Source organism: Vicia villosa, linkage group LG3 (assembly GCF_029867415.1).
Source record: "Vicia villosa cultivar HV-30 ecotype Madison, WI linkage group LG3, Vvil1.0, whole genome shotgun sequence".
In the NCBI taxonomy this organism is placed as follows: Eukaryota; Viridiplantae; Streptophyta; class Magnoliopsida; order Fabales; family Fabaceae; genus Vicia; species Vicia villosa.
The window spans coordinates 89,430,225-89,499,088 of NC_081182.1; the positions used below are offsets into that span (position 1 = coordinate 89,430,225).

At 33.4% G+C, this 68,864-nt stretch overlaps 4 protein-coding genes and 1 long non-coding RNA gene across 13 annotated transcripts; all 5 read left to right on the top strand.

Annotated features, from left to right (window-relative positions):
• The first annotated feature begins 6,389 nt into the window (after positions 1-6,389).
• LOC131656310 (uncharacterized) lies at positions 6,390-8,536 on the top strand. 2 transcript variants are annotated; one of them, XR_009300059.1, is made up of 5 exons: positions 6,390-6,527; positions 7,080-7,192; positions 7,273-7,371; positions 7,532-7,664; positions 8,280-8,535. It is a non-coding gene; the product is annotated as an uncharacterized LOC131656310 (long non-coding RNA). The 2 variants fall into 2 exon arrangements; XR_009300058.1 differs by having other exon boundaries at positions 7,080-7,371; positions 8,280-8,536.
• An 11,647-nt stretch (positions 8,537-20,183) lies between these two features.
• LOC131662148 (uncharacterized) lies at positions 20,184-29,726 on the top strand. 8 transcript variants are annotated; one of them, XM_058931844.1, is made up of 13 exons: positions 20,184-20,492; positions 20,663-20,776; positions 20,929-21,076; positions 21,799-24,900; positions 25,418-25,960; positions 26,332-27,052; positions 27,299-27,462; positions 27,623-27,715; positions 27,803-27,907; positions 28,005-28,166; positions 28,632-28,791; positions 28,886-29,038; positions 29,116-29,726. In XM_058931844.1, the coding sequence occupies exons 4-13, from the start codon at positions 21,799-21,801 to the stop codon at positions 29,493-29,495; spliced, it is 5,583 nt and encodes a 1,860-aa protein (XP_058787827.1). In that variant the 5' UTR covers positions 20,184-20,492; positions 20,663-20,776; positions 20,929-21,076; the 3' UTR covers positions 29,496-29,726. The 8 variants fall into 8 exon arrangements, with proteins under 8 accessions (XP_058787827.1, XP_058787833.1, XP_058787834.1 ...); XM_058931850.1 differs by having other exon boundaries at positions 28,632-28,749; XM_058931851.1 differs by having other exon boundaries at positions 28,641-28,749.
• Positions 29,727-37,029: 7,303 nt separating this feature from the next.
• Positions 37,030-37,623, top strand: LOC131658505 (uncharacterized mitochondrial protein AtMg01250-like). The gene has a single exon (XM_058927791.1). The coding sequence runs from the start codon at positions 37,030-37,032 to the stop codon at positions 37,621-37,623; it is 594 nt and encodes a 197-aa protein (XP_058783774.1).
• Positions 37,624-38,014: 391 nt separating this feature from the next.
• LOC131658506 (uncharacterized) lies at positions 38,015-38,947 on the top strand. Its single transcript, XM_058927792.1, has one exon. The coding sequence runs from the start codon at positions 38,015-38,017 to the stop codon at positions 38,945-38,947; it is 933 nt and encodes a 310-aa protein (XP_058783775.1).
• Positions 38,948-60,921: 21,974 nt separating this feature from the next.
• On the top strand, positions 60,922-61,506 carry LOC131658507 (uncharacterized). The gene has a single exon (XM_058927793.1). The coding sequence runs from the start codon at positions 60,922-60,924 to the stop codon at positions 61,504-61,506; it is 585 nt and encodes a 194-aa protein (XP_058783776.1).
• Positions 61,507-68,864: the final 7,358 nt, after the last annotated feature.

Sequence of the window (68,864 nt, forward strand, 5' to 3'; positions counted from 1 at the left end):
GACATCTCCCAACATCTAATGCATTTCATCATATAAGTACTGCAAGGGTCGGAATTAGGCTATCAAAAGGTAGATAAAATCATCTTGAGCCTTGTAATTGTGATGAGGAAATCGAGACATTATTTCCTGGCACACCCAGTTATGGTAGGAACGGACTACACCATCAATCATATACTCTTCAAACTGAACCTAGAAGACCAGATCTAGCAGACAGGATGACAAAGTGGTTTGTAGAATTTTGTAGTACGAGACATCTCTTACAAACCAAGGAAATGGCTTAAAGCACTGGCTCTAGCGACTGCATCGCAATAACCACAACCGAGGAGTCAAAAGCACTCTTCAGGTGGAAGATATATATGGATGGCTCATTCAACGTGAAAGGCTATGGTTAAGACATCTTTGAGAAAGGGACCATTGTCTCATGCTCGAGGTCGTGGTAAGATTCGAATTTCATACTTCTAAGTAGAGTATGAAGCTTGTCTAGCTGGATTTCGCGTAGTACTCAAGATGAGTGTTGAGGAAGTGATGATCAAGTTCGACTCACAGTTGGTCGCATCACAAGTACAAGGGGGATACCATGCCAAAGATGTAGTTATGCAACAACATTTGGGCATAAAAGCATTAGCGAAGAAAAAACTTAGAAAATGGTATTATTGATAGACGGTGAGCAAGAAACTAAGACATCTGTTTTATTATGGTTGTTGATTAATTCATATAGTGGATCATGGCATAATCATTACTAAATAACACTAGTCCTTGTTAAAAGCTTCTTGGACTATAACCATGAGATTGTAAATGATAATCGGCTTCTTATTCGATGGAAGAAGAGTATTCTCAGTAGAAGAGACGGTTGTCATTGAAACTCCGACTGATTCAGCCACCATACCAACCAAAGACTTGACACCATAATCCTTAGCTAAAGGAGCACTATTAATTAGGTTGTATTTTAAAGGACCGATTTTAGCCAATAACCAAGCCTTCAATTTTTCGTAAGGCTGGAATTTGACCTTATTGACCATGATATCTATGAAAAAATTTAGCAACTCATAATAAATAGTGGAAACATCAAAGGATCAAATCATTGCAAAACACACCCAACAACTTACAAGATTCTTTTCAAATATGGGTTATCACCATAGACAGAATATCTATGTACCCATATTTTAGTTATGCTATTTTATTTTTCCATTTAGTACAAGGATCCTGATTAAGGGACAGTTTTTTTCAGTTAAAAAAAAAAAGAATTTTTCTTTATATTTTAAAAATGGATTTTGTAAAACCGTTTTTGAAATATTCGTTTTGATATCTAATTTTTTTTCTAAAATAACATTTTAAGAATAACTATTCAAATCAAATTATCATTTAGAGCTTTTATGAAAAGAAATTTTACACAAAATAATGTTACACTATAAAAATCAATTTTAAAAAAAGGCAAAACAAACGGGCCCTAAAACTATTAACCAGCTCTATATTAGCTCAAATATATTTTTATTAGACTAAAAAAAGTCCATTATCATAAAATGCAAGTCTGTCTTCACCCTACCATAATGTTCTTAACTTAAGCAGCAAGAAAACAATAGTTCATAAATAATATTATCGACCCCCTCTTCAAAACAAAACATGTTTTGGTGACCGTTAATAGTACGGGGCTTAGCAATGATATAGCATAACTTGAAGTTTTTGAGAGAGTTTGTGAAGGCCTCAAGCAACTTAGGGGATTTTTTGAAGTGAACCGAGTAAAATGGGATTTTAGGGCCATCTTAATTAAGGAAGAATATGAAAAATAAGACTTGGAGGGATATCTAATGATTAAAGAATCCACTCCCCTATATTTTATTTCTCTGATTCAATAAAGTCAGAATATAACGAAAGAGTGCCTAAGGATGTAAATGGCGCATATCGTCATTTAACAAATATCTAGAAGAAGGATACTTAATGGTATGAACCATAGTACATGTTTACCCAGAGGGAATGGTAAATTTGAGGAACCTAACCTTGCTTGAACTTTGCATGTAGATAATTAAAGTTAGGTATAGTGTTACATCAACAATTACCCCAAAACAAAGGTAACTTTGCCAACCATTATCGGCAGAAAGGGCGGGGGTTGCATTTTAAGAGAAGAAGAAACAAAATCGTTATCGCTCTCCGCCTAATGATTATCGTTATAGAGTAGAAGGAAAACAAAAACAAGTATTAAACAACGAAGGTTAAAGAAACTTACCACTGGAAAGCTTGAAGATGTTTAAAAATAGAGAGCAAGGAAACTTCAAGATAAATAAATCAATGGTAAAAGAGGAATTCATAATAAAAAGTTTAGACCAACCTATTATGAATGGTTTAAACTTCCTTTATCCGACACAAACAATCTTTAGTGCCTTGTTTTTTTTGTAAGGGTTGCACCCCTAGTGCGAGCTTTATCAATCAATTGCTTATTAAAAAAAAAAAAAAATGGAGTAAGAAATGGTTTGTCCTTATATATAAGTCCATCCTTCTCAAAAGAATCAAAAGGTGAATAGGTGAAAATCCTAAGTGAAAAAAATCAAAGTCCCCTAAGGTCAGATGTTCATAGGTAAACGAGTGACGCGTCAATAGAGATAGTGTCATAAAAGTCATAATGACAGTTATGATTCCTAGAAATATTGACAGGTCATCACCCTACACAACATAAAAAAAAAGTGGCACGAAAAAAAAGTAACATGTGTCGAAGAGTCCCATCATATCTTGACAAGGTAAAAGAGAATTCCAAAGATCAAGAATGACAAGCCAGGTTCCGAAGAATAAAATATTCACCGAAGACCTAAGATCGCAAAAACTTATAGGAAACAGGGGGCGACCAAGGCCAAAGTCAAGCTTGGCTACATCAGACAAGGCTTGGGGCTACTATTCTTGCCTAAGTCGATGAGTCTTTTCAATGGTCAAATAAGAACGTTGACACATAAAACGACCTCCAAAGACCATGGATCGTTGGATAAAAGTTAGATGTTATGGAATGTTATCACTCGAAGACATATGTCTAAAAACAGAAGGTTGTTGGGATCTAAAACCCTAGAATTGAATAATAAAGTCTAGCGTAGACCTCAAATCTAGATACACACTTTCTAACCCTAAAATATTTCTTATCTCTTATAGTCACTAACTTGAATGTCAAAGTGTTTATTGAACCAACCCCTAACGTCGAACCGAAACCTAAAATACCATTAGTAAACGAGAGTATACCATCATATTTGAGTTCATCTCTATATTGGTGAATACCTTGGATCATTGTACCATTTGTTATTATGCAACCACTCGTCTAAATAATTATGATATACTCTATTTATGTGTAAAATGTGTAGTTTAAATATTATATCTTTGTAATATTAATATGTAGTTTAAATAATTATGATATATTTTATCTATTATTACCATCTGTTATTACATAACCACTTCTCTTTATAATTTTGCACTAAAACTTTAGTATCTCGTTGGTTAAATATTATATCTTTGTAATATTAATACTAATAGAATCTGATCAGTATATTTATACATGTTGGATTAATGGGTGCATGTATACACAATCATATAATTTTTACATTATGGTTTTATTTGGTCATATATGCTCTTGTGCACTAAAATATTTTTAAAAAACTTCAAAAAATAATTGATTTTATTCCCTTTAATATTGGTGAAATAAGGACTTAAATCGAATATTTTATATATTGCACCTATTTAAAAAAAAGGTCAGACCTATTTAAAAAAAAGTCAGACTTAGGCTTTTTTTTAAAATTTATTTAATTAATTATGTCAGACTTAGGCTATTAAAAAAATCTATAAAGTTTTATAGGTCGGTCTATATTTTCATATACATTAAGATTAATCTAAATAGTTTGGTCCATATATGCATATATATTAGAAAAAAAATGCTAAAAAGGTTGGCATATATATACATAGATATTTGAAAAAAAAAACTAAATAGATTGAGCTATATATGCATATATATTAGAAAAAAAATGTTAAATAGGTCGGATTATATATGCATATATAGGTCGACCCATAAGACTTAAATAATATGGATTAATTGAAAACTTTAATTAAAAACATACTTTTAAATAGGCTTTCAGATCATGCCAAAAAGAGCCTATAGTAAATCATAGACTAGTTCTAACCTTATAAACTTATAGTAAGTAAGACTCGGATCTAGGGATGGCAAACAAACCCAAACCCGCGGGGCCCACCCGCACCCGAACCCGAGTCAACGGGTGAAAACCCGAGTTGACTGGGTTTGGGTTCAGGTTCGGGTGCCACCCGATATTTCGGGTGCGGGTTTGGGTAGTGTGAAACCCGCGCCCGAAACTCGAAATCACACCCGAATATATATATATATATATATATATATATATATATATATATATATGTATATATATATATATATGTATATATATATATGTATATGTATATATATATATGTATATGTATATGTATATATATATGTATATGTATATATACATATATATATATATACATATATATATATATACATATATATATATATATATACATATATATATATATATACATATATATATATATATATATATATATATATACATATATATATATATATACATATACATATATATATATACATATATATATATATATATATATATACATATATATATATATATATATACATATATATATATATATATATATATATATATATATTTATGGAAAGTTGTAAGAAAATTGAAGGAAAAATATATTTTATGTATTTTGTTGCGGGTTTGGGTTTGGGTGAAAAAACCCGAACCCAACGGGTGTGGGCGTGGGTGTTATTTTGTCACCCGAATAGTTTTTGGGTTTGGGTTCGGGTTCGGGTGGTAATTTCGGGTGCGGGTTTGGGTAGTATAAAACCCGCACCCGCGGGCACCCGTTGCCATCCCTACTCGGATCATCTAAAGTCTAACCTAGTCTATTTTCACCCATAGTTATTAGCCACAGTTTATTCGAAAAATTATAAAATAAATTAAAAAAAGCATATGATAGTTACTTAACTTATTTCCAACTTAAAGCGAAATGGTATGAACAATCTTGTCCTTTCTCCAAATTGCAGTAGCTAGTGTTCGCTGCAATTCAAGTTTTCCTTTCTCTTTTTCAGTTTATTACTACTCTCATTATATGTTTTGTAGCAACTAATTTATGGTGGAGAAAAAAAAGAATGGATGGAATAAAGTAAAATAGGAACATTATTGCAAACAAGTAAAGTGCATTCATTGAGTGATGAAAATAATTTAAGCAAGGCATAACTTGAACTTCCTTCATAAAATGGGGAGTTTTGGGTTAATCGGAGAAGAAAAGAATCAAAAAAGGGAACAGGAAGGAATTTAGCATTCCTCTCTCCATGTCCCAAATAAAACCATACGATATAGTTAATCCCTACAAATTATAAAAAGTTTAAATTTTAATTTTTTTTCATCATTTAAGTTGCAAATAACTATATTTATAAAAAACAATAATAAATAAGTAACTTAATTTAAATAACCAAAAACATCGTTTATAATTACTTTTTATTTTAATAATAATATTATTTATTATATTAAAAAAACAAAAATAAATAAAATATTTTAATAATAATATTTAAAGAATTATAAGAATATTTGGGTTGATCCAAGGAGAAAACTTTCTAAACAATGACAACGTTGATTCTGAAATTGTCATTTCTAAAACACAAGAGTGTAGAGACGAGTGACTTATACTTGTTGACTTGTGAATTTCGTCAACCGACTGGTATTTATAATACCTTAAACATTCTTGGGATTAGAAAAAGAGATAATCTTCTCATTGTTTAATACTCTCTACGTCTCATATTATAAGCAAATTTTATCTTTTTAGATTCATTCAATAATTAATACACCAAAACTACATATAAACCTGATACATCTATTATAATATATAAAAAGTAAAGTACCTGATAATTACACTTTAAGCCCTCTGATTAAATAACTAAAACCGTTCAAATTCCATGGGTAAATTTGTCCTTTTGATAAATAAAGCCACCATATTCATTTGACATTAAATGCTATCTATTGTGTCACTTTTTGATTGGTTGATTTTATTTTTATTTATTTGGTTTTTCCTTTTTTTAATCTATTTTATATAATATTATTTTATATTATAGGTGAAATAATGTCAAAAGTTGCATTGAGAATATAATTGTGTTTAAATATCTAAGCAACTTAATGATGCATTGAGGACTGAAAGGTCTCATTGAGCTGAAAACTTACACGGGTAATTGAACTATTCTACAATTTTAAGAAGCAAAATTTTATTAACCACAAAGCACCAGAACTATTCTCTCTCTTTGTGATCCTCCCCTTTTCTCTCTGAACCCATTTATTAAACACAAATTTGTTTTAAGCTTTGAAGCTCTGAATCCATAACCCATGGCTAATCGAGAAAGGTGAAGGATGGGACACAAACCCTAACGCAAAAACACGAAACCGCACTGATTCCATCACCAACTTCGAAAGCGAAGCCGTTGCAAGGTACTACACCATATTTCACTCTACTTCTCTTATTTACCATAGTCACCAATTCCTTTTCTCTTTCCATCCCAAACCATCACTCTTAGATTCACACTCACACTCTTATTCTCAATTACAAACACAACAACAACCTTTCTCTTTTGCAAAATCAGTATTTCTTTGACACCTCTGTTGCAAACCACCATCGTCGGAGTCGCCGCTGTAAAAAATAACACCTATGCCTCCGTCGCCAACATATCCGCGTCAACTGCCGCTGACCATATGCATCAAGGCCCCTCCAATAAAATGCAAGGTTTGTGTTGTGAAAGCTACAGCCAGATCTGAAACCACAGAGTATAAGTTTGCCATTTTTTATCGTTTCTACACATAAGTATAAGTTTTCCGTTTCAGCACATGAGTATAAGTTTGCCATTTTTTTTATCATTTATACACATGAGTAGAAGTTTTCAATTTACATGTGAATCTAATATCTATCTTGATTTGTATGAGTTTTATGATTTTCTTTACAAGTTTCTCTTTTGGAGGCTCACACAAAGATATTTGTTTATGCAGTTGGAAAGGGCTTATTATGATGGACTGCTCAATCGCCTCCGTAAACACGCATTAACACCGCGTGACTCTAACCAAACTGTTAGAAAATTTATAGGCTGAAAAGTTTTTGTCAGGTTCTATTTAGCTGCATAATTCTAACTTGGATTATTGCATGGTACATGTTTGTATTTTTGCTTCAACGAGTCTCTTGCAGGAAAATTATACCCTGTCCATCTACTAATCCGGGTTGCATATCTATAAATCCAAAGTCATTGTCTCCATACAAATCCTGTGTTTTTGGGACCAAGAACAGGTAACCATATTCTTATATTCATTTCATATAAAAAAAAGTTTTGATCTTTACACTTCTCATGTTTTGGTCACACAATTTTTTACCTAAAGTTGTGGTTTTTACTTTCTGAATCATTATTTTTTACCTAATGTTGAGGTTAATTTGTGGTTTGTGATTGTAGTCAATTCTTGCAGGGAGTAGCTGTCTTTGTAATAATCTGATAAAATGAAAGTGATTCAATGGGTAGCAAGAACGAAGTTGGTCAGAAAATGGACAAAGAGTTATACCAATCTACTCGCACCTGGCAGAAAAAGGTATATATATTTGTATTTATTAACTTATCTATGTTGTTGTCTCTAACAGAACTGTAGTTACTGTTAGTAATAAACTATTGTATCACATTTCCATTAGTAATAAAATTTTATGCGACAGTTAGTCTGTTCTTTATGCAGATTGATTTTTATTTCAACTAATGCTTGTTTAATTGATTAAAAATGATGTTTTTATTTGATGGAGATTTGATTGTGTCTCTTATTGATACATGAAACAATGGCATATTTTACCTGCAAAAAGTTTATTCTTTTGTTATGTTTCAAAAGCTTTTAAAGTTTGTTGATTGAGAGTTAATTTATGGGTTTTTGATTAGTTTGAAGGTATGTCTTATACATTTTTGATTACGTTTTTCTTCTAAAAAGTGTGATAATGTTTGAGTCAATAGCAAATGTTGGTCTTTTATATTTTCTATTCTTGGTTGGAGTATGGATGGATGCATCTACAATAAGAATAAAAGGTAGAAAATCACTGTAGCAGTTTATGGTATGGTGTTACCATTCAGAACGAGAGCGCTATTCTCGACCGTTTCTTTTGTGTTAATTCTTGGTGATGTTCTTTAGTCACTGAATGTCCTGTTCTTTCTGGAATCCTTGCAGAGTTAAAAGCGGACAACTCAAGGTTGGGAAAGGTTGCTCTTTCAGCTGCAATCATTAACGATGTTCTGTCATGGATGCTTTTGGCTATAGCTATTGCTTTGACAGTATATGGAATAATCTATGTGGCTTCTATAATGGTTGTTTTGTTTTTGTTGCCTTTAATGATTTTGTTGTGCTTTTGTTGTAAGACCTATAATCATGGGGATAATAAGGAAAACACCAAAAGTCAAAAATCGTATGGTGATTTCTACTTATGTTTAATACATTGTTCAACTTTTAACTTTGTTTTCATTTTTGTATACATGGGACATCTTTTGATTCTATTTTGATTATTTTTAACTTTGTTTTCATTTTTGTATACATAGGACATCTTTTCATTCTATTTTGATTCTTTATACGATTTTTCCTCATTATTTAGAATATTCATGCTGTAATTAATTGAATGAATAAATATTGATCCATTGTAATTGATACACTATTGATTGATATGGCTCAATTGTATCTGGTTCTATTGAAGAGCATAATGTGAAGAATCAATTGTGATAATAATTAATTTGATAAATATTTGATAATAAATAATCGACCTATATAGCTTAGTTTTTTTATATATTTGGCTTAATTTCAATGTTTTTATTGAATCAAAATGTTTTTTTTTAATAAGCAATTGATTGAAAAGCTCGCACTAGGGGTGCAACCCTTACAAAAAAAAAACACCAAGCCCTTGAAGATAATAGCATTCCTCATAAGCCAAATGCTCCAAATAGTAGCCACCTAAACAAAATTGATTAAAATTCTTCGCTTGCTACATTTCACCTTTTCTTGAATAACATCGAAACAAATTATCTCCTCCACATTAATCGCCTCCGAAATTCCGAGCCAAATCAAAATGTTGAATAAGGAAATCTTCAATTTTTTTTATTTTGAAATTAAAAAATTTAATCTAATAAAAAAAATTTAAAATTATGGGTTAAATATATTTTTGCTTCCTATAAATATCTCAACTTTCATTTTCAGTCTCTATTAAAAAAATAATATATTTTAGTTGCTATAAAATTTGTATGCATGTAATTTTAATCCATAATGTTAAACCAAGGGGTATTTTTGAATGATTATTTTGAAGACATGTGTAGAACGTTATAAAAAGTTCCTCAAAAAAACTCAAAATTTGATTTCTAAGTCGAGGTTTTCATTATTTTTATTATTATCTTTTAAAATTTAAAAAATTTATATTTAATTCTTCTTAATTTAAATTTATATTATTAAATAAATTTAAATAAATTTTAAAAAAATTTCAGATATTAGCAAATTAGTTGTATTATAAATAAATTTTAAATTAATAATTATGAAAAATTATTTAGTTTTCAATTCAATAATAATAATTTAAGATTTAAAAAAGTCTACCTTTTAAATTCAATTGAATGAAATTATTATTATTGAATTGAAAACTAAATAATTTTACATAATTATTAATTTAAAATCATACTAAATTATAGTCCTACAACTTCTTCCCTCCAAAATGTTCCCGCCAAATTTTCCACCAATAATAAATCATCATATTTATTAATAACAATAAATAATAATATAATAATAATAATAATAAATTATAATCCTACAACTTCTTCCCTCCAAAATGTTCCCGCCAAATTTTCCACTAATAATAAATCATCATATTTATTAATAACAATAAATAATAATAATAATAATAATAATCAAGTCACTTATTAGTTCCTATTTTTTTAGTTAATACACAATCACGTTTTTTTAATAAATAAAATATCTAATTCATTATTTATTATTATTATTAATTATTTAATAATAAATCATTATAAAACCGCCACTTATTAATTCCTATTTTTTAGTTAATACACAACCACGTTTTTTTAAAAAATAAAATCTCTAATTCACTATTTATTATTATTATTAATTAATTAATATATATATTTAAAACCACGTTTCCTATTTTTTAGTTAATACACAACCACGTTTTTTTAAAAAATAAAATCTCTAATTCACTATTTATTATTATTATTAATTAATTAATATATATATTTAAAACCACGTTTTTCTTAAAATAAAATCTTAATAATATAAAACCGCCGCTTATTAATTCCTATTTTTTAGTTAATACACAACCACGTTTTTTTAAAAAATAAAATCTCTAATTCACTATTTATTATTATTATTATTATTATTATTATTATTATTATTATTATTATTATTATTATTATTATTATTATTAATTAATATATATTTAAAACCACGTTTTTCTTAAAATAAAATCTTAATAATAATAAATTCACAAGCCACTTATTTCCTATTTTTTAGTTAATACACAACCACCTTTTAAATAAATCTCTAATAATAAATAATAATAAACCCACAAGCCACTTATTATACTTCCTGTTTTTTAGTTAATACACAACTACAACCACCTACATTAAAACCACGTATATTGAAAATACAGTTACATATTGCATTATAACTATTCCACCACTACCACTAACTCATTCAATATATATATTTAAGGTAGTTCATTTATTTTTTAACATCAAAATTATTAGGCTTCTTCACCTTCTTGATTTTCATCATTACTCTTTATTTTTTCTTCACATATTGAAACAAAGATTAGATATGTATCAATTAATTTCTTATACTTTGCCTTTATCTTTCTATTATATTTTTTCTTAATTTGTTGTCTTTGTCTGCCTTTGTATTATATTTTTTCTTAATCCATTGCCTTTGTCTTTGTAGGTGCCACCATGCCATGGATAAGGGAATTGCATATGACAATATTTCTCAATTACATTTCTCAATTTCTTCTTCACATATTAAAATAATGATTAGACATATTTCAATTAATTTTTTATATTTTACCTTTTTTTTAATTCTTTGCCTTTGTTTTTGTAGGTGTCACCGTGCCATGCATGAGAAAATTGCATACCAAGATATTTCTCAATTACATTCTTTATTGAGGGTTGCTATGCTTACCCCCAAAATTCTACACCATGTATTTACACCTTATCATATAAAGCATGTTCCATGTATTTTTTTTGTTAATATTTAAATAAAACATATTCGTGCATCGCACGGGTGTACGTCTAGTTTATTTATAATATAACTAATTTGTTTATACTACTAATTTTTGTTTTTATTTAAGTTTTTTATTAAAATTAAAAGTTCTAAATTGACATAAAATATATTTTGTAATCATTTAGATTTTAGAAAAATGTTAATAAAAACAAATCAAAATCAATAGAGATAAAATTTATTACTTTTTACTACAACTTATAATTATTTTATACCAAAGTTAAATATTTAGTTTTTCATTATAAAAATATAAAAATAAAAATTATTTTGTAATTATTTAGATCCTTATTTGAGATAAAATTTATTTTGAAATTATTTAGACTTTTATAGAAAGGTTAATAAAACAAACAAAATCAATTGAGATTTTGTAAACTTATGAAATAACTAAAACTTCTCATAATTTTTTCAAATTAACTTCATAATTGTAATCATGTTAAAAATATGTTAATGGGTGGTCATGAAAATTTAATGATAAATGATAATCATAAAAAATAAAAGATAAAATTTAATGAGATTATTTTAAATATATGAGAATAAATATATATTATTTATCATACATAGGTTTTAAATTTCTATTTTTTTTTATAATTGTACATATTCAAGATCTAATTACTCTATTAACATATTCACATTTTTATTATTTGTTTAATTTTTAAATATTTTAACTTTTAATATTTGACGGGAGATGTCATACATTTTAGGTTTGAAAAAAATGAGCTAATATCTCAAATAGGTTTAATAAATTTTATTCTCTAACTATGTTTAATTTCTTAATTAAAATTATATTTTTTTAACTTATAAAATTATATAATTTTTTATATTATAAGAATATACATTAAATATAGAAACTCTTAAGCATTTGACGGGAGTTGCGATACATTTTAGGTTTGGAAAAATGGACTAATATCTCAAATAGATTTAATAAATTTTTAGAATTAACTCGGATTCAATTGGAATTGGTAAACTCATCTGAATTGACGGGTAGATGTGAACGATATCTGCTATTGATGGATTCTTTTATAAATTTGAAGATATAAAAATAATTGACGGGTCGATGTGAATGTATCTATGAGATATCATTTATTGACTGATCATTTTAATGTCTATCTTTTAACTATTTCTTTTGCTACTGTTTTATAAAATTGAAGTTATAAAAATAATTGTACGATTTATTACAAATATGAATCAATGCTTAAAACTTGGTACATATTATTAGTATATAATTGAAATTACGTGAATATTTATGAACTGCAAAATAAGTTATATTATATTTGATATTCCAAACACATGAATTAAATTTTGATAAATGATTATAAGTTATAAATATATTAATGTTATCTAACTGAAAGTATGATGTCATATTTAATAATTTATATATGGTTGATTTGTATAAAAGAATTTTACAAGTCATATTTGGATACATGTAATGTGAAACCTCGACCAGACCCGTGCGATAGCACGTGTTTCCTACTAGTTAATTATTAAATGAATCTAAAAAGGTAAAATTTTCTTATAATATCAGACGATCAGAGTATATTAGAAACCATAACCTATATAAATAATTATTGTAAGATAGGGTTTTCACTATTTTAAAATGGACCATCTTCACATCCATTTATATTTGAGTTTATATCCAACTAATTAATTAATTATTAAATAAAAATCTAATTAATCATTTAAACATTATTTGACAATTTAATAATCATATAAATAATTAATATAATACAAATAAATATTTATGACCATATTATAATTAAATAATATTTAAATATAAAATGTTAAAGAAAACAAACCAAAGTGGCTTTAAAATGCAAGGGGCAGCTATAGTTTTAAGTTTGAGGGAGATGAATTCTTCAATTTAAGATTTTTTTTTTTATTAAAAGAGAAAGAAGTTTATTTGTGAACGGAAAAATAAATGGTAATTAAAAACTAACAAATAACAGCTACAAACTATAGGCTTCTCTCTTCAAAACAAATGTCGATAGCATTTCCCTTAAATAATGCACACAGGGACGGACCCAGAGTATTTAAATATTATAAAAAAGGTTAAGCATATATATAATAATTTTTGAGATATTATAAAATATTGAATACAATCATATAAATAAGTATATAAGTCCATGTTTTAAAAATCGAACTAGAAAAAGAACCGTTAAAACATGCGGGTCATTGTTTAATCGGTTCAACCGATTCAACCACCGTATATTAAATTTAAACTAAAAAATATATATATTATTAATTATTCTAATAAAATTAATTTATATCATATTTTATAGAATAAAATTCTCAAATAAATATGATACTAATATACAAGCTTACAAAATAAGAAGAATGCAATGTAAGATTTGTTCTGGACTGGGCCAAGATTCGGCGCAGTCTACTTTCGGCCCACTTGGTCTTGGAGCCCCAAACCATCTCTAAACCCATAAGGAGCAAACAATGCTCGGCTCCTCGAAGACCCAACGACACTAAAGCAAGGTATCTAGTGCTAGACATAAGGTGTTCCCCGTGAGCATCCCACCTAACGAGGACTTACCTCCTCGCCTAGACCCAAGCATACCATGCGCGCTCCCAGCGATCGCCTTCCCCGCCGAGGACCCTTCTCCTCATGGTCCTATAGGACCCTCGTCCTCGTAGGGTTCTTTCACATCCAACCCCCCGAATAATGCGGAGTCCACGAGGTCCTATGTCAAGCACTTTTTGAATAAGATTTTCTACCAAACCAAAATAAAATTGTGTTCCCAAAACACTACCCTTAGAGTTTCTCCAGCGGTCAGTTCCTTCTATGAGTTCGCCACCTGTTACATGTTGGTTTTGAAAAAGTTGTTGACACTGTGGCGAACGTTGCAATGCAATGCAACGGTTGTTTTGAATAAAAAATATTAAAAGTGCTGCTGCAAACTGTTGCTCAAAGTTAACTTTCATTTTTATTCTTTATTTTTTATTTAATATGAATAAAATATTACGTAATATATAAAGTAAAATTGTGGGACCTAATATGAGTTCTTTAGAGTTGCACTATTGGAGTGAAAAGTGAATAAGTTGCTTCAAGATGATGTGTTTTAATGGGTCCCACAAAAAACCAAAAATAAATTGCACCATTGAAGATGCTCTTTTCGATGCTCTTAAGAGCGCTGACCACGTCGCCCCACCTTCTTCCTCATCCAATTCACAATCCTCACGAACTCAAAAACCATAACTTAGAAAACCTAAAAATCAATTGAAACCCTAATAATTGATTGCACCCAAAAATTCCGAAACACTAAAGGTCTTCATCATCTTCTATTCCATGTACTTGAAGGTTTGGAGAAGAGACTGAAATGCGCGGACCCTATCGAAAGTGTTGGAGGGGTTATGTACAGAGTACTAGAGACGTTGTCGATTTAGGTTTTAAACCATATTAAAGCATTTTTTTATTTGGATATTTGGGACTGGTCAATTTGATTTCATTTATGCCATATCAGAAAACTTGTTAGAAGGGATTTTGTCAGCATTCATTTCAGAAAACAGGTAAGTTATTATACTCTTATATTTTAATTTCTCATTTCTATATAATGTATATGCTATATAGTTACTTAAATTATCTTCTTGAACTTTGTAAATTAAATGAAAGGTATGCAAGCTTTTGTATGTTATAGTTGATTCCTCATATTCAATGAAATTGTATCGGTGAATATGATATCATATGATCATATATGTTAATAGCACTTTTGATTTACACTCAACGAACACAAATTCGTTTGAATCATCGGAGCCACACACATGTCCAAACATTGCTGATGTTATCATTCCTAATGATAGTGAATAGTGTTTTCCGACTTGCTATGATAATTTTTTCGAATCTACAGTGAGTTTTTCAACTTGCAATGTCAACAAGTTTCTTATTTGCATTGATGGTACCCGTTCATAATTATTTTTTTTAAAAAAAATTTATTGTATGAGGAATCCACAAGCGGAATTGCAAGTTCAAAATTGAGCTCATAAGATTGGTCAAAAGGGATAGGCAAGACAGAGTAGGCAGGCAAGATAGAGGGAAGAGAGGTTTCTTCCCCAGGAAAGAGGCTGCAGTTGGTCTCTGTATTTTCTATTTTCTTAGTTCTTTTGAGTTCTATAAGTTTAATGTCCTAAAATTATTATCTTTGTCATTTTCTTCTTAGGATAATCAAGTGGAAGCACTTGAAGAGAGTGCAAATGAGGCAAAGTTGTTCTTCATTTATGATATGGACAACTAGGATGCTGAATTTTATGCTAAGGTCAATGACGATGTCTATGTTAATCTGGGTATGTGGTCTTTAATTCATTATAAAACATCTCAAGTTAGATATGAATATAAGGTTTGTTTCCGCATGCAACAGAGTTTAGGAATCATAAGAAATCATATTCTATATTCCTCATTTTGCAAATAATTTCAGGGACAGAAAAACGTACCATCGTTTAAGAGTAAATTGGGGAAATTATTGGTAATGATAATTCATGGATGATTTAGAGTTTTTTTGACTTGCCCTTCCCTCAAGAAGAATATATGTGGCAGGATTCATATATAATATACTTGTTCTTCTTTCATAGGATTTATAGGTGTGTTTCAAAATCTTGGTAGTGATACCACGTGTCGAATAAAATTATATCTGACTTTTGAGGTATTTACACGAACAAGAGGTAAAAGAAAATAAATGAGTGGTTTAACTAATTACACTTATGGTTGTTTGATTGATGAAGTATTTCAATCAACAATACTAGTGCTTCAAAATGAGGAGATTTATGTCAAGAAGGATGTAGAGATCAAGCTCTTATCAAGCTTAAAGCTATAGATTAAAGCCACGGTACAAACCTTTATAATTATAATTTTTTTGTCTAAGTTTACCATCCCAAACTCCATACCGATCTCAATTTGATTCAATAATCTTCGTCCTTGCCAAGATATGAGGCTGGCCCAACTGTGCAACAGTCTGACTATGTAAAGTCCACTGTCAATGTTATAGTCAATAAATTTGTTTGATTGTTGACTTAGAGAATATGAGATTTACTTTCCCACTTATGATCCAATTAGGTTGATAACATTTTTATAAAATATAATTTATAGGCATTTTTCTTTATAAAGAGAGGTATGACACAACCTTTACTTGGATTGTTTCCTAACATTGTTATTGTTTGCTGATGTCATACTAGAATATTAAGGATCTTTCTTGTGACATTTATTGTATGACTTAATTTATTCTACAAATGCTTTTGGTGGAGTGCTATCTATACCCTCTATTTTTAATATACCCCGTCCCTGAGCTTGAATTTTACAAATTGATATTCTAGCTAATTTAATATTGTTTCTTCCTCAAAGAACAAACTGAAAAGCTAAATATACTATTCTATATAGCAAGTAGTATATTTTTATGAATTGGGTTTCAGACTCAAGACACTAGTGGAAAATTCTTTGAGGAATGTAAAACTCTCTATTAAGGAAAATGAAGATGAATGCAAAGCTCTCAACTATCTATTACTCAGTCAATAAAGTAAGAACTTCTTTTTCTATATATTATTATAAAAGAAACATTAATTTGTATTGTTTGTAATTCATTTTTTGACCAATAAGTTTTTTTTTATGTAATATTGTTTATATTAACATTTTGAGGAAAATATGTATTTTTAAAGAAAAAGGGATCTTTAATAGGGCTTTTCTTGAAATTGCTAATAAAAATAGGTTTTACGATAGCGCTTTTTTAAAAAATGCTATTAAATATTGTCCCTTTAATAGCGTTTTGTATAAAAACGCTATTAAATCATCATAAAGAAGTGTAGAGAAAAACTAGACTGTGGAAACGGTTTTTGGTAAACGATATTAAAAATTATACTTTTAATAACGCTTTTAATGAACTATTAAAGATAGCAGACATATAATAGTGGCAGCTTTAATAGCGCTTAAAAGCACCATTAAATGCCAAAAAAGCTCTATTAAATGCTGTTTTTGGCGTAGTGTATTCCTGATTTTCCTGGTCATTGTATACTTGATCGGTTGATGTGCATTCAGGAATAACTAGAAGGACAATTGAAAGAGATATTAAGCTCTTCAGTATTATTAGCATGTAGAAGATTTAGGCCATTTGGTTTTATATGCTGACTTTGTGTGTGTGAAATTTAATACTGTTTTTGTTTTGAGTACGTTTTGTGCTCTTGGCTAATTCAATATTTCATTGCTTATAAAAAAAAAAAAAAGTACAGTTTCACTGTTTATGTAAATTGCAATAAAGTATATATTGATCCTCCTGTTAAACCACTAATAAAAAATCAGAATTTATCAATCCTTGATTAAATAGTTAGATTATATTGGTGTGTTGTTAATTTTGATAATAGTTACTAGCATTTGTCAAATAAGAAGTTAGACATTTCTTAAAACATGATATTTTCTATCCATTTAAATGAATGTGGTGGATTCACAGAAGAGAAAAGAGCATGTTTTTGTTCAGACTTTGTAATTTACATAGATCAATTGATAAGGTTCTTGCCTTTGTTAAGACTTTATTCTAACTTACATATGTCAGTTGCTAAAGATTTTGCTTAACACATGTATCTTAGATTAAGCAAATGAGAATAAATTTTGGCATACAAAGCTTCCAGTTATTATACACACATGATTTAAATTTAGTAGCATAAAACTATGGGGTCCATTTATTGAAAATGAGTGGTAAAGTATCTGAGAGATTGTATAGTAAGCGTACTGCACAAACATAAACTTGGTACTTAATTAGTGGAGTACTCTAATTCCTAACTATTTAATTCTATTTCCAACAGGCTCAAAGTTAAGTCTTTGTACAAACTTATTAGTTATAATAGTAAAGCCTTTTATATATCCACTATGATAAGGAATAGCAGTTACTGATCAAATAATTGACTGAGATATATTGACAAATCGATAGCAATTGCTAAATAAATAATTTGCTTGCTGAATATGGTATTTTACTTATACATATTCTCCTTGCATAATTATCACTGATTATTAAATAGTTGATAGTTTTGAAAAATAGGTAATAAGTTTTTTAGAATAAATACATGAATGTATTAATCATTGTGTTTCATTAATGTAGTTACGGAAAAAAAAGTACACTATATAACTAATTCAAATATATATGACACTTACAAATTGATTAATAAAATTTTTCACCAAATTTTGTGTCACTTATGAATTATTTATTTAGTTGGAGCTAATTATGAAAATTATAATGAATTTTGATAATTGTAGTGAGTCAAATGTAATAAAATTTTACACCCTCCCTCCCAAATTATTTGTCACAATCGACAATTTCACTCAGATTAAGAAACGGTAATAAATGAAATAGAGAGAATAATAATTTTACCAAATTATTCTAATTAACTATTGGTGTATTCAATCAAATTGTCAATTTCACACTCTCCTCCTCTTCTACCCTAGCCGTCACTTTTCTTCTTTTTCCTTCCTCTCTCTCAAAGAGGGGTGATTTAGGATCAATTTTGATCCAAAATCACCCCTCCAAATCGTTTTTGTTTATCTATTACTTAAATAAATGATTTTCACACCTTTTCTTTTTGTCTTTTTTGTGATTTCGTGGGTCATTGTTTGTTTTGATTTCCCATATTTCTGTGGTGTATTTTGATTTCTTGTCTTTGTGCGTGTATTTTGTTTTTCCGTTTTTGTGCGGTGTTCATTTGTTTCAGGTTGAAAGATTAGTTTCGATCTAGTGCAGATTCAATCAATGACTTTGGTGCCGTCAACGCTACAGATCCGGAAGCATGAATATTTCGGACATCTCAATACAGTCAATACATTAATATTTGTAAGCATATGCAATTTGCCGTTTTATGCTATTAACATGGATGCTGTGGATTTGTTCGCAGATTCATCCTTTTTGTTTTTGGCGATTTTGAATTTGTATTGCAACGATGTACTCTATCGATTTGAATGAATGAATATCATTTATTTTCTGTCAAAAAAACTATTGGTGTATTCAAATTAGCATTAATGTTAAGTGATGAAACAATAAATTAAGAATATTTATTAGAGGATATAATTGGAAGATTAAATATAAAATTTCATTGGTAATCTAAAGTGACAAATTTTTTGGGACAATTTTTTTTCCAAAATGTGACACTTATTTTGGGACGGAGGGAGTAATGAAATTTGTTTTTTTACCTAAAAATTATATGAAAGAAAATTAGAGTTAATCATCCAAATTGTTTTTGAGTAGTCGGGGCTTTCCACATTGTAATCGGGTTGAGTATCCCTTTTATTCTCTTTAATAGTATCATTGCCTATTAAAAAAAACGAACAAACGAACAGTGTTATTATTGTAAAGAGAAACAACTTTACTATTGATTTAAATATTTTTATAAATAATGTCAAAATAAAAATAATATTTATATACGGAAAAAAAATACAATGTTGATTAAAATAGTTTTGAAATAAAAGATATTAATATTTATATTTAAACAAAATTTACAGGTAATTTTAATTATAAGTTAAATTAGTTTTGAAATTAAGAAAAAATCTATTTACTATTTAGTCATTGTTTCACTATGACAAATTTGTATGAAATTTTAGTATCCATATTTACCAACGTTAAAGCACGTGTAAATTTTAAAAAAAATTATACTAAAATGTCTAGTGTTAAAAAAGTTAAATCCCAACTTTATGGGGGTGAAGTCGAATGATACAATAAAAAGTAAAATAAATGTTTTTATAGTTTGTAGTGGTTTTAGTAAATATATGTATTTGAGAGACATGGAAAGAGGAATGGCCATTGGCCAGCGCATGTTGTTCCCCCCTTTTTATTCTTTTCGTTTCAAATTTCCTTTTCCTTTCACTAAAAGAAAAAGAAGCTATACCCCCATCCATTTTGTGGAAAAAGTTAAAATTGTGCCTTGCTTCACTCTTTTTTCATCACTCAATCAATCAATTTGTGCCTTCCTTACATTACCGCTATTTTACTTTATTCCATCCATTCTTTTCTTCTCCACCATAAATTTGTGGCTACAAAACATTTATATCTGTTGTAAGAAACCAAATAAGAGAGAGGAGAACTTGAATTGCTGTGAACACTAGCTTCTGCAATTTGAAAAAAGGCCAAGATTCTTCAAACCACTTTGCTCAAAGTTAGAAATAAGGTAAATAACAATCATATGTTTTTTTATTTTATTTGTAGTATTTATAATGGAAATTGAATATTTTCTGTATATTGGCAATGATTATGGCTAAACAATGAATACACGAAATCTTGCTAGGTTTATAAACCATTTTTGTGAGCCTAATTTATTTGTACAATAATTTTTTATAGGTTTGTAAACCATTTTTGTGAGCCTAATTTATTTGTACAATATTTTTTGATCGCACACCATGATTTGCGGCTAGAGTTATGTTGATTGCTGCTGACAACATCCCCTCTTTACAGGTAGCTTATTTAATAGTACTATATTGTGTCCTAATTGATTTTTCCTTCATAGTCCTCTCGTCTTCCGGTTTATCATTGTTTGTTAGAATCATTATTGAGATGATTCTCTATCTCATTTTTCTCTTGGTTGATATCATGCGTAACTTCATTAGAATCAAAGACATTGAAGTATATTCTCTCTTGCTGCTTTTTGCTTGCCGCCGAATTTGAACTGAAGAAAGCAGTGCCTAGTAGAGAAATACGAAGATTAATTGTTCATTCAACTTGAGCTTGCATTCAAATTGGTGTAAAAAAAAACAGGTAAAATGCAATAATATGGTTGTCTTATTTATATTTTAATGTTACTTATAAAAGAATCATTATATCACTATAGACAACTTATGTTTATTTCTTGTTTTATTCTCAATTCAAGTTTTCTTTTTGATCTCTTATTGTTATAACAATTACTTCAAATATATAATGATTATTACATGATCTCTTTTTATACTGTTGGGTATTCTATGGATATTTTATTTGTTTCATGGTGCATATATTATATATGCTTTATATTTATGGCGATAGAGATTTTAGATTAGCCTCGTTGTTCTTTGGGATTTGTTTTGGTGTTACACTTATTTATACTCCGTATTGGGTTGAAATGTCTCTTATGCTACCAATTAATACTTTCTGTAATCTTTAAACTTTATGTATATGGTTGTTTGTAATGCACAACTTAATGAAATGCTACCTAAATTCCTCTATTCTTTTCATTGAATTTTCTTTTTTTTTTAAAGCTCTCCTCTCTTTTTTCCTCTAAATTCTCAAACAAAGTATTAAGATTCTAGGTGAAGAGGCGGTGTCTCTCATTTATGTGGTTGTTCTTGACCCAATGTGGATGTCCATCATGACCCATCACCTGAATACCTTCAATCCTGTATTTGTCACTTAACTTTATGCAATGCTGAACATTTATGCTTAATTTTGATCTATTGAAGCAATGCTGAACAATTAGGCCTAACTTTGATTTATTGAAAATGATTTAGATGACGAGTTTTCTGATTGATTACACGAAGCAAAATGTAGAGAAATTGTTAAATGAAGCGCTGAAAGAATTACGTTATATATGTTGCTTCACTTGCATTGCTAATGATTTTGAAGAAGAAAAAGTCTGGTTGGAAGCAGAAAGGACATCTGTTGGGCAGCGTGTTAAGGTTGCAAAAAGAAGAGGAGAAGATGTTCAAGCTAATGCTCTTTTTTGGGAAGAAGAAGCTGATAAGCTCATTCGAGAAGACACCAAAACAAAACAAAAATGTTTTTTTGGATTATGTCCTCATTGCTTATGGCGATACAAAAGGGGAAAGGAACTGGAAAATAAGAAAGACCAAATAAAAAAGTTTATGGAAACTGGAAAGGAACTTGCAATCGGCCTCCCTGCTACTCTTCCAGATGTTGAACGTTATTCATCCCGACACTATATCTCTTTTAAAAGTAGAGAATCCAAATATAAAGAGCTTCTGGATGCACTGGAAGACGACACCAATTATATAATCGGGTTGCAAGGGATGGGGGGTACAGGAAAAACTACATTGGCCAAAGAAGTGGGTAAGAAACTTAAGCAATCCAAACAATTTACGTGCATTATTGATACAACAGTATCATTTTCTCCTGATATTAAAAAGATTCAAGATGATATTGCTGGACCCTTGGGAATGAAATTTGATGACTGTAGTGAATCAGATAGACCCAAAAAACTATGGAAAAGATTAACTAATGGTGAAAAGATTCTTCTAATATTGGATGATGTTTGGGGAGATATTGATTTTGAAGAAATAGGGATTCCATATAGTGACAATCACAAAGGTTGTCGAGTTCTTGTAACCACGCGCAATGTGTTGGTATGCAACAGATTAGGATGCAGTAAGACAATCAGATTGGAGCTCTTATCTGAAGAAGATGCGTGGGAAATGTTCAAACATCATGCTGGTCTTACTGAAATTTCAACTCAAAGTTTGCTCGACAAGGGTCGTAAAATTGCAAATGAGTGCAAAAGATTACCAATTGCAATAGCGGCGATCGCTAGTAGTTTGAAAGGAAAACAACATCGGGAAGAATGGGACATGGCCTTAAAATCCTTGCAAAAACATGTGTCAATGCACGATGATGTTGTTGATGATGATGATTTGTTTAAAATATATGAGTGCTTGAAATTTAGCTATGATAATATGAATGATGGAAAGGCCAAAAGACTATTCCTTTTGTGTTCTGTATTTCGAGAAGATGAAGAAATTTCTATTGAAAGATTAATAAGACTGGGCATAGGAGCTGGCCTTTTTGGGGAAAATTATGGCAACTACGAAGATGCTCGAAGTCAAGTAGTTATATCCAAAAATAAACTCATAGATTCTTGTTTATTGTTGGAGGTAGATCAAAAGAGAGTGAAAATGCATGACTTGGTTCGTGATGCAGCCCAAAGGATTGCGATTAAAGAGATCCAAACAATAAAGTTGTATGATAAAAATCAAAAGGCAATGGTTGAAAGGGAGAAGAATGTTAAATATTTGTTATGGGAAGGAAAACTAAAGAGCGTGCTTTCATGCAAGCTTGATAGTTCAAAGCTCCAAATTCTAATTGTTATCATGTATAAGGACGGTGATTTCCATAAAGAGAAAACCGAAGTCCCAGACTCATTTTTTGAAAATATTAGCGGTCTTCGATGTTTTCACTTATGTAGTGATTTTTATGGAGCAACTCTATCATTACCTCCATCAATTCAATCTTTGAAGAATATTCGATCTCTTCTTTTTAAGTGTGTTGATTTGGGTGATATCTCTATTTTCGGAAGTCTGCAAAGTCTTGAGACACTTGATTTGGATAATTGTAAAATCAATGAATTTCCAAATGAACTTGCAAAACTACACAATCTTAGATTGTTGTACTTGAAAAGTTGTGATATTATAAGGAATAATCCATTTGAAGTGATTGAAGAATGCTCCTCACTCGAAGAGTTGTATTTCATACACAGTTTTAATGATTGTTGCCAAGAAATAACCTTTCCAATGCTACAAAGATTTATAGTGGATGATGATTGGAGGTTTGTGGATGATTCACTATCAAAATGCTTGTCTATTTTACATCAAGAAAATAGAAATTTATTGTCTGAAAAAAAACTCAAGGATTGTATGCAAGCAGTAGAGGTTCTTAGACTAAGAAAACTTCGGTGGGGATGGATAAATATCATACCTGAGATTGTTTCTATGGATAATGGTATGAATGATCTCGTCGAGCTTAGATTGAGTTACATTTCACAACTTAAGTGTCTCATTGACACTAAGCGTGGAAATTCTCAAGCAACATCTGTCTTCTCCAAGTTGGTTGTATTACAATTGGAAGAAATGGAAAGTTTGGAAGAATTGTGCAATGGTCCTCTTTCTTTTGATTCATTCAAGAATTTAGAGAAGCTGACCATCAAGTATTGCAATCAGTTGCGAAGCTTATTTATGTGCAACTTAAATCTCTGCAATCTAAAGAGCTTGTTATTGATAGGATGTCCGATGTTGTTCTCTCTATTTCAACTTACTACTTCTCGTAGCCTAGTGTCATTGGAGGAATTGAAAATACTTTGGTGCAGGCATCTTGAATACATAATAACAGACGAAAGAAAAGAGAAAGAATCGAGAGGAGAAATAGTTGCTGATGATGAAAATGATAGCAAGAGGAGTCACAAATCAATGTTTCCAAAACTTAAAGATCTTAAAATTGATATGTGTTGTGGGTTAGAATTTATACTTCCATTTCTATCTATTCAGGATCTTCCGTCACTTGAATCTTTTACAATAAGTTATTGTGAGAAGCTGCAATACATATTTGGCCAATATGTACAACTTGGTTCTCTAAAACAAATGATTCTTCATTCTTTGCCCAATTTAATAAATATTTTTCCAAAATGTCATCTTACCACATCTTCTTCCATTTCTAGAGATGCCTCCAAGCCAGAAAAACAATCAGAACCTATGAAACGCACTGTCTTTTTATGGAGAGATATATGTTGCTTTGGTAAAAAAAACTGGCACAAATCCACGAGTTCTACGAGTACTGAAACCCCATTGGTTTCTGAAGATAAACAGCCGGATTGCTTAATAGCTTCGGTAAGCCTCTCACCTTCTGTTATGTCATCTTTTGATACTTTGTTTTAATTTGATATTATAACATTTGTATGAATAATATAATTAGAAATGGAGTCTACATTTAGTGTATGACCGTTCTTGGGAGGGAATCTATACAGAAAAAAAGTCTTAATATTAAGAAGAAAATTTTTTTTGAAACGTTTCTTAACTCTTCCACCCAAGCAACCAAATTATCTTCACATTTCCTGAAAATTGGGATGACGTAATAATCATAATAAAATAACGCAGTTTACTATACTTGGACTCAATTATAAATAGAAAAAGTGCCTAAATTATTTTGACTCAAATATAAAAAAAGTTACATATTCTATGCATATTTAAAGTTAATATGCATAATACACATTTACATTAATTGCTTAATGTTATGAGATGGACATTATAATTGAGGAAAGACTATTAAATACACATTGACATTATAATTTTAAGAGATGAAGTTCAATTCCTTCTAATGTTATCAATTTGGATTACATAATTACAGGAATCCGATTCCAATTCCTTCAAGATATGGGAACGTGTTCAATGTCTTTTGACACAATCACTCTTCATGTGGAATATTAAAGAGATTGAATTAGTTAATATTTCAAAGATAGAATCAATATTTATCCTATCTATTGCTCCAAGAATATTGTTGGAAACTTTGACAATTAGGTACTGTAATAATTTGAAGCACATAATAATAGACACCGGAGATTATGAAAGTGGTGGCAACAACTGGCACAATATCTTCCCAAAATTAAAAGAGGTCAGGGTCGAAGGTTGCATGAAGTTAAAATACATATTTGGACATTACTCGGAGGCTCATCAAAACCATAATGAGATTCACCTTTATCTTCCAGCTTTGGAACGTCTCGTTCTTAGGAATCTGCCAAAGTTAGTCACCACGTGTTCCAAACATTATCGCACAACATATCCACTTTTGGAATATCTTGTAGTTGAGAAGTGCTCACAGTTTGCTATCAAATCTATTGGCGATCTCACAATTCCTTTGGTTTCAAAATCTCTCGACACTACAATCAAGAAGGTATCCCTCAACTTATATCTGTCACTACTCACTAGTACTCCAGTCTTAGTGGATTAATTCATGACAGTTAATACTAATGAGAAAAAAATCTATACCATACTTGGGTTGTTAATATCTTGTAGTGACCACAATTGTTTGTCTAAATTTTATAATTTAATGGTTTTAAAAATATAAATATTTGAATTTCATGTTAAAAATTATGATATTGTCTATTTAGATTATATAGTTGATAGAATGTCCAATAATAACATATTAAGGGATCAAGAATAGTTGTTTGCCCACAAATAACCGATAAAGAATAGCTCATAATGTTAGTGTCTTTTTTCTAACTGATTTCTAATGTTATTATCATACTGTTAATTTATTTTCAGCAGGAATTGAATGGGAACATGGATCATTTTCTTGCTTTAAAAAGTCTCAGGGTGTATGATTGCAAAGTAGAAAATATATATTTTCTGAATGAAGTACATGAACAACAAATGAACTTAGGTTTGCAGTACATTGAGTTGCATGATCTTCCTACGACAACTTGTTTGTTGGTTGGTCCCAAAAATTCATTTTCCCTCAATCACCTTACACGGATAAAAATCTTCCGATGCGAAAAATTGGAAATTGTGTTTTCCACTTCTCTATTAAGATGCCTACCACAATTTCTTTTTCTGAGAATACAAGAATGCAAAGAGTTGAAGCATATTATTAAAGATGATTTGAAGAATGAAAATTCCACAAATTTTCAGTCTACAAACACATACTTCCCAAAGCTAGAAATACTTTGTGTGGTAAACTGCAACAAGCTCAAATACGTCTTTCAGACTTCCGTATGCAAAGTGCTTCCAAATCTAAAGGCTCTGATGATAAGAGAATCATATGAGCTAGAAGAAATATTCAAAAGTGAAGGTGATGATCAAAATCTTGAGATTCCAAATCTGAATGTTGTAGCATTCATCAATCTGCCAAACCTCTGCAAAGATCAGGAAGTGCATTTTGAGGGTGTAAATTATCGTCTTGTACGTAATTGTCATAAACTCTCTCTGACTTCAGCGTCAAAATCCGACCGGATTGGTAACATTATTTATTTTGTTGACAAAATAGGTACACACTATAGCCAATATTTTTCCCGACTATTTAATAAATAATTACATATTATGCAATAATATTATTTATTAAAATAACTGACACGTGTATACTTATTTCTTGTGATGTTTCTCATAATTTATGAATTTGTTCGTCTTTAAACTAGAAAATGATGATTTATAGTTGAAAGTAGACATCTTCATCTATTATTATGATCATGAGTTAGTATATAATGACCTTAATCTCTATAATATTTTGCTATAGATACTGAAATCTTTATGGAATTGTCGATTCTATTGCAACCATTAAAAGAAGTGTACAAAAGCCAGTACACCTGTAATGAAAATACAAGTTCAGAAATCACTCAAGAATTTGCAGCTGGGGTTGAAGCGGAAACAACACCAGGACAGATATTGACTTCTTCACAGGTCAATAGTGTTACCGCTCTATTTATTCAAGCTTACGGACCTAAATATGATCACCACAAAATATCATTCAATCAATATTCGTATCCTATCCATAAAACTTTGAAATAAATGTAATTAATATAGTTTCATATCACTAATGCTACTTTTCTTCTTGTTACAGGTGTTGATGAATGAACAATCAATGGATCAACAACTTTTGATGAACCAACAACACTCACTTCGAGAAACTGATGATACTACCATCAAACCACAGGTAAACCTACAAAAAAGAAAAATTTTACTTCAGGTGCTTCTTACAAATATATTACAACTTATTTACATTTGCATGCCATGAAATTAGTTGGCTGGTTCTACTACACAAGAAAAATATTTAGCAGCAAATTCGTCTTCCATTTCAGAAACAAAGAATGAGCCACCTATACAATTAGTTGCTCCTAAACAAAAGGTATTTCCCCTCTTTTGCATGTATTTTTCTTTTTACCTTTTTCAATGCAGTAATTGAATTGTATTACAATCTTAAACAACCTTTTAAATTTAAGCAGGGTATTGAAATAAGTGATGAAGAAGGAATTACATCAACTAATGTTGAGACTTTAACATCCTCAACTCATTCAAAATCAGACAGTTCATCATCACCTCATTTGGAATTAGTCAGTTCGTCATCAGATCCATTAATTACTTCTGAGTTTAAACCATCTTCAGAGGTAATGTTGTCTTGTTTTTTTATTCATTATTCATTTACCGTTATGAGAATGGACTCCTAAAAATCAAATTTAAAACTAATTTTGATGTAAATAATTTTTTTATAGTCTACTGCTTCTAATTCTTGTATCCAAAGCTATGAGAAATTATTGCTTGAAAATTATGGAGGCTTAACATTGAAATTCTTGTTTTCTATTGTTTATTCAATCGGTAATAAAATTAGGCTCTTACATATTTAAAATGTCAACTAAGTGGTGAGAGTTTTACATCATAACCTTAAGGGGCGAGGTTGAAATGTCGGTACGACGAATGAAAAATGTTTATTAGTGATACTTTATTTAATAACAATTTCCACCTTTTCTAGTTTTTTCTTTTAAATTTAAAAATTTTCAAACTAAAATATATAGTCTTAAATATAGCAAGGATGATCCTATATATTTTAAGACAATGTCATTTGTGTATTTAAGTCTTTGCAGAAAGATGGTGATTGCCAAATAGCCACAACCTCTTTGCCCATTGCCACTTCGGAGAAATTTTTTGAAGGTGAAGTGTCTTTGAATATATTTCCAGAGAGCAATGATGAAGGTGAATACTCTTTTATTATACTTTCAGATACCAATGATGAAGGTGAAGACTCTTTGAATATATTTTCTATTCTTAAGTTACTTCAACGGTAATCACCCATTTGATTTCAACTTTTTCCTATCCTACATTTCTTCAGTTTCTCTAAATGATGATGCTTTCATAAAAGTAATAAGCTCAAATGTTAAGGAAGAGAATCCTAAGGAGGGTGACATAGGAGTTTCCAAATCTAATCCCTCTTCTAGCATCATATCCACTATTGCATCTCAGTTTCCTTCAATTTCTTCCAAAGGTAATATATTGCTTCATTTTATTTTTAATTAATTTTATTATGATCAAATGTTTAATTACTATTTCTTGTACTTTCAGAAGAACCTTCTCAAATGGATGAAGATTTAAGTTCAACTTTGGCTGTCACAAGGGAGCTCGAGCAACTAGCTTCCAAGCAGCATTTGAATCACGAGAACTTATATTTGTTGAATGATTTCCTTGCCAAGCATCCTTCTCTTTGTCTAAGAGATAATTCGCTTAGTAATAGATACAAGGGCTATGCCTACAACTTACTAGCTGAGCTATTGAAATTCCTCCAAACGCACAGTGTGCTTGATGTATTGGGCTCACGCCGGTCTGAACTTGTTGAGTTATTACAAGATGTGCGCAGCTTTGCTTTTGATAAAGATTGGTTAGATGGTGTCGAAAGGCGTATTATTCATCAAGAGGCGGTTTTAAATGCCCCTATTGGCTATTAGGCAATGCTAATTTGCTATGTTTTTAGGTGTGTGAGTTGTCTTTGGGTGTAGGTTTCTTCTCATATGAAATAAACTTATTTGTTTATTTGTCTTACACTTTTAATATCAATGGTACCGTGAATTCTTATCTACCCAACTCAAAAAGTTGGGTAAAGTTACTTCCTGTGTAAAATACCTTGAAAACAACAATTAATTGTAATATTTAATAAATAATTAATTGTGTTAAAATTAGATGGCTTCATATAAATGGTTGAATGTACATTACCCAACTTTTTGTGATGGCTAGAGAAGTTGTCCCCATAATTTTAACTAATAGAGCCCATTATCCTCTCCTTTTTTTTCTTGTAAAATAGTCCACCAACATGTCAAACCTCTTATCCAAAATGTGTATAAGTAAAAAAGGAAAAACTGAAAAAATTCCTCCAATAATGGAAAAATGACTACAAGTTTTTGGGCAGTTACTTAATGGAGCAATGACTGCTAGTTATGAGGTGTTATTATTGTGAGCAGTAACTTATTATAAAGTTATTTATATCTATTCCCTTATGGATGGCGTGTAACAATAAATAGGAAAGACACTGAGCATGAGGAGTTTTATTTTAAAAATGACTACCAGTACGTTGAATCAATTATTAAAATTAGTTGAATCGTGTTGAGTGTTACTCTAACCTTTAGTACGTTGATGATATAGAGAGTTAGAGATTGCAGGAAACAATGGTAGCCATGGAGAAAAAATCACTTGTTTAGTATCAAATGTGGGAGTTTTCTACACCAAACTCGACTTGGAAGGAATTCAAAACAACCATATTCAAATGTTTCCAACCCTCAATGAACAAAAGTCCCTTTTAATTGTTATTAGGTATAAAACAAACTAGAACATTGGAAGAACATAAAGAGAAATTTGAGTAATTTCCAGGCCTCCTGAAATATGTCGAGCCATCTGATTTAAATGAATATATTTGAATTGCTTTAAAGATGTTTTAAGGGTGTAACGTGGTTTTAAATTGCGGTTGTGGCTGCGGGTGCGATTGCGGTCACTGCGGTTGCGGGTATTGTAGCTACTGCGATGCGGAATGCGGTCGTTGCAACGTGAATTTAATATTTAGAGCATAAAATATTATACTTTATTATTTAGTTTATATTTGACATGTCTTGCATTTTGTCTCTAATTTTTCATACATATCTCATTACTAGTTCGCCATCACTTTGAAAATCACTAATCCGTTCAAAACATACCTCAAATCTATGATAAAAATAGAAAGGAAGATAGATTAAACGATTTTTGTTTGCAATGTATAATCTATGGCGGTCTGATGCGGGCTGATGCAGCTGTTGCGGTGTTATGATGCGGTTGTTGCGGCGTTTTGATGCGGTTTTTAATGTGATTTACGATCACACCGCAATTGCTGCTTGATGCGGATGCGGACACTACCGCAACAGCAATATTGCGGCCACATCAGGTGAGGCGGTCCGCAATTTTTAAACCATGGGGTGTAATGATATATTTGTAAATGACCTATTATGGGTTAGTGGATTGCAACCCCCTAAATGAGGTGACGCCCATCTGCCACCTGCCACTAGGGACTATCTTGCCCTAAGTGCGCCATACTCACCCTTTCATGGGAAACATGGGAAAAGATACTCCTCGATAAGAGAAAGTCAGGGTCAATAGGCTAATCCACGTCTCCCTATATGATATGGATTCAATAGTCCATCGCTGACTTAGTGGATGGTTATCATTCTTGGGGAAATTCTAAGCCTAATGGCCTTTATAAATACCTCAATTCTAGTAGGTGTGAGACAAATCATAACACATTCAGAATATCGCATAAACACACATAACGTGAGCTTGCTCTCTCGATAACTAGAAACACCACCAATCAAAGTCTTTTGCTGTCCTGGGAAAGCTTTAAACCATCTGAATAATAATAAGGTCTCTGGTCATCTCTACTAGAATATGGTTACCCACTATAAGAAAAACCAATCCTTACCGGGGGTTTATGCTAGGGGTTAAGCCCCTCGCTAAATTAATTACGTTGCTTGTGGTTAAACCCCTCACAACGTAGAAAACTAAAATATGAGGGGTGGCCCTTGCAACATTTACGTAGAGAAGCATTTTGAAATTTGAATTTTGAAAAAAATCATTGCGAGGGGTGACCCATCACATTGTCCAGTGGCGCCAAAATTTTGTATTGGGCAGAAAAATTTTGCAGATGTGGGGACATATGTCTCAAGCAACGCACTATTCTATGCAAGGTTGCGAGGGGTGTCCCCTAGCTAAAGTTGATGTTAACTCAAATCACCACATACGAGTCAGATCAACGCATCAGTCAATGCAATTTTGTACGGGGTAGCTGTACTGGTGAAAAATTGAGACCGAGACCATTGGATTGACCCAACTCGTAATTTTAGTGAAAGTCCCTACCGCGGTTTATTGTTTCCAAAGGAAATGAGAAAAAAGCGAAATAAAATTCAGAAAAGCTTTTTAAATCAAAACTAACAAAACAAATAGAGATCTAGGATACGGGGGTTGATTATGCAAGGGGAATGTGTTATCACCATTCACATTTATGGTACTCTAGTGGAGTCTCTCAATGAAGGATATTTTCTCTTGTTGTTCTCCGACTTTGCCTTGGGCCTTCTCCCTAGCACGAGTCCCTGTATTGTTGTGTCGTTTCCCAATGAGTTATGTCTCTTTGTCGGACTCCTTCTAGTTTTCTCCAACCAATCAGTGTCGTGATTAATCGCCACATAATCTGTTACCCATATCATGCTCCGGTAAAATAAACTCCTAATAAATCCATCCAGACTCATCGCAGTGCATTACATTGCATTACATCAGAGGGGCAAAATTTGGATCTCTCTGTATTTAATTACCTTTTTGCCATTGATATCATGAAGGCATAGGTCTATCAAGATATTAGGCTTAGGATAATTAAATAGGGGAAGTTGTCGTATCCCAATTTTGCCCCTCCCTCTAGGCATATCAGTAGGTTTAAAGGTTTTAAATTTCCATTCGCTTAGCATTTATGTGCATCATGTGAATCACCTGCATTATGACCATTTCATTTGGTCATTGGCTTTCATTATCATTCATGTATTGTCATTAATCAAGTTGTTGTTCATTATTTCAAATTCAAGGAGTTGACAAATGACGTTTGGTTTAATCCCAAGTTTGGTTGGGAACCAATCATGTTTTAACATGACATAGGTTTACTAAGAAGGCATTGTTGAAATTCCTTTCAGAAAAAGGTTGCCATCATGTGTTTACATGGGATCATCTTTTAACCATAATATTCCATTAGGATCCAATTTGTCATGGGAGTTAGGATGATTATATTTGAAAGTTGGATTATATATCTCTTTGAATTTCAATATGAATTGCAATGTGGTCATCTTGCTCACATCACATATTTGTAATTAGGAGTTCCAATACATCTGTATTTAGTTTCAATTTATTTTTTCATTTGGTTTTAATCCATTTTTGCATCAGAATAACATGAGATGACCATAGCCATTTGAATCAAAATCTTTTGTTGATTACCATAAAATTATTTCATATCAGGTTAACCAAACCATCTTTGCGTTAAATATCACATTTGCATATAGAAGTTGTTATATGCATAGCTTCTCATCATACAATCTGTACAAATAGTTTACATGCACCCATATTTGCCAAACCAACACAAGCTGCTAATGATTTTCTTGAAGTGTGAGAATCTGATTTTTCCCTATGCAATTCATTACACCATCATTTTAACTAAGGCAAGATTGCAGTAATATACAGGTTTTTACTACAAATTTCGCAAAAAATATATTGAGCTATTGTTAAGGATCAATTGTCTTATACAGGTGATCTAAAACAAAATACTAATTCTATCATAAGCCAAGTGAAGAAGCTCTACCATGTGCTAACTTTGCTATGGATGACTCCATTCCTCCATCACACCATTTCATGTTGCTGCCGTGAACAAGGACCTGCCAAAGAATTTGAATAAATCAAATGAATATTCAAGGTTTCAACATACTATCACACAAGTAACATATCACACAAGATACCAAGAATTTCATTAGAGCACCATTGGAATTTAAAATGCACAAGCAGGCCATCACCACTCCAATTCCAATTTGCAACTTGACCACATTCAATTAACAAGTATTTTCAAGGATCAATGGACACATTCATATTCAAACCAAGTTCAAGCATGAAAAGTTAAGTGAATATCAAGGATTTTCAAAGGGGTACAGTCAAGGTTCAAGAGATTCAGATTCTATGCCAATCATGGAGAGAAATGTGAAGGATTTTAAAACTTAAACAACAAGAAACAGTCATAAATCCATATTTCAAATATGAATAAATAAAAAGATACACAGCAAGGATTTTCGGTTTGCATTTTAGCAAGTGATGTCACCAAATTGAGAGGGACCACAAGTGATTCTATGAGGCTTTTTGAATATTCACCACAGACAAAAACAACTGTCCAATTCCCATTCTGTCCCCATTCCTCATAACAGAATTTTCCAAGGATCAAGGATAGTACACATACAGCCTGTCAATATTATCCTCTCCACACTTCCTTCTCACGTATGAGAACAAACTTAGGGAGAAAGTTTGTTTCCTCACACACTCACCTCACTCTTTCCCCTTGCTATATAAGCAGCCCCCTATATCATTCCAGGCACACATATTTTTCCCTAGAAAACCTCTGTAGAAATCATCCTCAAAACCCTAAACACTAAAAGCTCCCATAAGTAAAAATACGAGAAAAGATCTTCTCCATAGTGAAGAGGGTATGGGAATGTTGGGATTGGGGATCGAAAAATACATAGTGAAGAGGGTATGGGAATGTTGGGGATCAGGTTTATATCTTTCCTTGATTGTTGGTGCTTTTCTGTTGTTGCTTTCTTCGACTATACCCAGTTATTTCATTACCTCTATAAACACACACTCAAGCACTTAGAACTTTAGATTTTCAAATTTTGAAGGTATAGACACCTCTTTCGTGGACCCCACGGCCAGTTGTGAAAGTAACACCGGTGTCTTTTCTTGTTCTTTTAATAATAAAAAAATGGAGGATATCAAACATGTGAGAATTGAAAATGCAATGGGCCCATTTTAGAGAAATTAGAAAATGTAAAGCCCATTGAGGAGGGCATTTCTTCACGGAATAACGGTAATACAGGTACCTCTCCATTTTATCATAAATCTGCAAAATTGGTAAAACGAAATACACTGGGCACAAAAAAGAAAAGTCTGATAATCAACTTTAAGAAGAGGATTGAGGATAGCATTACAAGTCAGGATTTTAGTTTTGATGAACAATGCAAGAAGGCGAAGAATTCAAAAAACACTAGGAAGAAGATAAGGGAGGTGATGGATTTAGGGGACAAAGTAGAGTCGTTCTTTCATCCAGTTGAGACGAGAAAACATCATTGCCAAGAACCAATCCAGAGTGCAGCTGCTATATCCTTTGCCAAGAACAATTATCTATCGGGGGAATTCCGTTAACTTGCGACTCCGTTTCTAGCAGAGACATCAGGAATTGCAATGATAGAGTCATAAATGGAGCGTTGAATTCTGTTTCGGAGGGGCTTTGGAACTCAATGATAAGGTTGGGCATCTCTAATGTTGCAGACAATTTTGACCCGATTAATAAACTGAAACTTATGGAGCAGCGGGACAGCAAAGGAGGGAAGGAGACAAAGGGGACTTTAACTCAGGTTCCTCCATGATTATTATATCCCTTAATATGAGAGGAGGAGGGAGCCGAGTTAAGAGAAAGAGAGTTGGCTTCCACATTCAAAAGGGAGATGTAGACATATGTTTTATTCAAGAAACTAAACTTAGTAGTTTGGATTCGCAGTTAGTTAAAGAGTTGTGGGGAGACAACAACATTGAGTGGTCTTTCTTGGACGCTAATGGAGCATCGGGAGGGATTCTTACAATGTGGAAAAAAAGATTTTTTTACTCTAATCTTTTGTTTTAGAGGGGAAGGCTTTCTTGGTCTTTGCGTGGAGAAAGAAGGAAAACTCATTTACTTCATTAATGTTTATGCCTCTTGTGATAATGCTTCTAGAATGAGAACTTGGAAAAAAGTTAGCGAGTTCAAAAACAACAACATAGGTGGTTATTGGTGTGTTGGTGGAGATTTCAATTCTATTTCCTCTTTTGACGAAAGAGTAGGAATTTCCAATAGAGGGAATAGCAAGGAGATAAGGACTTTTAAGGATTTTATAGAAGACATGGAGTTGGTAGATCTTCCAACGATTGGAGGCAAGTTCACATGGTTCAAAAGTAACGGGAAATCTATGAGTCGGTTAGATAGATTCCTCTTATCAGAAAACTTCATAGAAGAATGGAACATGGACGGGCAATACATAGGCGAGAGGGACATTTCCGACCATGCTCCCATTTGGTTGAAAGACAATAGAAAAGATTGGGGACCTAAACATTTTAAGTTTAATAGCTTGTGGTTTAAGCATGAGGAGTTCTCTTCTTTTGTGGAAGAGGAATGGAAGAAGATTATCGTCAAAGGGAGAGGTGACTTTTGCTTGGTAGAAAAGATGAAAGCTCTAAAAGCTCACATCTCTTGGTGGAACAAATCGGTCTACGGTTGGATAGACCTCATAATAGAAAGAGGAGGGAAAGAAATGAACGATTTAGATAACTTGTTTGTTCATTTTGCAGGTAAAGCTCCGGAAGAGGTGGTTAAGAAAAGGTTTAAAGCGGTGGAGGATTTTTGGGATAACCTTAACAAAAAAGAAGGTTTCCTAAGGTTAAAATCGAGACAACTTTGGCTAGCCGAAGGGGACGATAACACTAGATTCTTTCACAATTCCTTAAGAGATAGAAGAAGAAGGAATTCTCTTTGTTCGGTTGGCACATTGTCGGGAACTTTGGAAGAGGTTAGTGAAGTTAAAGATCACATCTTTAAGCATTTTGAAAATTTCTTTAAAGAAGATGTTATTAATAGACCGGAGCTTCATGAGATCCACTTGAATTCACTTTCAAATGAAGATTCTTTGATTATTGAACACTCCATTTCCGAAAGCGAAGTCAAGAAAGCTATTTGGTCTTGCGAAGGAAGTAAAAGCCCGGGACCGGATGAATTCTCTTTGGATTTCTTCAAAAAGTTTTGGCATCTCTTGAAAGATTATTTGATGAAGCTTTGCGAAGATTTTTATAACAAAGGCACACTTGTCAAAGCTATAACCTCATCTTTTCTAGTGCTTATTCCTAAAAATAAGAATCCGCAAAATTTGTCCGAATATCGTCCTATTTGCTTGGTGGGAGCTTATACAAGATTATTGCGAAGATTTTGGCGGAGAGATTGAAAGGGGTTTTGGACAAATTGGTTTCGCCAAATCAAACCGCTTTTGTTCCGGGTAGAAGTATGATGGATGGTGTGTTACTAGTGAATGAGTTGCTTGATTGGGCAAAAAAAAGAAGCGTGGTTGCCTCCTCTTAAAAGTTGACTTCGAAAAGGCTTACGATTCAATATCTTGGAACTACCTTAGATGGATTTTAGGGAGAATGGGGCTTGGAAAGAAGTGGTTGAATTGGATGGATTCTTGTGTTTTTACTAGTCATATGTCCGTCTTGGTAAATGGTAGTGTCACTAAAGATTTCAAAGTCCAAAGAGGTTTACGCCAAGGCGATCCCATTTCACCCTTTCTTTTTGTTCTTGCTATGGAAGGCTTAACCGCTCTCACTAAAAAATCGGTGGAAGTGGGAGACTTTATGCCTTTCAAATATGGTTTAGAAGACTATGTGGACATCCTTCAATTTGCGGATGACACCATCATCATCGGTGAACCAACTTGTGACAATTTATGGAGCATGAAGGTGTTGTTAAGGGGTTTTGAACTTGTGTCTGGTTTGAAAATCAATTTCCACAAAAGCAACTTTTTTGGAGTTCACATTGGTGATTGGCTTCTAAATTCGGCTACTAGCTTTCTCTCTTGCAAAAAAGGAAGTTTTCCCTTTAAATTCTTAGGAATTTGGATTAGTGATTGCGGTAGGAGAAAGAGGGTGTGGAAGGATGTTGTGGATAATATCAAATCAAGATTATCTAGGTGGAAGGGTAGAAACATTTCGATCGGTGGTAGGGTGACTTTAATTACTTAGGTGCTTAATGCTATTCCTATTTTCACTCTCTCTTTCTACAAAGCTCCTAAGAAAACCTTACAAGAAATAAGAAGCCTTCTTAGTAATTTTTTGTGGAATGGAAATACCAACAAAAGATGCATCCAGTGGGTGAAGTGGAAGAATGTTTGTAAGCCCAAAGAGAAAGGAGGGTTAGGAATAAGAGATGTCGGTGAAATGAACAAAGCTCTTCTTCTAAAATGGAAGTGGAGAATTTTGAAGGAGGACAAAGCAATTTGGAGTAAATTTCTTCTCTTGAGATATCGTAATCCAAAACTCAAAGTGTTAGCCTCTAGTGAGGAAGTTCTAAACCGTGAGGATTCTTCTTGGTGGAAGGATGTTATTCTCAACGATTTCAAGGGGGAGTGCTTCGATGAGGGATTTTCCGAGTGGGTTAATTGCAAGTTCAAGAGAGGTAACAACATTCTTTTTTTGGCATAGTTGTTGGTTGGGAGATCAAACTCTTAGTACCCCCGCTTTTCCGTACTTGTTCGATCTTTCAACCAATAAGTTTTGTGCGGTTAGCGATGTGGTCTCTTGGAATAATGGAACATTTTCTTGGAACATTGAAGCTATTGTTGATATTGAGCGAATGCTTCCTCCCGGTACTTTAGGGGGAGACTCGGCCGGGGCATCTCAATTGAGGGACCTAAAGGTTTTATTAAACGGTATCGAACCAGATAATACCGACGTTGTTGACTTTCATTGGAATCTAACTTCTAACGGTTGCTTCTCGGTTTCTAGTGTTTCTATGGCGGTGTCTAATGCAAAGGACTTGACTTGGACAACTTCTACAATCAAATTGTTGGAACTTGTTTGGAAGATAAAAATCTTCTCTTGGAGATTCTTTATCAATAGACTCCCTCTAAAAGATCTTTTGGCCCATAGAGGTATGTCCAACTTTTCCTCCCTTGATTGTGTGTTTTGTTCAAACCATTCGGAAACTTTGGAACACCTCTTCTACCATTGTCTTGTTTTAAAAGCGGTTTGGGATAGAATTTATCTTTGGTTGGGCACCGAATTGGAGTTTTCTTTGGATGAGTTCAAGAATTTTGGAAGCATTCAAGAGAAGGTGAAAAATATAAAGAATAGAGCTAAAATCAATCTCATTTGGTTGGCTCTTATTTGGAGTATTTGGAACACTAGAAACAACATTAATTTTGAAAATGCTTCCTTTAGCTATGAAGTGATTATTTACAACATTATGCTTTACTCTTGGAGATGGTTATGTAATAGTGACTCTAAGTCTAGGCTTATTTTCTATGATTGGTACAAGCTACCTCTTAATAGTTCCAACTCTTTTTAGAGTTTTCTGGTTGTAAGGGTTGCACCCCTAGTGCGATTTCTATAACCAATTGCCTATTAAAAAAAAGATTTTCAAATTTTGAATCAATACAACGTTTTTGTCATCTTACCAATTGAGCATCCAGAATGATCTTGATACGATCGTGAGAGCATTCATTTTCTACATTCACTTGATTGTTAAAGAGACCGGTTCGTTGCGGTTTTAGCGTTTCTTTTGCGCTTGCTTCGGTCTATGATGGAAGAGATCCCATTGATTCGGACTTGGTGTTCGGTCGAAAGAGGATGATTGAAGTGAAAGAGGCGATGGAAATTCCTCGTAGCTCTAAGAACTCCAGACTCTATGATTAATTCTAACGTCAATTCGATTTCACACTTTAATCCAACAAATCTTGTTCAACACCAAGTGCATTTTCTAATTACTTTCTTAATCAAATCAAATTTTGTCCATAATAGAGAAATTAAGAAGGGTTTGTACGTACTTGTACAAGTTGTTTTAAAACATTTAGCTGATGGCGGTTAAGCCTTTGTTTGAATGCTTAGATTCCATTAAAGACTCCTTAAAACTCGATTTGTCTCATCTTTTTTAAAAAACCCCACAAAAAACTCTTTTTATCCTAAACTACGACACTCTGACTTTCAAATTGCACATGGGAATACATATGCACAACATATAATGTCTTGACGAGCACAATAATAAAAAAAAAATCAAATCTCGTTCCTTTCTTTCTAAAAACGCAAAGTAAACATCCCGTTAACATACGATCACAAGATTAACTAAATGGTTTCCGTCGAGTACGATGGATGTGAGGGGTACTAATACCTTCCCTTTGCATAACCAACTCCCGAACCCGTTCATGGTTACAATGACTACCTTATCTCTGTCTTTGTGGGTTTTATCAATATTTTTCCTTTCCTTTTGGAATAAATAAAATATGGGACGACTTTGTTTGTGTTTCGAGTGTGCGAGTGCTCAAATATTTTTGGTCGGCTGCGACAAAACTGCAAGAAATAATGGTAGCCCTTGAGAAAAAAATCACTTGTTTGGCATCAAATGTTGGAGTTTTCTGCACCAAATTCGACTTGGAACGAACTCATAACAACCATATTCAAATATTTTCAACCCTCAATGAACCAAAGTCTCTTTTAATTGTTATTATGTATAAAACAAACTAGAACACTGGAAGAATATAAAGAGAAATTTGAGTAATATGTAGGCCCCCTGAAATATGTTGAGCCATCTTATTTAATTGAATAATTTTGAATGGCCTTAAAGATGTAATAAGTGTGTAATGATATATTTGTAAATTACCTATTATTGGTTGGGGATTATTTCGCTATTAGCGATTAGCTCTCCCTAACTGCGTCATACTCGCCCCTTCATGGGAAACATGTGAAAGACGCTCCTCGATAAGAGGAAAGTCATGGTTGAAAGGTTTATGATTTATTTAAATAATGTTAGATATGGAGGGATGTGTTGTGAATTTGCTCAAATATGTGGTATGGATATATATTTCAAAAATAAAAGAAAAAAAACAATTTTATACAAAAGAATTATTTAAACATTATGTTTATGTGTATTTTATATAAAATAAACAAGATATATTTAAGATATAATAAATTTTTTAAAAAAGGTATCTTTATATATAAGATATTTATTATATTAAAATGTTTGATATTTTTAAAATGAGTTAAAAGGTAGTGCACTGACAGTGTAAAATAGTTTTACACTGTCATCCAATAGGGAATAATGAATGTGCCATGTCATTAAAGTTTTTTTTAAATAAAAAATATTTTAATTAGATGCATGGTGGTGATTGGTTGACAGTGTAAAAATATTTTACACTGTCAGTGCATGACCCATTTTCTTTTTTAAAATATTGTTGTAGTATGTATTATTTTTACAAATTTATTTTTAAATATATATATATATATATATATATATATATATATATATATATATATATATATATATATATATATATATATATATATATATAATACTTGTTATACAATATTGTAAATATTAACATGAGGTATCATGTCAAAAAAATTAATCAGCCAATTTGCAAGGGGCTTAAATACCAAAACATACATTGACAACCCCTAGCAAATACTGGCACCCTACGCCACCTAGAGTGTGCCTACGCCTGGGTGTCTGCAGCAAGAAATATAGGGATTATATTTTGCGAGGGGTTTAGCCTCAAACAAAAATGTGACGTGGGAAACCCCTCACAAATAATTTGTGATGACCTGTTTAGCTAAGGGACTTGTCCCCTTGTAAGGGGTTTTTTGCATTTTGTGAAGGGTTAAATCCCTCACTAAACAAGCTTTTTCTTCTAGTGACCATGCAATTTGTACTTTTTGACAACTATAGTGATGTGCCTACTGTGGGACCTCGGTAAACAATTGGGCCACACCTTCATCATCATCCCATTTTTACCACCTTTCCTTGAAGATGGCCAACAAATGTAATATCACCAAGATTCTCTACTATCATCTTGAGAGAACCAAGGACCAACATCAATTTTTCTAGCAGTGATGCCGTTAGAATCTTCCCCCACGACAATGGTCCATGGTCATCAGTATGAAAATTGACAATTGAAATATCAAACGAGTATGGATAGATCCTGGAAGCTCGTTCATGTAAGCTTTTATTTTTATGTGCAAGTCATGATTTATATGTCAAATTTTATTAAATGATAAATTTCTCTTTAATTTCTCTTTTATTTTCTTCTTCATCTTTCATGTTTTTTAGGTTTTTTAATAATTTATTTCTCTTTAATTTCAATTCCCCCTATATTTTTCTTCTATTCAATTTTTATTTCCCTATGTTTACTATTATTTTAATTTCTCTTTTTTTAATTATATTTTAATTTAATAAAAGAAGAAGAAATAAGCAAAGAAACATTGGGCCTTTCTAAAACCTCCCACAAACCCAAGAAGCATCTACCCCAAACTCAACATCGAGAGCAATTCTTGCATGGACACGAACCTAAATCCATATATTTAGGCACAACCAATAAGAAGAGAGAGAATTTAAATTTATTTAAATTTTAATTTCGTTTTTAATTGCCAACATGGAGGGTGGTTGTGATAATGGAGGAGAGAGATAATTTTAATTTTATTATTTAATTAATAAAAAAATATGATTCGGTTGCACTCTGATTCGCCGTCATGCCTCTGTTCTTCTCTGTACTCATCGTTACGCTTCTTCTTCACTCCCCTCCTTCTGCACCATCACTTATTCACCACATGAAGGATTGCCTTGTCATCATATTTCAGTGTTTTGGTTCAAAATTGTTTTTTTATTGATTCTTTGCTTACTGCTTAACCCTTTCAAGAATATTTATATTTTAAACTGATTCCTTTCATGGCCTCTAAAATCACAGGTGTTACTACCAACCCGTGGTATTCTTCTCTTTTTTTCTTTAACTGTAATTACTCTCTAGAAAACATCATGATTTCTTTTTTTGTTTTTTTCCTACCAACCCTGCACTATGATAATGTTTTCATGTTGCAGATATTTGAAAAAGCTATATCTTCATCCGAGGCTTAAAATCAATAGTTGATATTGATCCCTTTATATTCTAAAGTTAGAAAATTAGTTTAGAGAAGTTATATCAAATTTAAATTTTATTTTTGGTTTAATAGGGATATGGTAGAGGCGGGAAAATGCATAAAAAATGTCTATTGGGAAATGGTTGTGAAACCCATACATGATACTTGCAAACTCTTGGAACCAATTTACATTGAACCAGAGGGTGTATATGAATATGAATTTTTTGTAGTTTCTCCCAAGCTTGCAAATGATACTAAAGGGACAATTGAAAGTAGCAAAATGGCTTCATAAAATGGTTGCATGTTAAAATGTTTATATTAAAATTCCTTTAATTAGGGAATCCATTCCATCAATAAAGGAAGTTATTTCTATTGGGAGAGGTGCAAATGTCATTGTAAGCTTCTCATTTATGGTCATTCTTATATATGAGGCTCTTACGCACATATGAACGTTGGTATGTCGAGACAATCAAAAGTGTCCAGCGAATATTATAAAACCAAGAGTTATAAAATTTCGACAAAACAATGGGATATCACAGTTCAACATAAAACAAAACCAGTAATTGCATGTTTTCGTAGATACATAGCATTCGGATTAACAATTAACGACATATTTTATTCTTTCAAGGCAAAACAACCTCTTTATTAATTACGTAGCAGAATCACATCTTTCAACTTACAAATCATTTACAACTTTATTCAACTAAAATAAATTTAAACTTATAATTATTCAACAACTAGAGTAGTAACAACAACATAGAAACAATTATCATTCATCCCCTCGAGTGCTACGTATCAGAGCAACTAAACCGACTTAGACGGAGAGCTACTAATTCTTCATTCTCAAATACCTACACGTTACCAGTATAAAGGCAACGGCGAAACAAATGAAAGGATGAGATATCAAATCAATATAAACAGGTGTATGATAAATAATATATTAGATCAGAGTCAAACAAAATCTCACCACTTCATAACAACAATTATGCAACAACCCAAAAACAACTTAATAACAACAACCAGACAACTTTAATCAACCAACACGTCCATATAACAACTTAAATCCACATAACTCAATAACAACAACAACTTTAACACACAACTCAAGATGTGACTCAACAGTTCATATGCATGTGGTACCATTGGAGCTGAACTCCCAACTTAGAAATTGCCAGTTTATCGAGGCATAAGCCTTCGTCGCAAATTTGTCAATCCAGGCCAACGTGGTGAGCATAGCTCCAACTTAAAAATTGTCAATCCTGACCAACTTAAAGATGCAAATGTATGAATGCAACAGTCACATACCACAACAACAATCATCGCAAGGCATATGCCTACATCAACAGTGTAGCAATAAACAGAGGTACTCAACGTTGCTTCAACACTGGCCATAGGCCTACAACTTAATCAACAACAATTTATAACAATAGCTTAACTCCAATAACATTGGTCATAGGACCTGCAACTCAATAAGGTCCATAAACCAGAACAAAATAACTTATTCATCTGTATCTGCAGTTCAACTCAATTGACATAATTACAACAAAATAAACCAACCCCAATTACCTACTAATATATACAAACTACCCTGACAAATTTCGATTAATTTCGGACAACTAAGTTTACCGCTTAATTCTACCAATTCCATACATCAACCCAACCAAAATCTACGACTACAATCAGTAATTATTTCGAACAATTTCCGACTAAAACCGGTTAATTAATTATCGTCTAAAAACTACTAATAATGCTACTCTCCATTAATATTATCAGTACTATTCTAATACTGTCATCTACCAGTGTTGCTAGATTATTCTTCTAATAATAGTCAAACTCGATTAAATTCGTTCCAGCTCCTATAATTAAATCACTTACTCTATTGGCACTAAATTAATTAGGATGAACATATAAGTACTAAATTAATTAGGATGAATATAGTGGAGTTATACTAATATATATACCTACATGGGCACTTATTAAAAGAACTAATAAGAATCAAATTTGTTGGCCCCCGTCCCATGATGCAAGACGCCTAACATTGTTCCTTTAGTGTTAGGGGCGCCAACCCCTTGTTGGTGGCCCCCGCCTTACCTTTTTGGGGCGCCCACCCCATTCTCTGTGCTACCAAATCACAGTTCCTTTCTTCCTTCAATTTTGCTTCTTCTTCTCAATGCTACCAAATCATACAGAATATTTCCAGAAATGATTTCGCAATTTCATCAACAACTCAACAACTCTGATATCAACAATCACACAATTTCCACTCAAATTAAATCAGAGCAACCATATTTATAGAAATAATAATTAGCACAACCCTTCATTACTCATCAACAGAAACGGTTCATCCTAAATTTCAAAATCACAAAACAGCAAAACACAAAGCACGGTGATAATTTTATCAACCCAAATCCCATGTATTATCGATCAAACAACTAATTTCTTAATATCAAAACAACACAGAAATAACAAACAGCCCATGACAAAATTCATACAATCTCATCCCAAATACGGTCTATCATATACCCGGTTATAGAGATTGAACCCCACCGTTACCTTGGATTTACGGTCTCTCTATAATTTCCAGTTGAATCCTTTGGCCATAGCTTTCACTTTGCCTCTTTTCTTCCTCCGTGCGTACTACACTTTCTCTTCTCTTCTTCTTCTTCTCCGCAGCTCCTTTTCTTCACAAACCCTTATTCTCTTCTCTTTTTCCACGTACAACATCTTCTAAAACCCATTTTTCTTTTCTTTTTAATTCCAACCACACATAAATAATACTCATAATGGGCCTATTAGTTACACCTCCTTATTTTCTATTTGACACACAACAGCTAAATCCAACTAAATAAATAATACTCTAGTATTCAAATATTATTTCTAATAATAATTAGTCCCATATAATAATATTATTTCTCCGATCAAATCGACTAACTAATCCGACTATAAACTTAACCGCTTAAATCAACATATTAATCTAATTACGCTTCTTATAATAATACCGATAATTCTCAACCTCGACTAATTCTATAACAAATAAATCCTTAATAAATTTAATTAAATAATTAATTAAATTTGGGGCGTTACAACTCTCCCCCACTTAGGATATTTTCGTCCTCGAAAATCTATCCGACACAACCGTCCTCAACTTCGCTTCCAACTCTCCGACCCTCGGTTGCGTTTGCCAACACTTCGACTACTACTTTTCCGATACTACAACAACTCGGCATGGTTTGAATCCAATACATACATGATATTCATTCAACACCTTTGCGATATAATCGTTATGAACTTATCAACCTCTTCAACAATATCTTGGAATATCAACTTTATAAAGTAGAAACAACTATAATACACTTATACCTGGATATTCAACGTCACATCACCCTTAACGACATTCAAAACACCAATCACACACGCAAATTCATTTCTATAATTGTACATGTCAATTTTCGACAAACATCAACAACTCCATTTATTTCATTGTATCACTCTTATAGCGACATCATCTTAAGCAACATAATCACTTCGTCCGATTAAGAATTATTATTCATCATCTACAGTAACTAATAACAACATCAATCACTCCTCGCACTATTAAGATAGCAAGTCAAGTCTACATCATCCAACATGATTTCGTCTACTATCAACAAGAGATTAAGGGTGATGAGTTCCTCAATTTGCCAATAGATAGCCGACAACCATAATGGAGTATAAACCATCATTACCAACATTAATAGTGTTCCTTTAGAACTTGTACTCACGCCACCAAAAGCATTATAATTCAATAACTTATAAAATCATCTGAACATCCTAACATCGACGTCTTGTAGCTAGTTACTAATTCACACCTTATGATAACATCAGGATAGAAATCCTTCACACCACTACCAACACTTCCTATTCTTTGCTTTTCTGACTTTAATTTGCGATTCAGAATGTTCCAACAACTACCACAACTTTTTCAATTACTCACTAAGATTTCACAACAAGGTCTACCGCAATCCGTCAGTTAATCATTGTTCCTACGTCAACATCTTACGTAAGGCTACTTAAACAACAACTTCACAGTCCATCAACCACGCTGAACATAGAAAATTCCTAAATTCCATATTATAACCATTATCTGGTTACTTAACAATCACCTATAGAACATCAGGAATTTGCACCATACTTGCATATCAACAACTGCTAAATTGCTCTTCATCCTTCGAGAAGTAAACATCAATAATTCCTGCTCATCCTCTTTCTCCAGATGCTCCACTTGATCAATCACCAAAAACCTTGAATCCATGTTACCTTCGGATTCGGGACACAACAAACTTCAACAACTTGAATTACCGCCATCCACGGCACACTGAACCCACATCTTACAACTAAAACATGTCCGAAAGCACCGCTTCTCCCCCAATTAGCTTCAAGCCAACTCCTGCAACTAGTGATTAGAAAAACAACAAGTACCGATAGTGTTGTACACACTTGTCGCGTACTAAAGGATAAACAAGATTAGACAGCTTTGGCCGAACGGACCGACCTGCTCTGATACCACTAATGTAAAACCTCATTTCTACCAGGCGAATATTATAAAATCAAGGTTATAAAATTTCGAAAAAACAATGGGATATCACATTTCAACATAAAACAAAACCTGCAATTTCATGTTTTCGTAGATACATAGCATTCGAATTAACAATTAACAACATATTTTATTCTTTCAAGGCAAAACAACCTCTTTATCAACCAAAATATCACATATTATCGATCGAACAACTAATTTCTTAATATCAAAATAATACAGAAATAACAAACAGTCCATGGCAAAATTCATACAATTCCATCCCACATACGGTCTATCATATACCCGGTTATAGAGATTGAACACCACCCTTACCTTGGATTTACGGTCTCTCTATAATTTCTGGTTGAATCCTTTGGTCATAGCTTTGACTTTGCCTCTTTTCTTTCTTTGTCCGTACAACACTCTCTCTTCTCTTCTTCTTCTCTGCAGTTCCTTTTATTCACAAACTCTTATTCTCTTCTCTCTTTCCACGTACAATATCTTCTAAAACCCCTTTTTCTTTTCTTTTTAATTCCAACCACACTGAATTAATACTCTTAATGGGCCTATTATTTACACCTCTTTATTTGCTATTTGACACACAACAGCTAAATCCAACTAAATAAATAATACTCTAATATTGAAATATTATTACTAATAATAATTAGTCCCATATGATAATATTATTTTTTCGATTAAACCGACGAACTAATCTGACTATAAACTTAACCGCTTAAATCAACATATTAATCCAATTACACTTCTTATAATAATACCGATAATTCTCAACCTCAACTAATTCCAACAAATAAATCCTTAATTAATTTAATTAAATAATTAATTGAATTTGGGGCGTTAAGATACCAAAAATATGGAGGCGATTACCAGAAATTTTACGAAACAATAAGAATATGCCGGTAGATATTCACTAAAATTTTAGGAATTTCCAATACTTCTTATCGGAAATATCATAATTTCCGGTACTCTTTTAAGGCATTTACGCCAAAAAATTTAAAAGTTCGGTAGTTCAAAGTTTTTTTTTTTGGAAAATTTCTGAATTTTCGGTAGTTCATTTTTTTATGAAAAATATCAGAAATTTCCGAATTTCCTGTAGTTCATTTTTAACTATTTTTTTCCTTATTTATTTGTTTCAGTAAGGACCAGGGGTAGATATGGTTCAGTTGCGGGCAAGCTTGTTGATATAGCGGAGGCTTAGGCCCAAAGGGATGAGGCAGAGGCTTCCCAGTTACGGGTTGGAACACATCCTCTGACCAGTTCTCACGAGAAACAGTTGGCTGAGCAGGAGCAATTCCGCGCACCCCGATGCCGAACAACTAGAGTTGCTACTATGGAGGAGGCACATGTACCTGTGCATGTGGCTGAGCAGGTACCTATGGAAGAACCTATTGTGCCTGTACCCTTTATGGAGGAGCCATCTGTAGATGTACCGACTTTAGAGGAGCCAGCTGTAGAGGTGAACGCTGTAGTGGAGGATGTAATTGATGTGGAGGAGCAGATACCCGCTGTGGAGGTGGTTGTTGAGGAGGCTCATGGGGAAGTTGATGAGGTGTTTCCTGTTGATACAGATGCCACAACACGTGCGTGAGTCATTATTTCACACTAATGGAGCCTTTTTAGGAGGACCTACTGACGGGTCCGTGCTCACAGAATATGATAACCATGTAGCATTCCGTATATGGCAGGGCGAGGTATATATGTTATATTTTTTAATTGCAAATTATTCATTATGGCTCGATTGACCTAATGAAAGTTTATTGATTAGTTATTGATTTTGTTTCTTACAGGAGTGTCTGACGCTGAAGGTCGGATCCCATGGATCAAAGTTAAAGAACTTCCTAGAGGGGGAGATGCCTGAGTAGGTGAGGCGTATTGTTACTAACTTAAGCCTATTGGAGTTCGCCGAGTGTTCACTTACCATTCTCGATGCCTCCCTCTTATCAGATTTTGTTGAGCGATGGTACCCTAAGACATTATCCTTTCATCTTCCATTGGCGGAGATGACAATCGCATTGGATAATGTCTCATTGTTGTTTCATATTCACACTGGTACATTCTTCATTGATCCTCATATTAACCAAGGGAGGACAATGGCAGAGGTTGTAAAGGATCTGGAGGTTGATGAAGGTGTGGTGCTTGAAGAGTTTTCCTGTAATAGAGGCTTGCACTCTCGAATGTCTTGGCTGAGGGAGAGGTACAATGAGCTTGTGGCGATAGAGAAGTATGAGGCTGCCGCTAGGATGTACATGCTACATCTAACGACATGTACTCTCTTTATGGATAAGTCTAGAGTTTATATAGATGTTCGCTAACTTTAGCTGTTCAGTAGCCTAGACACTTCAAACTGGGCTTGGGGAGTGGCAGCGTTAACTATGTTATACACGACACTTGGAGTTGCTTCTCAGCCGGAGACAAGACAACTAGTTGGTTATTTGAGCCTATTACAGGTATACTAAGATTTCTTTTTTGATTTCTAATTTGTTATTTGACTCTACTAGTTATATGTTAGATGTCATATAAATCATTTTTTATTTGTTTAGTGTTGGATATACGAGCATTTCCCTTGCATCTGTGACAGGAAACTGCAGGTGTCGCAGCGAGTGCTCCATTGGTGAGAAGATGAAAGGGAAGGCAGGCGATCCATGGTGGTGTTATAGAGTACAAGTGAAGGCTTGATGCATTGATAGGAGATGATGTCGTCTGGACACCATACTCGGCGCACCATCCCTATCGTCCATTTGATGACACAACATTTTATTCAAGGCATATGAGGTAGGAGAACCACGTGGCTTGACACTTGCCTGAGAGGTGTCTGTGACAATTTGATTTTTTCAAGGGCATCCCTCGTCCAGTACCTGAGGCTCCAACTGGTGGGATTGAAAAATGGTTTCTGAGCCACATCATCAGCTCTGCCCGTGAGATTAGCGCTAGCGGAGTTTCATTATAGCATCCTTAATAGTGCGAGGATGGTTACTTGGAGTTCTATCATAGTATATGACACTCTTGCCTCATACCACCGACTACATGGTTTTCTGATGTTCCCGGGCCTTCTGGTTCTAGGGTTTATGATGGTGAGGTACGGGCTGACAACGTTCCTCCACCACCATCTCCACCTCCCGCAAGCGACCAAGATAGTCGCCTCTAGTTGATTGTTGTTCTTGCAGATAGCCTCACGAGTTTGGTAAACCCATATGTTGTAGTTTTTATAGGTTCATCTAGGATAGCCGACATGTTCCGTGGGGGGCTTATGTAGGTGTATTATATTTTGCTTGTATTATATTTTGTCTATGTATATGTATATTTTGTGACACACACTTCTTATCATCGTACATATTTATTGCATAATATTTTGGGGATTACATGATTCAAAGATGAACACAACATAAAACAGTACAACAAACATAAATTAAAAAACACTAAACATGAAACTCTAGATACTACCAAATGATTCTGAAAGTTTCAACATCTTCATTATGTCATCGACGAATCTTGTTATCCGCAAATCCAACACGATCGGACCTTTAGTTATCCTACGGCGAAATGATTTCCGCATGGCCTTGACATCGTTGTTGGTCTTCAAATCAATCAAGTTGTATTTCACCCTTCTATTACTATTATTCCAATCTTCATGAAACTTGATCTTCCTCACCCTTCTGTTATCAGTATCAGGCAGTAATTCATTGAACTTGTCTATCAATATTGGCGAGATATGTGGCTCCATATGGAAGCTTGAATTCAACCGAATGGTTGTTTCCAATGAAATACTCTCCCGCCTTAATCAGAAATTGAGGAAGAGACATCTTTTGAGATGTATTTTTCTATAATATATACCCTTATTTATTCAAATTGCGATTCATTCTAGACCACACAAATTTGTCGGTGCCATCAGAACCCTCCAAACATGTAGACAAAATTCTAATTGTTGAAAAATTCCAAATGAGTACACTACCGCAAATTTCAGCATACCACTAAGTTATTGGTATTCAGTGGTAAATTTGAAATTTTTGGGAAAAATTTACCAATGCCGGAAATTTCAAATACACTACCAGAATTTTCAACTTCCAAAAATTTGGTCTGCTCTATGTTGAAGCGGTAGAGGGCAAGCAACAAAAGATTTGGAAATATTTATTCGGAAATTATCGTGTCCACAGAGATTGGTTGAGAAAAACTGCCGTTCGAATATCTCGCATTCTAAGTTTCATGATTTGGGGTACGGAAAGGTAAATGCGGGAAACGTAAATAAAAGCAGATAAACATTCTCAATAGTCTAAGAGAAAGAGTTATGGAATTGTATTTCGTTCTACCCGTCTAATACTTAAATCCGAAGATCTATCGCTCGACACTCACAATACGCATCAACATCACTTGGCATCAATCGAGACGCCACATCGGTGCCCATGTCTGCAACACCGACGAAAGCTCAACCACACTATTCACATCAGCGATTTCTCCACCGACACAAACAACACGGAGGCATTAAACTCGATACCCACTACGATTGTTAGCCCTAAATCCATGTCTGCAATCCAGAAACTAACAGTTATCATTCCTAATCAAGATCTATGATGCCCCTGTCTGCAACACCACAAATCCAGAGCATTTAAGCAAAAAGATCAAGAACAACAACAATGATGATTTGTAAAGCAAATATATAAACGATCCCAAGATCCACAAATATGCATACAATAAGAGTAGAAATATGCATACAACACCCACCATTGGAATGAAACAAAGGGAAGAGAGAAGATGAATCGGAAAGATCTCATCAATACAATGGAATCGAGACAGATCCATGATCAATCCACATGGGGTAGCATCCAATGGTGTTTCCTCAAGCTCTAAACTACCAAAAATGGATCAGAGCTCAACTTGTCAAGAAGAGATGATAAAAACCTAAAAAATATGATTTTACAACATATATACAAAAACTGAAGTCGCAGACCGCACTAAGCACGCCTACCGCGCTAAGCGGGCTGTTTTTTATTGGTCTTAAACCGCCAGACCGCGCTAACCGCCAAAAACCCGCGCTAAGCGCCAAACTTTCTGCCAAACGTGTCAAAAATGCTCCCAGACCGCGCTTAGCGCGGTCAAGCCCGCTTAGCCCGCTCAACAGAAAAATGAAATCTTATTTTGGCCATATCTTGAGAACCGTAACTCCGATTTGCGCCCGGTTCGAAGCGTTGGAAAGCTTATTTCATGCTCTATCTAACAATGACAACATATCAACTAAATTGGTGATTTATTATTATTTGGTTTTGAGCTTTATTCGCCGAATGAATTGATTTCGCCGCTCAAAATCGCGCGTTTGAAGCCGTGTCTTCGCAACGTTATTGCTCATGCTCCAAATACGCCTCAATACCTACAAAATGAATAGAAAACTATCAAAAAGTATAAAAGTATATGAAGATATATCTATTCACAAAGTATACATATTTATACATAAAACGGGGTATTATTCGAACGGTATTAACAAAAAGTATCGATAAGTGCCACTATTTACAAACACAAAATAACTACATTTTGGCACTTAACAACACTCCCCAACTTGAATTTGTTTGTCCTCAAACAAGGACAAACACTCAAATCACAAAAGTAAAAATCCAAAGAATCAAGAATCAACATGATTTGGAAAAACGAAATAATTATACGGTTCAAACAAAAACGTACCAACAAAGTAAATACTTACCACAATCCTACAATGACAACATGAAAATGAAACAGATCATAAGTACAAAAATCATACAAAACATTCTAAAACAAAACAAGCTCAATCACGAATCACGCCTAGCAAAAATTCATCGGTAGATGAAAAACACCGAAAGGTGAGGACTAATGACACTCACCCGACAACTTGCAAACAAAAGACAAAATTATTCATTCATCCAAAAATAGTATCGAAAATGCAACGACACGAATCACAAGGGCTTTAAAGGTTGTAATGTGGTTCGGTTAACAAACAAGTGATAATTCCTAAAGCTAATCGAAACAAAAACTTGCCTAAACCTAAGGGAGTAATTACTTCCACAAAGTTTCAAACAAAGGAATTTCAATCAAACTTTGTTCTTCATCACATGTTTCACACCAAACACAATACTTATTAACACAAATCTTATTCCAAACTCTTTTTGTTATTTTCTTTTTCAAACTTTTTTCTCTTTTCTTTTCTTTTTTTCTTTCTTTTCTTTCTTTTTCACATGTTTTTTTCTTTTCTTTTTCTTTTCCTTTCCTCAACCTCACATCAATCACAACATAAGCAAGCATACATCCTCTCCCCAACTTGAATTCAACCACAAAATAAAGTGAATACTCCCTACTTTCTAAGGCAAGGTAAAAATTAAAACTATAAATCATAGTTGAGGGTTCAAGAAAACAAAGAATCAACATCCATACACAAATGAAAACCAAACGCTCATAGACAAGCATTAAGCAAAAATAATATGGACATTGACAAAAAGGCTCAAAGGGGGTTACTAATGCTCACACACTCACAAGGTGAATTGATATTTAGCTATGGTAGTTGTGCTCAAAATCAAACAAGTGCCTTGATCACTTTCGTGCATTCACAAAATCAATACAGACGAAAGATTAAACAAAATAGTATCCAGTTAAAACAAGAAATGTCGGTCACTCATATATATACACAATGGAAAGCCACCTCACATTTATGGTAAAAAGGGGAAACTAATGTGATTCAAGTCATGAGCAAGTTATGCAAAAAGAATGAATAATATGAAAATTGTACAAATGAAAAGTCTCCTAAACATATTATGCTATAGAAGACGATAAACGAGTACCTTGCTATGTACAAATTCGAACAATCATCACCGCACAATTGACATGTTGAATCAACCAAAATTGAAGAATTACCAAATGCGACTTCAAGTAATCGGGCCAAAATTTGAGTCTAAACAACAACAAAAGAATTAAAATTATAACTATAAAATACAATACTATAAAGCCTTGGCGTAAGTGGGAAAAAGGTGAGGAAAATGAATCATTAAAAAGAATTCATTTGCCACAGCTACAGATCGTGCTAAGCGCGGTCTAGCGCGCTAAGCGCGCTACACCAGAAAGACAAAAACCAGTGCAACAAAATAGAAATTCCAGTGTGCCTCCACTTAACACCTACACTACTCATTTACAGAAAAACAGAAAAGTAAAACCGTTGGGGTGCCTCCCAACAAGCGCTCGTTTTACGTCGTTAGCTCGACGCCTTTTATTGTTTCGCGAATGGTAAGAAACTTCCTCGCGGTACGCCAATGCTTTCGCCTCAAACGCCACCTAAAGAAGACGTCCTGCCCAACCACTTAACAAACGAATCAAAAGCAAAAGTATATACAAGTATGTGTAAAAACATAATATACATAAAATGTAATATTTACAAAATCCTTAATTGGCTAAACAAATTGAAAAGTGAAGATTTAGAATTTACGAACTATCCGAGTTCAATTTGTTTAGCCAACTTCACCTAGCTAAATAGCAAAAGTAAAGAGGAACAAAATCAAACACACAAACATGTACAAGTATGAAAATATAAAATGGTATCATTATACAAATATAAACAAGTATGAGAATATGCACAAAATATACGATATGAACATATTTACGAAACTTAAAACCTGAAACCATCACAATGCGATTAATCGCAAAACCAGTCCCCGGCAACGGCGCCATTTTGTTGAAGCGGTAGAGGGCAAGTAACAAAAGATTTGGAAATATTTATCCGGGAATTATCGTGTCCACGGAGATTGGTTGAGAAAAACTGCCGTTCGGCCATCTCGCGTTCTAAGTTTCATGATTTGGGGTGCGGAAAGGTAAATGCGGGAAACGTAAATAAAAGCAGATAAACATTCTCAATAGTCTAAGAGAAAGAGTTATGGAATTGTATTTCGTTCTACCCGTCTAATACTTAAATCCGAAGATCTATCGCTCGACACTCACAATACGCATCAACATCACTTGGCATCAATCGAGACGCCACATCGGTGCCCATGTCTGCAACACCGACGAAAGCTCAACCACACTATTCACATCAGCGATTTCTCCACCGACACAAACAACACGGAGGCATTAAACTCGATACCCACTACGATTGTTAGCCCTAAATCCATGTCTGCAATCCAGAAACTAACAGTTATCATTCCTAATCAAGATCTATGATGCCCCTGTCTGCAACACCACAAATCCAGAGCATTTAAGCAAAAAGATCAAGAACAACAACAATGATGATTTGTAAAGCAAATATATAAACGATCCCAAGATCCACAAATATGCATACAATAAGAGTAGAAATATGCATACAACACCCACCATTGGAATGAAACAAAGGGAAGAGAGAAGATGAATCGGAAAGATCTCATCAATACAATGGAATCGAGACAGATCCATGATCAATCCACATGGGGTAGCATCCAATGGTGTTTCCTCAAGCTCTAAACTACCAGAAATGGATCAGAGCTCAACTTGTCAAGAAGAGATGATACAAACCTAAAAAATCTGATTTTATAACATATATACAAAAACTGAAGTCGCAGACCGCACTAAGCACGCCTACCGCGCTAAGCGGGCTGTTTTTTATTGGTCTTAAACCGCCAGACCGCGCTAAGCGCCAAAAACCCGCGCAACAGAAAAATGAAATCTTATTTTGGCCATATCTTGAGAACCGTAACTCTGATTTGCGCCCGGTTCGAAGCGTTGGAAAGCTTATTTCATGCTCTATCTAACAATGACAACATATCAACCAAATTGGTGATTTATTATTATTTGGTTTTGAGCTTTATTCGCCGAATGAATTGATTTCGCCGCTCAAAATCGCGCGTTTGAAGCCGTGTCTTCGCAACGTTATTGCTCATGCTCCAAATACGCCTCAATACCTACAAAATGAATAGAAAACTATCAAAAAGTATAAAAGTATATGAAGATATATCTATTCACAAAGTATACGTATTTATACACAAAACGGGGTATTGTTCGAATGGTATTAACAAAAAGTATCGATAAGTGCCACTATTTACAAACACAAAATAACTACATTTTGGCACTTAACACTCTACTGAAAATTATAATGAAAAATTGGGAGTTTGGGCCCCAAAGTGTTGCATTATCTATCCAACTCACAATTAGATACCAATGTTTGTTTGTGCCAATTATATAAACACTAAAATCAAGTGTAAAGAAAACGATGTGGGACATCAACAAGAAGGAAACAAAACCTGTGAGGGTTGGTCCAACAGAAGGGAGCTCGGGTCCCAAGGGTTTTCTCCCATTAATGGGGTCTCGAGTTCGATGGTGCCCGAGACCAAGATAATTCCAAACCCTTAAGGGCTACGCGGAGTGAAAGCCCTCTATATGAATTAGTCGATCTAACTGGTTGGATACCACATATATTAAAAAAACAAGAAGGAAACAACACAATTTAGAGAAGCATTTTCATTTCCATCAGTTAAATTATGGTCTAGTAATTCACGATAACTTTCACCACTATCACCTACAAGAATATACACCACTTTTAGCATTTTTACTCTCCTCTCTAAGCATATGATGTTTAGTTTTAAGGAAGTGGAGAAAACAAGCTCCAATCCATTGTTTAAGCATGGTTTTAAATCTGGTTGAGGAATAGTTTCAAACCTTTTCTATTAATTTTCCATACATTTCTTTTAGCCTCACAAAACAACAAGCATCATGGTTTTAAATTGCGGTCCACATCCGTAATTACGGCCGCAATATTGCTGATGCGGTGGCCTCCGCATCCGCATCGGGCCGCAATTACGGTGTGATTTATAATCACACGTCCAACAACGCTAGATTTCGCATCAAACACTTTCACCCATGTTTCTTCACATATTTTCATCATAACTCAACATTTGAGAATTCATAAACTCAATTTACATGTGGTTGTAATGTAAAAGATTAACATTAATAAGTGCTTTTTAATGGTGTATTTCAAATATTTTTTAATTAAAATTCACGCCCCAATAGCCGCAATGTGCATCGCAACAACCGCAATGGCCGCAATCACAACTCCCACAACCGCAACCGCAATCTAAAACCATGACAAATATATAACAATTGGGGAATTAGACTTCCACAAGAGAACTTTACCACATATTTCATTAAACAAAAATTATGGCTTGATGATAGTTGTAAAGAACTTAATCTAATCAACCATGCTACAAGTTCCACTCAACCATTAAACACTATCTGAGCATAAGATAGATGTCTAAAGCATCAGTTAGACAATTAAAAGAGTTAAATAAGTTTTTGGTCCCTATAAATATTGCAGTTTCATTTTTAGTCCCTCCCTGCCTTTAGGCAACGGTTTTAGCTGGTTTTGGCAACGGTTTTCTTGTAAAAACCGTTGCCTAAAGGCAGGGAGGGACTAAAAATGAAAATTGGAATATTTATAGGGACCAAAAACTTATTTAACCCTTAAAAGAAAGACGTCTATACGAGACCATACACACTAAAATGCCATATACATATAGATTGAGAACCCAAATATTTCATTGATTTAAAGCGGGTATACATTTTCAACCTCTCAAGTATTTTATATACTATATCCCGTCATATAACAACCCCTAACTATCTGGTCCAGAGAGAGCAGCAGATTTCTCTTGCTTGTAGATCACCCCTTGATGGTTCTATTATTTTGAATCATGGGTAGCTTCATTCTCATCATTCTCATTGTATGAGGGGACAATTTCTTCAAAGCTTTCATCATTCAAACTTAACTTCTCCTCCAATCGACGCAAAGCTTGAGTAACCTTCAGTTCAGTATATGTGTGAGTGCTGCATATATCATGAAATGTGATGATGACATCTTTATAAGAGTGGATACTGTCCTGAAGAAAATCAAAGTTGTGCCCCCAAAAAAGTCCCTCTATATGGGTAATCTCAATCTCTTACGCCGCCCTCTAAGAAATGGCAAATGGGCAGTTACTTATGAGGTATAGTATTTGTTTCGCATTTAACTGATACCTATGTACATCCTCTAAATCCGCTATTTAAGGCTTAAGCTTGTAGCAATAATAATTGATATTTTCATTGGTGTGTCGGTTGTTGTTGTGTTGTGTTGTTTCCTTCTTGTTGATGTTCCACATCATTTTATTTACACTTAACATACATTACCAACTTGTAGCGTACAACAATTATTCAATAACGCATATACACTAATACTATTATTAGTAGTTCTAGTTTTTGAAATAGGTCTAAATTTAAAATATAAATACAATTATAAAAAGACATATAAAAGTTATATTTACGTATTAATCAATAATATATTTAATTATAATTATTTTGAATTTTAATCTATTTAAATTTTTGTATGTATTGAGTTTTTATTTATAGTATTTTTTTATTTTTTTATTAGATTTTTATTATAACATTTTATTTATTTTGATCAATATTTAAGAAAAAAATCGGACCCTTTAAATATTTGAGACCTCCCAAAATTTAGGGTAGCACTTCCTCACACCCTGAATTGATCTGCATACATAAAAGAAATTAATCATCAATAATCTAAAAGACTGTTTTTAATAATTATAAAAGATAATTGATTATTTTAGTTATCATGTTAGAAGGTACTAATTTTTCCTAAAGTTGAAGCAATTTTCTATCTAATATCGAGAACATATTCAATCTCTAAATATGATGATATAGTTCTTTGAATAAGAGAGAATTAAATATGTTTTTGTCAAGACCGCAATCTATAAGTATAAAACAAGTATGGTGAATCGTAATGATCAAGAATAATCGTGCTATCACACCAATCCACAGAGAATTGAAATGTGTTAAAATTACAAGAGATGGCTGAATTTCAGGTAAATATATAGTCATCTTTATTTATTGTTTGCCCACATTATGCATTAATTTTTTACAAAAAAAAATTATGTTGCTTCCGTAGGTACATCTACGAAACGTGTTGAAGATGAACACGTTACGGAGGTGCATCTACGGAAGGTGTCTGTGTTGTTTTTTTTACAACAGTCTTGTAATTTTGTGTTATTTATGCTATAGGTTATGAATAGGTATGGTGCTACCCGATAATATTTCAAGAGAATTATTTCCTCCAGTCGATGTTTCACCGAAGGTTGAAGGGGTAGTCGTAAAGGCGGTCGATGTCGGTGGTGAATTTAATAACAAGCAAGAGTTTGATGATCGAGAAAACATGCTCACATGGATTCGTATGAATGCAACTAACCTTGGTTTTGGTGCGGTAATAGGAAGATCGGGTAATGGTACGGCAAGAAGAAACGCTTTCGTAACAATGTTGTGCGAAAGAAGTGGGAAATACCATCCTCCTCTAAGGAAGTTTAAAAGAGAGGACACGGGTACTAGAACATGCGAGTGTCCATTTAAAATCCGTGGTTATATGGTGGCTAGTAAGAAGTGTAGATTTAGTGTTATTTGTGGTTTGCATAACCATGACATGTGCAGAAAATTACAAGGACATCCCAGTGTGTGTAGGCTCAAACCGGAAGAGAAGACATGTATTAATGACATGTTCTTAAATCTTGTCCAACCAAAAAAAATATACTTGTCACATTGAAACGCAAGGAACCTGACAACGTATTAAATATAAGGCAACTATATAACATCCGGTACCATAATAATAAGGCAATTAGGGGAGATGGAATTGAGATGCAACAACTATTGAAGATGTTGGAGGATAACAAATACGTGTCGCGGTACAAAACTTGCGACGATGGGGTTACGGTCTGAGATATTTTTTGGACTCATCCGGATTTGATAAAGTTATTCAACAATTTCCCGACAGTGCTCCTTCTTGAATCTACCTACAAGACCAACAAGTATCGACTTCTGTTATTTGAGATAATAGGTGTTACATCCACCGAGAAGACATACACCGTTGGTTTTGCTTTTTTGGAGTGTGAAAAAGAGGATAATTTTAGGTGGGCATTAGAGGTGTGCCAGTCACTTTTAAAGGAACAAGTCGAGATGCCCAAGGTGATTGTTACGGACCGTGATATCGCTTTGATGAATGCGGTGGAAAAGATATTTCCTTCCTCTAATGCATTACTTTATCGATATCACATAACATGTAGCGTGAGAAGTAAGGTTAAATCCGCGGTCGGGATGAAACAAGTAGAGACCGAAGGTGGAAAATTGGTGAAGCCCGGTGTGATTGTTGAACAAATAATGGATGCATGGACTCGTATTGCAAATTTTTCAACAAAAGAATTATACGCCGATTCCGTCTTTCAATTTCGGAAAGTGTGTGAAAAGTATCCGGATTTGTTGAAATATGTTGAAAGCACCATACTTGATAGGTGAAGGAGAAGTTTGTGTGCGCGTGGATTGATAATGTCTGACACATTGGGAATACAACCACAATTAGAGTTGAATCGGCACATGCTAGTTTGAAAATTTGGTTGGCTAATAGCAAGGGTGACTTTTGTCGAGATTAGGACAGCGTAAATCTCATGACCAAAAACCAACATAATGAGATACAAACCACATTTGGTCAGACCATTACGGTGTTGGAACATCGATTTAGGGACAACATTCTTTATTCTCAATTGATCGGCAATGCGTCTTAGGCCGGGTTAAACTATATTTTTCACGAGGCCAAACAAGGTGAAACGGTAGGTTCTGATAGTGTAAAGTGTGGTTACAATATTACTAGAATGTATGGTCTCCCGTGTGTAAGTGTTATTGCTAAAAAAGCGAGACTAGACGAGCCAATAAGGATGGACGAAGTTATCCCTCATTGGAAAAGACTTAGTTTTGATGATGATGGTTGCGTTGAAGGAGAAAAATAGAATATCTCTATTACTTCCGAATTAGAAGCAATACCAGAGAGGTTTTCGAAGGCCGGTGACAACATGAAACTCCACATCAAAGAACAATTGCGGAAGAGTGGATATCCCGAAACAACGGACACGAAACCGCCGTCTCAACCGGTTAAGACAAAGGGTGCTCCAAAGAAATTGAAGCCTACACCGAATGACAACTCGACTACACGGTCTCCTTCTTATTGTGAGCATGTCGATAAACTTTTTCCCGACTCACAGACTCCTAAATCTCAAAAAAGTTCAAATAAAGGAGCTCGCATAAGAAAGCCGCCTCCGACACATATTCCACTAAAAATTCCAATCATCGAAGAGGTGCCTATTCCATCGAAAATTCCATTCATCGAAGAGATGCCGGTTTTTATGCACCCTTACATTGAGCGGATTGTAGATGTTGCAGAGGACGGTAATTACGGTTACCGAGCCGTCTCAGTGTTGCTTGGTAATGGAGAGGGTATCCATACGGTTGTCCATCATCAAATCATCCAAGCGTTGAAGATGCATAAAGAAGCGTACACGCGGTTATATGGAGAGGAAGCTATATTTGAAGAGGTTAACGAAGCTTTTGTGCCTTGGATGGGCCCTTACGAACCGATGTCAAAGTGGATGAACTTCTAAAAAATGTGACATCTTATTGCATGCGCCTATGATATGGTGTGTATTGACTTGACGCGTTATGGTTTTTCAGAAACCTTTTTCCCACTTCGCACTGCACCGCCTACAAATTCAAATGCACGCATCATGTATATTAAATGACTTTCAAAAGCGAATCACTTTGTGCAAGTTTACTTGAAACCGGGATACCCCATACCACCTACGTCACCAGAATGGGCGCTTCATCATAGCGAAGATGTTGAGACGTGGCCGAATATTTTTTTTGATAGGATGCACGAACTTGAAAGATTGAATAACATCGAGAAGGAACCGAATAAGGAAAAGTCAAAATTGGAACGACCAATAGATTTAGGTGGCGACAGATCTTATGTGTTTATGTGTTTTTCCTTCTGCTGCTACTGCTATATTATTTTGGTCTGTTAAAAAAATAACAGGGAAACTTCCATAGATGTATCTACAAAAGGCTCTAATTTTGAAAATTATGGGTTTTTTCCATAGGTACATCTACGGAAGCAAAATATCTAAGTTCCTTCCGTGGATATACCTACGAAACGTTCTGTGACAGAGAATGTGTGGTTCATATTCACCATGGTTTTCTATAATGTTAGGGTTTCTAGTGTGTTGTATTACATACAAACATACATTTTTCTCTATATATTTATGTTCATGGCATCCCCTAGGTCATCATCATGGATGCGGTCATCATCCAAGCAAGCTGCTCCTGAATAGATTATTTTCCAAAGGGATGGGCATGTTGTTTTCTCTCGTCTCAAACCCCCGATGCAGATGAAAGTTTGGCTCATCCATTCCTTGGACCAACTAAAAATGTCTCTGATGTCTTGGTTAGCAGGGGAGTACAAACCTGGCGAAGTCATCAGAAGGATTCAGAGGCTTAGAACAAAGACCTCACTTGAGAACGGAAAAACGGAACATTGGTGGGATGAAGTGAAAAACAACATTAATGTCATTCAAATGATGCTTGAATCAAATGAAATTGTTTTGACTGTTGTAATTTCTTAGATGTAATATTTATTTTTCTGTTGGAATTATCGATGTAATGCCGATTTTAATCAATGACTGTTGCTTTTCTCGTTACAAATGTCGATCTTAATATTTACTAGTCAGTAAGGAAAGGAAAATTAGTAAAAGTGATAGAGTGGTATTTTAGAGATTTTTAGAGTTTAACAAGGGCAAGATGGTAAAAGAACAATTTAAAATCAAGTCAAAGGACTTGTCTACATATCATTACAACCTTGTCATTCTTCTCATTTTGTTTTCAAAAGATAGTAAAAGAAAGAAGAGAAGAAGAAAAGAGGAAAAATACTTATGGAGGACAGAAGAAGAAGAATTTCACCTTATTTCATCTTAATTTCATCGTCATCTTCTATTCTAAAAGGTGGATTCTTAGTTGGTTTTAGATTTGAGGAGAATTTCATGAAAATTGGGAATTAGGATTTTGTGAATCTTTGTTATGCGTGATTTCTTATTGTGTTGTTGTTAATCCATGAAGTTATGTGGTGTTTATCTTGTATTAATGTTGTGTGAATAATATGATGAAACTAAGTTATTGTTGTTGTTTATTCTTGTTGTCATGACATGTTGAATACAAGAGTTTTGTTGTTATGGTTAGAGATTAATGAGGTTAAGAAGTGATGAAATTCATGGTATGAAATTCCTGAGTTTGTTACGATATGATTACACATGGCATAGAGTGGTTAAAGGTAGAAGAAGATGGTTTAAAAATGGATTCATACAAGTCTTGAAAGCAAATACTCGCTTAGCCACAGATGGACCGCCTAGCGATACTGGTGATTAGGGATTCTAACTTGCTTCGCTTGGATCTCGCTATGGATAAGTGAGACTACTAATACATTGATATCTTGTATTCACCATAAAATGAGTTTCGTAACTCGAAATGAGACGCGATTGGATACATTGGAAAGCTTGTTTAAAGATGTATCTCATAATGATGTTTGATGATACTTATTTTCATGTTTTCTCTTTGTGAATGTATTTTACTTTCCTTTACTCACGTGGTCCATTTTCCATAATGATCTCCATTTTCATCATTATCATCATCATCATTCATAATTATTCATAATCATTAATATATCATTTTCTAGCCAAAGTATAATAAGATTGTGTTTGCTTGTTGCTTGTTTCACAAGGAAGGTGACAGATTAATGGTCTCAGGTAAATTAGGGTTTTGTGGCTCACAAGGTCGCTCAAGATTTCTCATAAGCTCAAGTGATTTCCCTTATCAATATCCAAGCCCAAGTGTGGTTCAAATCAAGATCAAAAACTTTCAAATTCATCAGACCCACAATTAGGGTTTTTGACCTAATTCTCTTGAAAGTTAACTTTTGGTCAAAGCAAAGTCTTGTGGCTCAAAACCTTATTCATGGATATCTAATGCATCATTATGATCAAATCACAACATTCATTTGGCTAGAGGCTCTTGTTTCAATTGATACTTGAAAGAATGCAATTCATTTGGAAAAAGTTAAGTATTCAAGATCACCTTTGACTTTTGAGAAATTTGGTAAATCATGGACTTTTGAAGATCAAAATCATGAATATGAGATTATTGATGTAATTTGATCAAGAAAAATCAAGAAAATCAATCAAGGAATCAAAAGTCAAAGATTAGGGTTTTGACTTTTTCATGAAGAAATCACATGTTTTATGCTGAACTTTAAACGCTCGTAACTTCTTCATCAAGCAACCATTTTTTGTGCTCCAGAGCTTAAATTGAAGAGGAATTCATGATCTATAACTTTTTTCCATGTGAAGATATTTCCAAAAATGAAAGGATTTCAAGTTATGAAGCCATGAAGTTGCTGACTTTTTCCAACCTTAGAAAATTTTCACAAATTCAACTTTGTCCCTTAAAAGTAAGAAACTTTGAGGCCTATTTCCATCCAAATCCCTTGAGAATTTGAGAAAACTCGAAACACCAAAGTTGTAGAAGATGTTTATGACTTTCCAAAAAGTACAAGAACTCCTCCATAGCATGTGTGAGCTGTGAGTTTCAAATTAAAGAAGAAGGCACCATGGAAGTTATTTACAAGACCATTTCATGTTCAAAGTTATGTCCAAAACCAACCCATACCTCTACAAAACTCTTTTGCAGCCTACATTCTCTCTAAATCTCTCCATAATCTGAGAATTACACAAACTCTTCATGCATTACAGAAGTGTTAGAGGCATTGTCCATTGCATTATACCATTTTGCCTTGATTTTTTGTACACTCTCTATTTATCTTGTATATTTTGTGAATATATTTTAAAATCCCATAAAATATTATTATTTGATCACCTTTTGTTTAAATCAAAATAGTACTTTTTAAATGTCTTTTAAAGGCTTTTTATCAAAGATTTTCAAAAAATTTGCTTCACCAAATTGTTTAATTAAACTTGTGAGAACCAATTAGGATTAAAATGAGTTTCTTTTAAGGATGATAGCATGATCCCCTTAGTTGTTCACTTAGGGATTATTTAACTTTGAAAAAAGATTAGGTTAGTGTATATACTAAACCCTAATTTCAAGATCCTTTGATCTTTTGATCTTAATGCAAAAACCATGTTAATATAACTTGATTTCCATGATCACTCCTTGTTTATCCACTTTCATATATATATATATATGCTTGTTGATTCATATCTTTTTACCATATGCTTTTGGTTATGTTTCCATCTTTCTATATCATTGTTGAACTAACCCCACATGCAAAAGATATTTATCCATCCATCATACATCATAATCATACATACATGAAATGATCTTGAGGTATGTCATTCCTTTTAATCGTAACATCTTTTATACTAGAGTTTATACATTGATATATCTTTGTACTCACCCTTTAATTGTATCCATGATACACATGGTATATCTCACACACCCCTTAAGATATTCACCATGAATCATTGCTTGAGATGTTTAATTCCTCATTGTTGCTAAAACTCCAAAGAAATGGAATGGTATTGACTAAAGTTGTGAAGGTACTCTCTCCCTTTTCCTTCTCTTTTACTTTGTGCCTAGAATTATTAAAGCTTAGCACTTTCTCCTTGTTTTAAAAGTGGTTTTGTATTGTTAAAGCTCTCAACCTTGGTTTTGTATTGTTAAAGTTAAACCACCACTCTTTTAAACTACTATTTGCCTTGTATTGTTAAAGATTGACACCTTTTAAAAAAACATGTTAAGTATTGTTAAAGCTTAACATTTTAAAAACCTGTTGAGTATTGTTAAAGCTCAACACCCAAAAATATTTTTTCACTTGGCACTTTATTTTCCATTTTAATAGGAACTACATGTGAATACAAGATTACACTCAAAGATGTTTTTGATTCATGGCAAACTCAAATAAGCATTCAAACAACAAGGCGGAAGCAGAAAACTCAAAGAAAAGCAAGCATTGATCACTCATGATAGTACAGGATGATCTATTATGCTTATAGGTTGACTCAACACAAGCAAAACAAGAAGAATGCAGAAAAGCAGCAGTTAGGTCGACCTACTGTCAACCTAGGTCGACCTAAAATGAAGAAAAATCCATATACCTCTGCTAGGTCGACCTACACAACAACTAGGTCGACCTAATCTGAGAAAATGTCCCCAGAATGCATTTGAAGAAGATTCTGGTCGACCTACTCCTTAAACAGGTCGACCTAACTGGGAGCAAAATTCTGCAAGCTCTGCTAGGTCGACCTAAGCACTACAAGAGGTTGACCTAACTGATCAAGAATGCCAAAAATTCTGTTTCTCTCATCTCCAACTGTTAAGCTATCATATATATTGTCAAAGGTTCAATTATTCAAGACAACACCAACGACTGAAAGATACACAAACGCTTCTCATCTTCGTTCTTCATCATCTCCAACACAATTACACATAATCATTCTTGCGTTGCGGGTTAGTGATGAGTTCGATAACGTCCATGGAACGGAATTGAAGATTCCTAGTGGGTGAAGGTTTGTGGGGTTTGTTGGTGAATAAAATCTGCGGGTTTTGTCCTCCACGACGGGTGGTTCTTGGGGGTTTTTATCAAGAGACGTTCATTGAGGATTCGGCTGAGTGTAACGATTGAGGAACGGGGAGTTCAAGGAATCAAGACACTGCAGAAGGGAATCAAAGTGAAGCTCTTGGATAACCTTGATCTTGCTCAAGATTAAGGGGGAAGAAGATTCAAAGGATCGACATAATTGGTTTATCGTTTATCGCTTTGTTATCTTCTTTGTATATACTACTTTCAACATTAATGAAAGATTACCCAATTTCAATTTGGAATTGGGGGCAGACGTAGTCGTAGCGAGGACGATCGACGAACTGCCTAAACAAATATCGTGTTCTTGTCGCTTTTACTTTTTCATTTACATTCTGTTCATATTTGGTTATAATAGCAAATTGATCAACGATTCGAGTGTTAAGATTGTGAATTAAGAACTTACATAAACATCACAATCCACCACACATTGAATTACCTTCAATTTGATCATTATCACCAAGTGTTTGTATATTTGTTTCTATCACTCTTACTGCATTGCAAACATTGTCCATCATACAAAAGGTTAATCTGATTTTCAATAAGAGCAACGCTTTGATTCTGCAACATATACTCTTATCATTTACCTCAAGTCTTTGACTGGTTTTTAAACACATATATAATCGTTTCGATAGTGGTTCGGAATAGACGCGAGTCGATTCAGAATCACTTCCGCTGAAAAGTCGTTTAAATCCGTAAAACTGTGAACGATCTATTCACCCCCCCCCCCTCTAGATCCTAAGGCCAGCGTCTAACACTACAAATGCTCTGGCTTCCCTATTGCACTTAAGGGGTATGTGGGCACAAGATGTGATGTCTTTCCGAGCACACTTTTTAAAATCTTCTTTTCTCATCATCCCACTCTATTTAAAAAAAAACACATAAACAGTTTATAATAACAATAACAACAATATATTTTTCAAACAGGTTTGTTTATAGTACTACAAATGTGATGGGTGCTAATACTTCCCCTTGCATAACCAACCCCCGAACCTAAGATATCTGTTTTCTTTTATTAGTTTTGATTTGAAAAACTTCTTCGGGTTTTATTTCGCTATTTTTCCTATTTCTTTTGGAAACAATAAAGCACGGTGGCGACTTTCACTAAAATACGAGTTAAGTTAATCAATGGTTTTGTCTCAATTTTTCACTGCTACACATAGATAATGGAAACGTAATGAATTGAAATGAGCAATAATTGATCAAATTTTATGATAATGAATCAGTTTAACCCTATGACCTTATTTAAGTTAAAATGTAAAGAAAGATGAACTTAGATTATGATGAATAACTTAGGTTGTAATTATCGATTGTGAAATATACCTCATTGTGTACCCATGAGGGAGTAGTCACTTGAGATGAATTGTTCCAACTACGAAAATATACAAATGGCATGGATTGTGAGCAATAGTCTAGTTGCGAGTTAATAGGATTTGTGTGAAAACATAATATGATTATGTGATTGATGAATATAGTCACGTGGTGGTTGATGAGTATAATCACGTTGTGATTATTGAGAATAATCACATTTTCAAGAATAACCCTTTTTTCATGCTTATCTCGAGTTCGACTCTTATGTATTGTAGTGATCAGGATGGACGAACCATTGATTCGTAACCTCAAAGTGGGTTAGTGTCTCATAGACGAATGAACCTCAAAGTGAGTTGGAGTCTAATAGAGGAATGAACCTAAAAGTAGGTTAGAGTCCCATAGAGGAATGAATATCAAAGTGGGTTAGAGACCCATGGAGGAATGAACCTTAAAGTGGGTAAGAGTCCCCTTTTCTTAGATGTAGGATAGGCCGGAGAAAGTTTTTAGACGTGACAAAGATCTGTGACTCGTGTCCGTAGTCCCATACGTGGGGTTAGCTGGGGAAATATACTTTGTGTTTCCATTCCCGAGTAGCGATTTATATAGTTATGTGGACTCGAGTTTTTATGTTTCTATACGAAGCAAAAACACCTAGATACTTATGCTTTGGTTCTATTATGTAAGTATATACAAGTAGGACAATATCAAATGACTTAAGTCAGACTATCGTTTAGTAACCCTTTAGAGCCCTGTGGACCCATAAAATAGGAGAACCTACTAATATTATTATCTCACCCCATTATATTGTTGAATTTTCAGGTAACTCAAGGCAGGATAAAGGTAAAGGTAAAGTTGTGGGAAGATGTTTAGAAGAATTCGATGTTTCAAGATAGTTTTTGTTGTATATATCTTAGTTTTTTATGTTAGGCACTTTTGTATATCATGTGCCTACGAGGAAATATAAATTTTATATATGTATACATAAATGATGTCGTTAGACACTAATGT

Bases quoted from the DNA above. Each gene is read 5' to 3' on its own strand.
- LOC131662148 (XM_058931844.1), top strand. From the start codon at position 21,799: ATGACGAGTTTTCTGATTGATTACACGAAGCAAAATGTAGAGAAATTG. The intron at 27,463-27,622 runs GTCAATAGTGTT...TTCTTGTTACAG, and splicing joins AGATATTGACTTCTTCACAG to GTGTTGATGAATGAACAATC. The intron at 27,908-28,004 runs GTATTTCCCCTC...AAATTTAAGCAG, and splicing joins TAGTTGCTCCTAAACAAAAG to GGTATTGAAATAAGTGATGA.
- LOC131658505 (XM_058927791.1), top strand. From the start codon at position 37,030: ATGGGGCTTGGAAAGAAGTGGTTGAATTGGATGGATTCTTGTGTTTTT.
- LOC131658506 (XM_058927792.1), top strand. From the start codon at position 38,015: ATGAGGGATTTTCCGAGTGGGTTAATTGCAAGTTCAAGAGAGGTAACA.
- LOC131658507 (XM_058927793.1), top strand. From the start codon at position 60,922: ATGAAACTCCACATCAAAGAACAATTGCGGAAGAGTGGATATCCCGAA.